The sequence below is a fragment of the Capsella rubella genome, unplaced genomic scaffold, assembly GCF_000375325.1.
Source record: "Capsella rubella cultivar Monte Gargano unplaced genomic scaffold, Caprub1_0 scaffold_1, whole genome shotgun sequence".
Classification (NCBI taxonomy): Eukaryota; Viridiplantae; Streptophyta; class Magnoliopsida; order Brassicales; family Brassicaceae; genus Capsella; species Capsella rubella.
The window spans coordinates 13,562,793-13,629,402 of record NW_006238923.1 but is presented as its reverse complement, the minus strand read 5'-3'; the positions used below and the strand labels follow the sequence as shown (position 1 = coordinate 13,629,402).

The window sequence follows — 66,610 nt, the reverse complement described above, 5'->3', positions numbered from 1 at the left end:
TTTCTTCTCGAATCAGAGTATCACCGACGAGCAAGAGCTCTGGCCGTCTCTCCACCACTAGATCATCATCGAGTTCGAGTTAGGTAGTGAAAGACGTGTTCGGTTCAAGTCTCTTAATCGGACTGGGATGCGATTCCAGAGGAGATGTTCGAGTTTCGAGTCAACAGCGAAGTCAAGTGGTCGAAATCGGCGTCATGGGAGCAGCAATGGGTAGTTGAAGGTTTGAATTTGTTTATTGATCCGTTAATTGATGTGATTTAGCTTTTTAGAAATTAGGGTTTGTGATTTTGTAAAATTAGGGTTTGTAGATTTGAGGAAACCGGGTTATTCGTTTCTAGTGTGTATAAATAGGGTAATTAGAAGGTTGTATGAGTGTGTGGGATGTTAGTAAGGCATGATTGTTACCAAATTGAAACCCGATTGTTGAATATGTTTTGTGGATTTGGGGAAAAATTGTTATTCATTGCTAGGGTCTTTAATTATGTGAATTAGATGCATCCATTGAGTGTGTGAAGGTTTGTACGGCATGATTGTTACAGAATTTTATTCCCAATTGTTGGTATTTGCATTTTATCTTTTGTTTGGTTGATTAATACCCTTTTGGATCATAATTTGTGTCATGAATTTGTTTAGTTTTGTTGGTATTGGCATTTTAGATAGGTTTGTCTGAGATGTATCTTTCTTTATGTTTACTGATCCGTTTTTTCTCTTCTATTTTACATATACATTGTGTCTGGTGAGAGGACTGGATCAACTGATATTCTACAAATGGCATTCGAGAGAAGGCAGAGGAGGAGTACTCATGTTAGTGGAGTATTTGCTGAAGACAAAATAGGTGAGAATTTTTATTATCTCTGTATTTCTTTGTGTGTTTATGCTTGTATAGAACTAGGATTTGAATGAAACTGGTTATAGAACTAGGATTTAAATGAATCTGGTTATATGCTAACTCGTTAATAAATGATGGAAACTCAGTTTGATGTGTAATAGATGTTTACTTTTTCTTTTTCATTTAATGCATCTAGGTAGAAAACCGTCTCTTCTCTCCTTTGATAGTGTATGTGTTTACGTTTTAGTGGATAGTACATATGTATTGTTTGCCAACTTGTGTGATAGTAAATGATGATTAGAAATGCTAGTTTGCTTTTCATTCAATTTTCACCACAACTGTGAACATTAAATCTTAAACCTATCTCTATTTTGATAAGCCGAATCTCTTTCACTCTCATTCACTTTCATTATCTTTTCATTCACATAGAGGAATATAAGTCGATTCTCTTTCACAAGCTTTCACTTTCATTCTCTTGCTGCTCTCTTTTCATTATCTTCCTTTTCACTTTCATTCTCTTTCTGCTCTCTTTTCATTATCTTCCTTTTCACTTTTCATTCTCTTGCTTCTCTCTTTTCATTCTCTTGCTGCTCTCTTTTCATTCTCTTCACTCCAATGAATCCATATGGTAACTCATATAACTTCATGGAGCTTTTAAGCAGTCAACCCAATAGTTATCAGTCAGCATCACCAAGTATTAGACTTGGTGATTCTGAGATTCCTCTCTTTAGCTCCCAATGTTCTGAAGCTACTCCTCAAGGTGAAGGCACCCCCACTGCTAACCGGACAGGAAGAACAAAGAACACATGGACCTCCAAGGAAGATTTGGTGTTGATATCTGCGTGACTAAACACATCAAAAGATACCATTGTAGGCAATGAGCAAAGAGCAGACGTCTTTTGGAAAAGGATTGCAGCATATTTTGCTGCAAGTCCAAATGTCCCTTCTCGGATTAAGAGAGAACCAAGCCATTGTAAACAAACATGGGCAAAGATCAATGAGATAGTTTGTAAGTTTGTGGGACTTATCAAGCATCAACAAATCATATGGCTAGTGGGATGAATGATGATGATCTTGTTAAGCTAACACATGTGATTTTTGAGACTGATCAGAAGAAGAAGTTCACCTTAGATCATGCATGGAGAGCCTTAAGGAAGGAACATAAGTGGTATTCATTACAGTCTAACAAAGAGACTGAGAAGAGCAAAAGGAGGAAGGTTGACTCGGATTCACACACCCAAGGAGAGTGTCAATCTTCACAAGATCAAGGAGAGTCTCAAGCTTCACAAGTTTGTCCACCTGGTGTGAAGGCTGCTAAGGGACAAAGCAAAAGGACAGCCACTAGTATTCCCAATCTGGAAACTGGTGTAGAGCGAATGCAAAGGATTCAGACATTGTGGGAGCTTAAGGAAAAAGACTTTGTTTTGAAGCAACAAGAGCATGTGTTGAATGATAAATTGACAAACAAGAAACTTCTTGACTCTCTTCTTGCTAAAGCTGGTCCTCTATCTGAGATTGAAGAGGAACTTATAACGAAACTAATTCGAGAGGAGGATGTTGATGAAACTATGGAAGACATTGAGCCTAGGAGGGTTGTTGCACCGAGGAACTCTATGCCATGTTAAGATCTTGCCGAAGTGCTTCAAATTCTCTCTTCATTATTTTCTCCATCCGTGTTGAGAATTTCTTAAGCAAACGTTTGTTGTTGCGATTGGGGATTCTTTCTTCTTCCTTGGTGTCAACCATTTTTCCTGAAACAAATCAACACACAAGTCACCAGTAACAAGTTCTTTTTGAAATAAAAAGATTGGACAAAACAAACACAAAATAACCCTTCAAATGACACCAAACTTTCCTGAAACCCTATTTACGACAGTATCAATTGATTGGGACAAATAAATTATCAAACAATGTTGAAAAATTCCGGAAATAATTTTTTTATAAAACTAGACTCGTCCTAAATTCATATGCAATTTATTTCCCAATTTTCTAACAAGCCAATAATTTATGAAAATTAAAACAATATGACTAGGCGACAAAAAAGATGAACAGACAATGATGAACAAACATGAAATGGTTAAAGTACTCAACTTCAGAGCGTGCTCTGATACCACCTGATGAGAATCTCCCTAGTATTCGACACTCTTAAGTTGAGCAAGGATAGATTTGGCTGGAAAGCCGTAGAGCGGAATAGAAGTTGAATGGTCTATGGATATCACAAGGAGCTTGCAGAATAGCTTCATGATACCAAACCTAGATCCTTTAGATATACGCACCAAAGAAGGTAAGGGTTTTGCTGTATATACACATGATCGATGGATATACACACTAACGAAAAGATCTCATCAGAGAATGCTCAAGAAGAGGTTCCAGCGACAACTCTGGCCATTCCATAACGATGTTTTTGTAGGATGGTGGAGAACATGTTTTCAGTGGTGGGATGATGCGGTCAGTGAAGAGGTAGTAAGGTTGGCCCACAAAGTTTGAGAAGAAAAGATTCTATCATACATGCTTCTCGATATGGTGGCGGTGGTTCTCCGTTGGTGGCTTCACTTAGTGATTCGTTGAACTTAGTTCGTGAAACAATGAACTTAATGCATGAACAAATTTATGATCTAAAAGACCGTGTAGCCCAGAAGGAAGAAGAGATAGGTCGGCTCAAAGATTTGTTTTGTGGTTGTTTGGTTTAAGAATCTATGTATCTCATATCTTATCTTATTTTTGTGTAAAACTACGAACAAGTTGTACCATAGTAACTAAGATGTAGTTGTACCATAATAACTAAGCCAAAGTCACTCCATGAACAAAGGCTTCCCAAAATTAACTATAGCATAGTTGTTCCATATTAACAAGTTTTACCAAATTAACTATACCAAAGTTATACTAAACAACCAGTTGTACCATAATAATTAACCCGTAGTTGTACCATAATTACCAGTTTTATCATAACTAAACGGTAGTTTTACCGAAAAAACTAAGTAGTAGTTGTAAAATAATAACCAGTTGTACCATAATAACTAAGCTATATAAAAAAAACTAAGCCGTAGTTGTACCATAATAACCAGTTGTACCTTAATGACTAAGCCGTAGTTTACCATAATTATCAGTTGTATCATAACTAAGCCGTAGTTTTATCAAAAAAACTAAGCCGTAGTTGTACCTTAATAACTAAGCTATATCAAAAAAACTAAGCTGTAGTTGTACCATAACAACCAATTGTACCATAACAACCAGTTGTACCTTAATAACTTTGTTCGTAGTTGTACTATAGTTGTACCATAACAAATTGTAACAAATTAACTTCTACCATAATAACTACGCCATATTCATACCAAAAAAAAACAAGTCTTCCCAAACTAAATTAGAAAATCGTTGTACCAAAAAACTAAGTTGTACCACAAGTAAAACAACAATACTAAGTATAGAGAAGCAACAATTTGAATTTTATTCGGCTTTTTTGTTGTTTTGCTTTTAATAATGGTTCACTTTTGCGGTAAGCAACCATTAAGAACTACTACTGAACATGATATTAGAGTGTTCTCTTTTATTTGATTTTGTCAATATACAGTTGTGCTTGTAAACTAATATGTTGCAATTAAATCACTGGTTTGAAAAACAAAATTTCTTTAACCTACTTTCTCGATATCACTCTAAGGTAGTAGTGTTAAAGTTTAAACCTTCAAAAGCTATTTTTTTTCTTTTTTGTTGGAATGAGTAGAAGATTACCATGGATTCTTTGAATGAGCAGAAAAAATACAACCGAAAAAAAGAAGAAACGATTGATTAGCATTGATTTACAAGATCAACCGATTGATTACTTGTGTTTCTCCTCAAATCGCATTTCTCTCGCCATCGACAGAGAGGAAAAGAAATTGTCGAACATCAAAATAAATAAAACGATGAAAAAAAAAGATATATTTGTATCTATTAATCTTCCAATCACAAATACCAACATCGTGTAACACCCGTGTTCGAAAATGGGTGGTGTCAATCGACATCAAGGAAGGGTGTCACTCGACACCAACAATTTCGGTTTGATCGGTGTGTTTAATTGCGATTTTTGATTGGGGTTGGTTTGGATTTAACCCGAAGTTGTGCTTTAAATGAGAAAAGGTTGTGCTTGTTCTCATTCAGTCGCTTCTAGAAGTTTGAGAAAAGAACATTGAAGTGTGAAGTGTTCTCAAGTGAGTTTTTTGTGAGTTTTGAGAGAGGTTTGAGGCTTGTTCTTGGTGATTCTAGTCTAGATAGGAGAGATCTCGTAGCTTTGGTGTAAGGAAGGTTTTTTTTTATGTTGTTGTGTTTTTTTTGTCCCTGTTCAGTCCTTTTTCAAAGGTGAGTGCAGACCAAGGCTTATCTAAGCATTTGATTCATGTTTTTGTGTGATTTCCTTGATTGTTTCATGATTTAAAATTTTTTATTGCTTTGTTTTTGTGTTAAGGTGCATTTTGACGAGTCTTGTGGTGTCTTGAATCGGCCCTACTGTGTAAAGAAGTGAGGATCCGTCGATGAGAAGCTACTGGAGTGTTGTTAGGGTTTTGGTGTCGACCGACACCAGTGATGATTGTCGATCGACACCAATATTTTGTATCGCAAGGATAGTCGCGAGTGTCGATAGGTGCGGATGTTTTCTTTAGTCCCTGTTCAGTCTTTTTCAAAGATGAGTGCAGACCAAGGCTTATCTAAGCATTTGATTCATGTTTTTGGGTGATTTCATTGATTTTTCATGATTTACGTTGTTTTTATGCTTTGTTTATGTGTTGTGGTGCATCTTGACGAGTCTTATGGTGTCTTGAATCGGCCCTAGTGTGCAAAGGAGTGAGGATCTGTCGATGAGAAGCGACTGGAGTGATAGATGCAGATGTTTTGTGTTGCGAGTGTTGATAGGTGCGGAAGTTTTCTTTGGTATTTGGTTAAATGTTTTGATATTACTTGGTTATTGCTGATTAGTGAATCATGTTGTTTGTGTGTATAGCCCAGTAGTTGGGATGATGCCTGGCTAAGTATTTATGAAATACTTATGCATCTCTTTTCGTGATGCAGGTAAAGGAAAGGTGTGACTGTGGGATAACAACGAGGAGAGAAGAATGATCTAGGGGCTCGCTGGTTGCATTGTAACTTTTCTGTTATTGCATTGTTAGGTTGTTAGTCTGGAAGTTAGAAACATGCTAGGGTACTTTTCTATTTGTGGATGATGACTGTTTTGGATAATGGACTGCCTGATGGTTTAATGCAAATGTTTTATTTGAATTATTGGTTTAGTTTCCGCTAGTTGATGTTATGTGGTTTGGATGCATTGGAAATTGTTGGTTAATCGGTTTAATTGGAATTTAATGGTTTAAATTGATTAGGACCGGTTTAGATGGTTTTAAATTGGTTTATTTTGGTTTAGCTGGTTTAGCTGGGTTAAGGTTAATCCGGTTTGCAAGCCTTAAAAAAAAACAGGCTGAAAATTTCGTTGATGTGAATTGCATGCCTGATTGATTTTATATGTTTAACAATTGTGTGGGTATGGAGACCTAGATCATTCTCTCGAGCCTTCAATGAGATTCCACGATAAGTTGTATGTTATGTGGTTTTTGCTTGCTCTTGTGTTCTTAGCCTTCTGTTGTGGTGCAGATGGTTAGAGGTTGAGTTGTCGGTTGTGGTTCTGGTCGTGGTCGTGGGCGAGGTCGCGGTGGGAGGCGTTGTGCTGCCTTGGGTAGCGACACGAGTGTGGACGGGAGTGCTACGGCCGAGCATGTCAGTGATTCTCAGTCGTATCAAGAGGCATCCTTGGGTGATGCTAGTGTGAGTGTCGTTGGAGCCGACTTGCCAAGAGACGGTACTGGTGTGGCTAGGAACCTAGTTGGGGGTGTTCCAACAGGTGGGGTCCATGGTTAGAATACTCGGATTGCGGATCTGCTGATACAGCTGTTAGAGTGGTTAACGGGAGCGTTATTGGCGCATGCTCCAGTTGGACCGCCAGAGTGGCGGGAGTGTAGCCTATTGGGCTAGGTGGGCCTGATGTGTATCCTGGTGTCGGGGTTGTGCAGCCACAGGGGGTAGGGGCGGTTGTCGAGCAGTCGTACTACATGCAGATGATGGAGCAGCTGCAGCAGTTCGGAATGTCTGTGTTGTTCCGAGGTTCCGATCCGGCTGTAGCGGATGAGCGGTAGGTGAGACTGGAACGGTACTTCCAGTCGATGAGGTGCCCGGAGGCGTACCAGGTGGACCTAGCGACTCACTACTTGGCTGGTGATGCACACTTGTGGTGGAGGAGTGTGCTCTGCCAAGAGGGAGCAGAGGTTGATGGCGTGGGGGGATTTCTTGACATATTTTAATGCCAAGTATTTCACGGCGAAGGCACTGGACCAGATGGAGTCGCTGTTCTGGCGTTGACTCAGGGTGAGCGGTTGGTGTGGGAGTATGACTCGGAGTTTAGCCGACTTTTGGTGTATTCGGGTCGTGCGGGAGATCCGGAGCAGATACATGTGCGTCGTGTCATGAAGGGTCTCAGTCACGACATGAGGGTGTAGTGAAAGGTGCGAACCTATGCGTCGCGGGTGGAGTAGGTTGAGGTGGCAGCGGTTATTGAGGATTAGTTGAGGAGTCACGGGATGATTCCTAATCCGTCGATGCAGCTGAAGAAGGCCCAGCCGTAGTCGGGTTCGAGTAGGGGCGACAAGCCTGCTTAGGGACAAAAGAGGAAGTGGGATGACGTTTCCAGGACCAGTCAGGGTGGTCGGGGATGGTTCGGGTGCGGGAGCATAGATCACAAGCTGGCGAGCAGTCCGAAGAAGAGCGAGCCAAGGGTGGAGAATCGTGTTTGTTTCCACTGCAAGTAGGCGGGACACATCAAGGCGAGGTGTCCTAAGGCTCAGCAGAAGGCGGTAGCAGCTGTTCAGCCGGTGGTACAAAAAAATTATTTGTATTTACTCATTTTCCAATCACAAATAACCAAAAGATGTGTTTTAATCGGTTTTTCCGTGGCCAAGAGAAACAAAAATTTTCACTTTACTGGTCCCTTTTAAAGTTTTGCTTTTAATACTGGCCCACTTTTGCGGTAAGCAACCCATTAAGAATCATTATTGGACATGCTCCTAGAGTGTTTTCTTTTATTTGATGTTTTCAATATACTATTGCGCTTGTAAACTAATATGTTGCAATAAAATCACATGTTTGAAAAGCTAATTTTTTCGATCTTACTCCAAGGTGGTAGTTTTAAAGTTTAAACCTTCAAAAACTGTTTGTTGCTTTGTTGTTGGAAGGTGTAGAATAATTATGGATTTTTCAAATGAGCAGAAACGATACAACCGAAAAGAGGAAGAAACGATTGATTACCATTGATTTCTAAGATCAATCGATTGATTACTTGTGATTCTCCTCAAATCGCTTTTCTTTTGCCATCAAAAGAGATGAAAAGAAATGGTCGGACAGCAAAGAAATAAAATGAGGAAAAAAGAAAAAAAAATATTTGTATTTAATCATCTTCCAATCACTAATAGCCACATTGCATGTCCTAATCGGTTCTTTCGTGGCCAAGAGAAGCAACGATTTTCACTTTACTGGACTTTTTTTTTTAGTTTTGCGTTAAATACTGCCCCACTTTTCCGGTAAGCAACCCATTAAGAAATAATACTGGACATGCTCTTAGAGTGTTCTCTTTTATTTGATGTTTTCAATATATGATTGCGTTTGTAAACTAATATGTTGCAACAAAATAGGAGGTTTAAAACTAAGTTTTTTTACCTTAATTTCTCGATCTTACTCTAAAGTGGTAGTTTTAAAGTTTAAACCTTGAAAAATTGTTTGCTACTTCGTTGTTGGAAGGTGTAGAAGATTACCATGGATTATTCGAACGAGGAGAAACGATACAACCAAAAAATAAGAAGTAACGATTGATTATCATGGATTTACAAGATCAATCGATTGATTACTTGTGATTCTCGTCAAATCGCATTTCTCTCACCATTGAGAGAGAGGAAAAGAATTGTCGGACAGAAAAAAGAAATAAAATGAGGAAAAAAATATTATCTTAAGTTACTCATCTTGCAATCACAAATAGCCACATCGCGTGTCTTAATTGGTTCTTCTATGACCAAGAGAAGCAACGATTTTCACTTTACTGGGTCCTTTTCTAGTTTTGCTTTTAATACTGGCTCACTTTTGTGGTAAGCAACCCATTAAGAACTACTATTGGATATGCTCTTAGAGTGTTTTCTTTATTTGATGTTTTTAATATACGATTGCGCTTGTAATTTCTTTTATCTTAATTTTTTTATTTCATTCTAAAGTGGTAGTTTTAAAGTTTAAACTTTCAAAACTGTTTGTTGCTTCGCTGTCGGAAAGTATAAAAGATTGCATCGATTCATATGTGATTCCGAAAGAGAAAGGTGTAAAGTAAGACACCAAAATACGTTTGGTAAACATAGGGGAAGCTATGGAACGTTACAAAAAAAAAATTAAAAAATTTAACCAAAGCCATGTAAAATTTCTATACACTTGAACAATTTGAGAGACACAATGTAAGTAATGAACAAAAAAGATACAACATTAAGTACAGATAAAATCACACCCCTGTTTTTGTGACTGTCCTAACTCCTACATGACCAGAAATAGCAAGCAATGGCAATCCTAGAGAGTTCTTACACTGGTGTGCACTCAATTTCCTCATACAAATCTCCTCCATATCTGATTCTTCGCGTCCATCAAGAGCACAAAAACGTTCAAGACTTGGGAAAAGCTTCAGTGTAAGGGTCAAAAAGACTCGAGACTATAGTCTTGCGGTATTCATGAGGTTGGAAGTTGGATGAAGTGCTCCAAGATTCTGAATGTTTCCGGTAGTTGAGATATTGGAAGACAAATGAAAGATGCATTCGCATTCAGGTAAAGGGTATGTGTAAATGGAAGTTTTCCGGGTGATCTTCCTGACCCTAGGTACCATCACTCCCTTTCTATCACTTTCCCCTAGCATCAAATTCATCTCTTTTTTGAAAACTTCCCACCTGTTCAAGATTCAGAGAAATATTGTCCAAACTCATATTCAAAAGTGTAACACGGCTCAATATAAGTCTCTCTTGTGTGCATGAAAGTTTTAGAAGATGTCAAATTCTGTGTTTCTTGGTTCTATCACGTCAATTTTATTAAAGTTCATCTCTTTCTAGTGTATATAATATACACACATTACTCTAGGATGAGGTTGAGCTGAGGAAAGGAAGACTTATTGTACCTCATGTCCATGTCCTGAAGAAGGAGAACGAGTTTGGGTTTGTCCGGTATCACAGTTTTTGCATGTCCACCGAAGAGGAATCTCCGATGGCCCATCAGAAAATGAGGAAAGTTTCCACCTTGAGTTGTCACAAACACTTCACTTAATAAGCTCACTGTGTAGTCCAAAGCAGCCATTCTAGAAGAATATCCCTAAATAATCAGAGCAATAAGAAAATATCAGACTTTCAGTGTTGCCCAACAGATTTGTTTAGATTGATGAGAGTCAAAATAAAAACCTCAAATGGGGCAAGTTCCTCTGGAGTTGCAAGAGACTCTTTTGTGTAGAGACGGGGAAACATTTCCTGAAGAGGAGCCAAATGTTTCTCAGGTTGATAGATTTTTCCGGAGGCCAAATATATTGAGGTGTTGTTATCAAATCCCATACCACGGAGCATCATACCAACCTACGAGCAATTGGAAACAAAGCTCAGTAAAATACTAAAGTAAATGTCACCAACATTTGACTGAAATGTAAACTTAGGTCCATGAATATACCTCTAACGGGGTAAGGGGACATTTTCCATTAACTCGGTTAAGGTCGGGCCTAATGACACGATCTCTTCGTTTGAACTTTCCTTTCCAACTTTTATGTCTAATTACATCCATTTCAGATTTCTCAGTTCTGCCACCTTCGTAGAGACAACATGAGAATGCCACCATGTCCTAAAAACCAAGGCTTTTTAATTATCTTGTTTCTCTAAACCATACTAATACTAAACTATTGAGACAAAATGATTCTAAATATCAAAGAAAGAATTACCTCCTCAAATCGAAGGTGAACTGAGATATACTTTCCTCCGGTGTCTGAGCTTTTCTCAACCATCCGATCGACTAACTTTTCAGCTAGTGTTGATATAGGTGAAGAAAACTTCAATGCATTGTAGTTAGCTATGCATCTCAAAAGTTGGATATATGGTGGAACACTCATCGCCAATCTATTTGCGAAAGGTGTAATCCGTATAACCCTGAAAAATAAATAAACAATGACACCTCCTTAAGAGACAAAGTTGTTTAAGTCATGTAAGAAGTTTCAAGAGTAAAGTCAACCTACCCATGTACCTTTAAGAACGGATAGACTTCCCCGTTATAGTAGTTCACAGTAGCCCAAGCTTGAACACGAATAGTAGGGATACTTGAAATGTTGTAATTATAACGAGTCATTATCTCATCAGGAACATCTCTCACTATTTTCACATAGCCTTCGAGACTCGATATGAAATGATCTTCGTCATAAATATCCCCAAAGGTGCTGTCACAATTATACAATTCTTAGTCCAATATTGTAACAAAAATTGTGAGAGTAATAAATATTTTAAAAAGCTTTCTTACCTTGAATCCTTCCAAATAGCATGAAATTCAAATTGAGGTATAACTAAAACTGCGTTTAGGAGTCCAGCAACAGCCACAGCATTACAAATCTAAAGCAAAAACAGAACAGAACAACTTAGAACATGTTGAACTTATATGGTTTTAGCAAGGATATCACTAAGAGAACAAGAAGATTATACCGCGGCACGCTGCTGATTAAGACCGCCATTTGCCTCCACGATCAAGTAACCACTAGGAGCAAGAGGAGATGATTCTGAGAAGATTAATCAAACACACATTGTCTCAATACTATGAAAAATTGTTCTAATGAATCAAATTAATCAAATTATTCTGGGAAGCTATACACAATCTAAGGAAATTAGTTAGCTTCTTACCTCTGTTAAGACCAAGATGTGATGAAACCGTTGAATTAGGACAAGGCTTTGGCATTTTTGGTCTCCTTTTGTATTTCCACACAGAAGACAACTGCTAACAAAATCAAGAAGCTTTAAAAACAATCTACATAAAAATCGAGACTTTACTATAAAAATTTGGAAGAAGAAGAAACCTCAAGGGCGGTTGAATTGTCAAAGAGAATGTCATCTTTAAGTTTCCGGTAAATCTCGGGGCTCCGATAAACAGACCCGGGAACATAAACCCACCCGACAAGACCCGAGAAAGGACCGACACACATGAGAAGACCAGAAGCGTAAATCATAGGAAGGAGAAGCAAGTAACGAAGATTTCTCCGGAGAGAGAAAGATGAAGCTCTGAGTAAAGTCTGCCGCCGTTGACGACGGAGGACACGGCGGTTTGGAGATAAAGGTGGGCTTGGAGACTCACTTCGACAGCCATTATCACTACCTGTAATAACACCATTGTTGCCGCCATTGGGCTGGTGGTAGATTTTGCTTTTCATCAAGAAGAAGCTAAAAAGTTTCGATTTTTTTTTTGTGAAGAGAGAGAAAGATCTGGTTTTTGTGAGTATTAAGACACAGAGCTTAAGACAGAGAGAGAGAGAGAGAGAGACAGAGATAGTAATGTTGTCACAGAGATCTCATGGAGTTTTGTAGATATAATGTTGGAGAAGATGATGGATCTGTGGAAAGTTTCAGTAACATTGACGAAGTTCTTTTCTGGTCTGACGCATAAGACAGTGAGATTCTTAAAGGGACGAAACATGATTACACTAAGAATATATTAGTCATTTTTAAAGTTTTTTTTTTCTGTTGTTGGTCACATTTCATTTAAAAAGAAAATTAAAGTTTTGTCACGGTTGTTTTAAGATTCATTCCAACAAAATGAAACTTGATTAGGAAACTGTTGATATTTTTATTTTATGTTATAAGTTAGTAATTTTTAGGAGAATTTTAGAAACCTATTTCCATGTCATTTTTGTTTTATGTTAATCATACATTACAATTACAGTTTTATCTTTTGGTAATGATGATAATTTACAAATTTAATTGATAAAAATGGTGTTATGACCAAGAAAAAAGAGAGTGAATAGTAATTTTAGTATTATTTATAAGTTAAATTAATTATTTTTCCCAGATACAATTAAATATAGAAATAATAAGGTTTTTGTAACATAATATAATGCTAATTGAACTCTAAATCGTATATAAATTTAGCATATTTTTTTAACATATTATATATATAACCCATATTTCTAAAAAATAATAATATGCTCGGTGAAGATTAGTATATTAGACCATTTTTAAACTTAACATCACTAATTATGAGATTTTAAACTTAACATCACTAATTATGTGCTCAGAAAAAAAAATATACAAGAGAAAAGAATGATCTTTTTAATACCAAATGAAACTTATAAATACTTATTATGAAAACGAAATTATGATCTTTTCAAACAAAGTTGAAAGTCTTTGGAAAAATCCTAACCGAACGATTTAGGTAAATGATAATTAGAAAAGAAGCATATTTTGTGGGTATAAAAGGTCCAAACACCATTTAAATCCCATAATATGTGTGTCTACTCAAAAATGAAATGCATGTTGTATTGTACATATATTGTTACCAACCAAAAAATATCATCTACACAAATATTTGTTTTTCTATTGTCATAATATTAATTACAACATGAATAATAAAATATCGATAATGGAATGTTATAAAGTATTTTTTTTTGTTTAAAGATAAAGTATAAAGTATTTTAGTCCAATTAAGTACAACTATCCTAATTATATTATATCAGTGTCAATAAGTACTTCTATTTTTGTATCATTTCACTGTATTTTTATAGGGCCCTAATATCGAATATGCAAAAAAAAATTGAAAAATAAGATGAATTAGGTCCGTCAAAAAAAGTGGTCACATAGTGCATAGATGGGTGGAGAGAAAAGGCACTGTGTATTATTTTGTATTATCTTTCTCCCAACATCAAAAATATTATTTTTGTCCTTTTTTGCTATTAGCCTATTAGTAGACATATTATATTTACACATACTAGATTTTATGAAAATTATAGATACCTACTTGATTTTAATTATTAGATGTTAATAAAAAATATCGATAGAATATCAGTTAATAGACCATCTGAAGACTATCTGAAGCAACACACCAGGGTAAACAAGCAATTAATTTATGTTTATTACCAAGTGGAATTTAACTTTCAAGATTATTTATTATACACTTTTCTCATTATAAGAGATAGTATAAAAAAAAAAAAAAGAGGTAGTATAAAAGTATCTTCACATATACTACAAAAAAAAATTATTTATCTCTTATTAATATATTATAAATTTATCACTTTCTTTTTGTAGAAATATAATTCATATATATTATGTAGAAATATAATTCATATATTTTATCAGTTAATTCTCTCTCTTTCACAAACAATGTCATTTTGATATAATTCATATATATTATGTAAATTTATACTTTAGCCTTTATAAATACTCTTATAATGTTTTTCTTGTTAATTAATAAGATCAAATATTATGGACAAAACCAGATTTAATCTTAAAAACTGCATTGAAAATACTAAATGACATTCTTTTGGAAACAGATGGAATATATTGAAATAATTGAAATACAATTAAATATTTTATCAAAGTTTAATTTACATTGAATATGTAAAACACAATTTATTTATTTTTAAAAAAAATATAGATAGAAAGGTATGAAGTCATCACCAGATGTGAAAATTCAATCTGAAAATTAAATGGGAAAAACTTTATAATTGAATGATTAACCAATTTTTGTATTTATACACTAAATTGGAGTTTGATTTTCAGAAGTTAGAAGTTATTTCAGATTGATGACACAGCTCATAAAGTATCTTAAACATAAATATGTAATACAAGTATAATTCTTTCTCTTAAGGATAAACATTATTCGTGAACATGGCCAAATAGAAACTTGTATAATGAATTTTTTTAAGTACATATTGAACTGTATTTTATACAGAGATTAAACCCTTCATTTTTTTTCCAAATAGAAAATCATTAATTTGTACTAGTAAAATTAAAGATGATGTAATTAAGTAGAACCTTTTATGATAAAATTTTCTAGTTCATATTCTATAGACTTCTTTTGGGAATTTAATGGAAAAGGTACAAAACTCTTAACATTGGTGAGATCCATTTTCGACGTGCTAATAATATCTTTTGATAAGAAAAAATCACTATTTTGCAAATTAATCGCAAATATGGTTGAGAATTTCTGAGGAAATATTCTTTTTGGTGTACATCTTTTCAAAAATACATTTTTAATGTATCCATTTTCAAAAATATTCATGTTGAAATATGAAAAATTATAAAGTTTATATGGTTTATAAAGGTACTTCTGTTACTACTCGGAGATACGTTCCAAATAATGTATAATTTTGAAAGATTTTTAAACTGTTTTTACAAGATTTACAAGGTTTTTAATGGGTTTACACGGTTTTAAAATGGTTTTTATAAGGTATTTATGAAAAATATATTTAATGTTAATACACATATAAAGTTATTTTGTGTGTATATTTATACGTCTACATACATATTTTGATAAAATTCAATATTTTTATGGGGTTTTTATAAAGTTTTAAAATAATATATTTTTGAAAAGTGTTATTTGAAAAAAAAATCGAAATTTGCCCAATATGATCGATGCACATTGGTCTTGCACGTCTCCAAAATCTTTTGGATATGCTATCAAACTATATATCATTTCACTATATCATTAACTTTATTTTTTTTGTTGGTAAGGATATCATTAACTTTATTATGTCAAGCTTTAATTTGACAAAACCCTAAATTCTAAAATGAAAGAAAGAATTTCTGATATTCTATAATCAAACTATACTAGGATTTATCCCGCGATACACCACGGATCCATAATTTAATATATTTGTTTGGTTGGTTATTTTCGTAGTTGGTTTATATAATTTAGTTTTATATGTGTTTATTTCATTTAATATTATATAATTTTATGAATTTTTATTATAAGTAGATTCATAGATATAAGTGGTCAATATGCAGTACACCGCGGGACGATTTTGTTGTAAATAAAAATAATATTTTAACTTAAATCGTAAAAATATTTTATTATAGACAACACGTAAGATCATATTTATGTACAACATTATTATATTTTATTTTTTTTTTAATTTTTTTAAATATAGAACCGGATTAAACTAAATAAAAATTTAATTTGGATGCCTGAGAAATCAAACTTCATGTTCATTTGTAGTTGGGAGCATATTAATCATATTTACAATGGTTTTGAACTCTTATATAAAATTTTCTATCTTATGTAGACGTTGTACATATATTTTTTTCTTTATCAATTGATTTAAATATGTCCGTTTTCAAAATTTTAAATTGCAAAATGTGCGGAAATTTTGTATTTTTATTATAAATATGTTCTATGTAATAATATAATTGAAAACTAAGAAGATTATATAAATATATTAGAGAGAGAGTCGATTTATTAGAGAGAGATTTAGGAAATTGTTTTGATGTAATAAATATTTGTTTCCAATTTTGGGATTTGATTGTGATTTAATTACAAAATTTACTTTTAATGTTTGTTATTTATTTAAATGAAAAGGGTTTGATTATGAAAATATTACAAAATAAAAATTTATAACCCAATATAGATCTTAATACAAAATGTACTTAAAAAATGTTAAGATACATATTATATCACTATGTCATTTAAATGAATCAAAAAACAAGATATTATCACACCAAAAGAAGAAAAAAATATAAGCTAAAATTTTAGTCGTATTAATATTTATATTGATATAATATAAGATACTATATAATATCATAATGTCAAAAGAATCTATATATATAAAGTTAGCTTTTTCTCTTTTCAAATTATGCCACCTAAGCATCCACACATTCATTTAGTGCATATTTATGTTACTTATTTAATTAATAGAAAGTTTATATAAATAAAAATAAATTATGTAAAAAAATGAAATGTTAAAATAAGAAAAACAATACTTTAATTTTTTATTAGTGGTAATAATATAATTCAACTTTCATTTTAAATTGATCATAATTTAATATTTTAAATATGTTACCGAGTTTTAGAATGGAAGTAAAATTTAAATTTATGGTAGACTAAAACAACATTTATGTAATTGTATATATAAAATTATAAAGAGGAAAAATAAAATGAAAGTGAAATATTAGTTTATAACATGATCAAAAAGAAAAAAAATGATATTTCATAAATTGAATCAAATGCTTTTAATCCAAATTTGAGTATTGAAAGATAATAATTAAAGAAAAAACAATTATAATATTTTTTTGAAAATCAATTAAAAAAATAATAAAATATCACAATATGAATAAAAAACTAACGAAACAAAATTATAAACCTTCCGCGTGGAGGGCGGGTCAACTGCTAGTGTATTTATATAGGAAACTAAGAATGCATTTATATAGAAAACTTGAATTAATGGTATAGCTAAAAATTCGACGATTAAAATCCTTCACATGGGACCGTGATTTATGAGTGGTCCTTAACTGTTTTCCTCTTCTAGTCAAAAGCTCAGCCGTTTGATTGATCTCAAACGTGGGATCCCAAATAAAGCGGTGCAAAGCTCATGTTTCTTCTTCTTATTCTTATTCTAGCCTTTTGATTTACCCAAATTACCCTCTAGTTTCAGCAAGAAAGGTCGATACTCAAAAGGGTAATTAAGTCAAACCAACCTTAAAAACAGCTGGATAGTGACGAGAAGCACGCTGATTGATTTCTCTTAATTCGTGAAAACACCTTTTTCTAATACCCCACTTGTGTCTTAATTCTTTTTTTAATAAATGTTTTGATTCTTATATAGGTTTTGAATATTTATTCCAGCTTGTGAATGTGTTTCACAAACATGCATATGTGTGTGTGTTGCCATGTTGGTGTCGTTTCATGCTTACGGGTATATATGCATATGTTTGTGTATGATTTATGTGTTTTGCTTATATATAAATCACTTTAATGACAATGATTTATGTGTTTTGCTTATATAACTCGGTTTTGGGTTTTGATTTCAATCATTTTGGGATTTTTTATTTGTTTTTATAAATAAATAATGATGGTAAAATAAAATATCTGATAAATTTTCAATTCGAATAAAATTAAAAATTATTGCCACATAATATATTAGATTGTGGACTTCTAACTTAAAACTAATTGGTAATAGGTGGAGATGTCCATATATCTTATATAATAGTCAGGATCCTACTCAACTTTTAATGTGAGATATTTATCTCTAATATAATAGTTATCGCCAAAATTCTATTTTTTATATCAGAAGTACGAACATAACAACATTTTTTTTTAAAAAATCAAACTATACACGTTAATTTATATCTATTTTATTGTTAACGAAAAAAATTCAAGTAGTTTAAACGTAACAAAAAACAAAAAAAAACAATTTTAGATTTTTTCCAGTTTTTAATTAATATCTTAATTCTTATCTAGGTTTTAAATATTTGTTCCAGCTTGAGAAAGTGTGTACAAACATCCATGCATGCATATTATTGTCGTCTCATGCTTTACGGATATGTGCCTATGTGTTTGTGTGTGTATTAGATTATATGCATGTGTTTTCTATGTTGTGTTATGATTTTGACTTAATCATGCGCGATCGTCGGGATTATTATGTGTTTGTCACGTGATATTGTGCCTTTTTAGTAAGTTATCTTTTAAATATCTGCTAACTGATTTTTTTATTGATAAATTAATCTTTATTTTTTGGGTAATTACAACACATCCCTCTATTAGTGAAAAAAAAAAATACAAAATGAAATACGGATCAGGTCAGCATTAAAAAATTAATCCGATTTCAACAATTGGATATTTCAGAATTGGATATTAAATTGGGTTTGGATACATATATCAGATACTTTCCATATCTAATTTTAGGATTGTATTATTTACATAACAAATTATAGGACTTCCTAATATTTTTATAACTAATTTAATATAATCTATTAAAAATTATTATTTTTCTTTCACTTTTATTTAATGTTATTTTTAATTTGTGATATTATACTATATAATATAAATATTTGATAACAATTCAACTTTTTTTTGCATATGTTGCAATTTGAATTTTTCAAAACGGACATATAATACTCAACTACACTTGGTTAAATATTTTGGAAAATGATTTAAAATCATTATAAGTATGACCAAAATTAAAACCATTGTTAAATGAGCATATTTAAAATTTCAAAAAGTTTCAAAATATTATAATTAAAAGGTTATATATAAAAATTTTAGAGTTTAAAATATGGAAAATATTTTTTTGAAGACATAAATGTAATTTTGGAGACATGATTTTTATTGATAAAATATATTATATATCAAATTTTGTAAATTTTAGATAGTCATGGGTAGTTTGTTAAAATCACAATTATAAGGATAAAGCGAGTTATGAATAATGTTTCCTTACGAAATAAATTCTGTTACGGATTGGTCCTTCAAAAAATATATTATAAATAAATAATTTTTACGTATATTCCAACTTCTAATACAAAAATGGTCAAAATGAATAATTTATCGACAAATGTTATTTCGTGCTGTTAAATTTTCACCGTATTTTAAATTGTATCAAAACTCAATATATGATTATTTACTCGCTATTTTCCTTTATTATTTTAATTTAAACTTATTATACAAATATATAATTCACCATAATCGGTTGTACTGCAATAAAATTAAAATGTAACATATTCTAATCCGTTAAAGGTTATATATATGTAATTATTTCCTCTGCGCTGTAGTGCGGGTCCGAACCTAGTGATCTTTTTTATTTGTCAATCTTTTATTGTCTTAGTCTAAATAAGTTGAATGGTAAAAGCCATTTGAACTTTTCTTGGTTTATTAACGGTAAGAGTTTGCCGTTGGGGAAAAAAAGGAAAAATACCTAAATAGCTAAGACATGGAGACACATAGGAGATCAGAACATATACCCTGAGTTTTTGTATTAGTAGTATAAAACCATTTATGGATGATTTTTAAGCGCTATATTCAAACAATAAAATAAAATCGATTCATTCCTTTAGTTAAATAGTATTGGTCACGGTCTTACGGGGTTTGAGATTTAACATGGTTTTTCCCAGTTCCAGGACATTAGTCTTTGGGTCTAGAAATTTTTTGGAATTACTCTTGAGTTATATAAAAAAAGTAATTTTTTTTTTAATTTATACGACAGAAACATATCTAAAATCAAATCTTCAATCTGATCGCAAATAAAAGTTGATCGACTACAAGAAAAGACGTCATTTGCGACTCCGAGTAACGTCATAAACTGGTCGTAAACACCTACTTTGCGACTACTTAACAACTATAACATATGGTCGCTAAAAAATTGGTCGCTAAATATATTGGTCCTGAAATAGTCGCAAATTTACGACCACTTTATGACTGCAAAATGTAGTCATTAATAAGTGACCTTTTACAAACCTTTAATAATCAGACGTAATACTTCTTTCAGTTATACTACAGTCACAAATGGGTGTTTAAAATTGCGACTAATTTAAGACCCAATATATACAGTCGAAAAGTAGTTTGGTATTGTAACCATTGTGCAACTAGTTTGGTTGTATATTGAAATTGAAATGGTCGCAACTTGGTGATATTTTTGCATCCAAGAATCTTGTTTTATTGACCTAATTTGATTACGAAAATCTAAATAAATTATGAATTAAAACATTTAAAACTCAAATAAGACAAAGGGGTTATGGGGCTGGTGTGGCGCCAAACGAGGTGGCAGTTGGTGATGTGGTGGCTGGTGAAGTGGCTGGTTTAGTGCTTGTCACAATGGCTGGTGCTTTGGTGGCTGCAAGTGTGGTGTCAGCTGTGGTTGCAGGTACAGTTGGAGAAGAAACCAGTAAAGATGCAAATTCTGGATCTTTGTCTTTCATGTACAGGAAAAGCTTCTACAACTGCATTTGTGATTGTCGGTGCTCCTCATCATGTCTTTCATTCTCAGCCTCATGATGAGCCATGTTGCGACGAAGTTGTTGTTGAAGATCCAAAACTGTTGATGATGAAGAGCTTTCATAAGCTTCTTTTCTTTTCTCTTTCTTCAGTGTCTCCACAAATGATCCCATGCAAAAAGGGTTGTCCTTGTCATTTGTTTCATTACACTAAAACCAACAAAATTCAACAAAACCAAATTTTAAAACCAACAACATTCAGATCAGTAACAGAAAATTCAGACCAACTGTAACAATCCATTCTGTGGGAACCCCTACCACATGGCATACCCTGCCACATGGCAGCTACAAGCGCTGCAGCGCATCGACCATAACCTCTCTCCTATGGGCCCAATCTGCGCATCCCTCTTGGCCCAATCTGCGCAGCCCCTAGCCCGTAGCTCCCTAACCCACCAGGTAGGTTATTGGTGCGCCTGGCGTTCTTCGAACTCAGGTCCTCACCCTTTAACAACATTCCCACCGTGATGTGGTGGCTGGTGCAGTTCAATTGGTAACAGCTTGTCCGGTGGGAAGGTTGTTAAAGGGTGAGGACCTGGGTTCGATGCCCACATGGTGGAGTCCCACAGGACATGGTGTTACACCAACAAAACAAAACAAAACAAAATGTAGACAAAATACAGACCAACAACAGAAAATTCATACCAAATAGAGAACCATCAGTACTCACACCAAAAACAAGTATTATACGTTTATCATGTAAATGAAGAGATGAAAAGCACACATAAATTCACACCAATAACAAACAAGCATCATATGCTTAACAAATTATGAATACTAAAGAATTACCTTAAGAAATATGTCATTCTTTTCACCAATGCTGAGAGTACATTGAGTTGAATTTTCAGAAGAAGTTTCTAGACCATCCTCGTTTATTTCGGACAGTTTCTCTTCTAATGTCTTCTAATAATTCTCAACTACTTGTTTAGCTTTTGATCAACAAATGATCCGTCAGCTCGAGTATGTGTTCACATAAAAACTTTGCCGAGTGATACATGGGCCCTATTTCTTCCTCCTACAAGGCAAATGAAACAAGTTAACATCAAGAAACCAATATCTGAAAATAAGTGCAGTGAATTGTTTTGATGGACAGAGAAGTATTACCCTTTTTGATGAACTTGAAAAAATGATTTCTGACCAGCTAGATGTTTGTGGACTAATACCACCACGATCGGAATTTCTGCTCTGTGAAGCATTTGAGCTCCTCTCTATTACATCAGGGTCGTTCCAATGAACAAGCATCCGAGGCCACAATGTATTCTTAATCCAAACATGTTGTGTACCACTTCTCTTAGCTTGACTCACAATTCCTTTCATCCGTTTCTTGGCTATTACCAAGAATCCGTCACTAAAAAGCTTAGTTATATCACTATCCCAATTGAACTTCCGCTACATAATACAAAAGAACTAAGTAAGCAAAGATACTTAGCCATTCATAAGTGATAATAACATTTTTAAAGTTATATGACATTTTACCGCAAAAGTCCTGAAATATCTCGCTCGAATGGATGGAGGAGTAACCTTCCAACTATAGTAAGGACCATCAAATTTTCTCCTAAATATTCCAGAAATCGCTCCAGAAAGTATACCTTTGTGCCTGTTGAACCTGTCACAAAAAACAAAGAATTAGTCCTTATTAAAGAGAGTAGTAGACATTACATGAGACCACGCACCAAGACATTGCTAGAATTAGTCCTTATATAAACTCATTTCATCTAACTAATACCTTATTAAAGCAATAGAGCTTGTTATGACTGATTATGATCATATCAACGTAAATACGTAAACACAAGCTTGTTAACAAACCTCTTATGGTTTTGTGACCGTCGAGCGTTGGTAAACGGTCGCAAGTTAGTATATAATTCAGGTGTTAGTCGCAAAATGCGTTACACATTCGTTGCAAACTGTTCGGTTTTTTCTTGGTCACAAAGCAAAATTTTGAATACTATACATTTTGATGAAAACTGATGAAGCCAAGCACTAATAAGAACTTATGATGATATTACAGTATATTGTAACAGATTAAGAGTCTCAAACATTGTTTTACTTGTTTTTTTAATGAAATTTCACAAAATTACAAACATTCTTATAAACTAACATGTAACTCTGTAAACTGATTTACATATTCTGAAGTTTTTGTATTTAAATATTCAAATGGAAAGCTTTTAAATTGTTTTTATGTCTCATTATGATCATATCAACGTAAATACGTAAACACAAGCATGTTAACAAACCTCTTATGGTCTTGTGACCGTCGAGTGTTGGTAAACAGTTGCAAGTTAGTATCTAATTCAAGTGTTAGTCACAAACTGTGTTACACATTCGTTGCAAACTGTTACGGTTTTGTGACGGTTTTTTCTTGGTCACAAAGCAAAATTTTGAATTCTATACATTTTGGTCAAAACTGATGAACACAAGCATTAATAATGGTCGGTAAAGTGTCTTAGTTAAGTTGCAAAACGGTCGCTCATATTTGCAACTAAAGTAAGCGTCACAAAGTTTAGTTCCAAAAATTTTCTTGTAATGATCGGAACTTAATTACCCAGATATATATATAAAACTAAATATATATATTTAGGTGTTGAATTATACCCGGACGCGAACCGATACCCATTGGTAAACACTTATCCAAACTGGTTTTTTGAGTTGGTTATGGTTTGATTTTTTAGTTTCATCTTTTTTTCTAAGCCTATTTGTCGTGTTTGTATTAGATTTCAGTATCCATTGAATAATCTCATGTATGCGAAATTTTTAAAAAAAGTTTCAAAGGTCTTTTAATAAGTACTTAATACTATTTTATTAGTTTTGAAAGTATATTTCAAATACTTGTAGTATCCAGAGTATTTTAGTGGAATTTTGGACCCAAAAAATAAGAGAAATTACATAGCACATTTTTTTTTTCTAAAATTACCATACTTTGTTTTTTCCCAAATATAACCCAAAAAATATATTTTCAAAAATACCATAAACATAAAACATTGATTTTCGAAGAAGTAGACTCTTTTTTTCTATGTTTGGGTTGATAATTTTTATTTAGGATATAGTTTTTAGAGGTAAGGTTTAGTGTTTAAGATTTAGAAATTAGTTTTGAATGATAAAAATGTTAGTTTTAGTTTTGCAGTATTTTTAAAGAATACTAGATTCGGACCCGCACGTACGTGCGAGAATGATTTCAAATCTAAAATTTGGTATTAAATTTTGACATATATTACGTACATACATGATTATGTTTGTAAACATTTATAATCAAACCCGTACCAATTCAATAATTTTTTTATTAGGTTAAACAAAAAAAGTGATACGGTTTGGTTTAATTAAAGACAGCTGTACCTTAAAACAAATAGTAAAAGAAATGCGGGTTGTCAATTTCTGGACCAAAACCTTCTCTCGTGCATCCTAAATATGTCATATTTTCCATCTCATAACCATATTAATTATTTACCCATTTGAGAGTGTATATTTTGGTCAAACATATAAGAAAATAGGTCAACGATTTAGACTTACACATAAATATAAGGTTTTGTTTTTAGATACATCTATATTATTTCCAAATCTATATTATTTCCATAATATAGATTGTTATTATTATTATTATTATTATTTTAATGATTTTTTTGCTGTCTTTAATTCTGTTTGGCTACATGGTTGAGATTACATTTTATTTCATTTCTTATTTTTAATTATGTTTGGCAACACTTACAAAAAGTGCTCCCCCTTTAATAGTATAGATATTTAATGTTATTTTTGAAAAATAAAACTCAAAGTTTATGAACCTCAAATTTTTCTTCAATCCCTTCAAATTTTGGCCACCTCTTGAAAGTTGAATCACTAAGAAATTAAAAGAAAAATGTTGAATAGGAACACATAACACACACACACAAAAAAAAGCCTTCCACCAATCGTTCATTGACACATGTAGTATCTTAGCCATAATTTTATATTTTAATTAAGATCCAGATCTTAGCATAAATCATCATTTATCATTAAAATTAAATAAGAAAATACCAAATATTAAGTTAAGAATGAGCTAAGATCCTATTGATAATGTTGGTATAAGGCCAACTCCTTCTTACTCAAGAAGTAAGAAGCCTGACTTTTCATCTCGACAGGTAGACAAATGCTACTAGAGCTCGAAGACTTTGTTGGCATTAACCCAATTTTGTCTATAGCCGAGAGAAACGTACGGTTAACTAGATGTCATATATTATTTTAGTTCTTTTCCAAGTAGACAAACTTATTATCATATACATTCAACCATTATTATTTCATCGTCATGACGTTCTTATAAAAGAATTCAACCGTCATAAGATTATTCTAAAAATTTGACCCGAACATAAAGGACAAATATATATATAATAAAGGCTAAAACCTCTGCATGCAACGTTCAAGTTCTTAATATACTATTTTGTTCCAAGGTCAACCCCATATGAACACGGCACATTAAACCCTTCTTATCGAAAACTTGCCAGCCTCACAAGTCACACTGTTAATCGATATCACGTTTCATTATTTGTTATAAGTTTAATCTTAAAACTATATATGGAAGTCAACTACACATGGAAACAACTCAACAAACAGAATGTAACACATGTACATCTTGCAAGTTAAATAATCCATTCAAAAAAAGTCAATCTTATAGCAAAAATATACTCCCTCTGTTCTTATATAGATAATTTTAAATTTTTTATTGTTTTCCAAAAATAGATGATTTTCTCACAAATCTATGTAAAAATAAATATTGTTTAATGGGTTTTATCAATTTATATTCTGCAAATTGTTTTTTCACTGGTTAAATTATATTAAAATATATTAAATGATGTTTTTCTTTTGAAAATAAACAAAACTCAGATAATTTCTTAATCTGTGTGCATTTGTTCAAAAGATTATGTATTGTAGAAAAGATGGAGTATATTTTTCCAACAATATTGAATAATGAGCAAGCATTAATATTTACAAAAGATGTGAAAAATATTTATAGTTATTTTTGTGTTGCGTGGTTTGGTATCAAAGGATTAGTTCTTTAATTTCGAAGAGAGGAGATGTAGTTGGGATAATATGCTTGAAGCATGTGATTCGATGTTTTAGTGGGGGTGGCACAAAAAGTGAGTTTTTTTGAGTGAAGCTTGCCTTGAAGTTGGTAGGCCATATATGTATGTGTATATGCCCTAAATGCACCTGTCCACTTCTTTAATTCTTATTTAGTTTTCACCAACCAAACTTTGGAACATTTTGTCTTTGCCCTTCTATTTCATCTATATATCAAACATCATGTGTGTCGACACCAACGCTATAAGTATACGTCGGCAGAAATAAGATTGTTTATAAATACAAATTTATTGGAAATCAATAATAAATAGGAACAATAACAATAATTTCGTATTCTTTTTTTTTCCATCAATTACATGTGAATAAAAAGTTTAGAAGTCATATCGAATTTGTATTTCTCTTACATATAATGCGTTTTTATTTTCCTTTTTGTTCATTTTTGAGTGGTTTGTGCATTGGTTTAGTGATCGGCTGGTGCTTGAGACACTATTTGGTGCACACTACTGCTACTGCGTATTTGGCCATATGCATGCATCGTTATCAGCAACCACTTAATATTAATCATAATTTTCAGATTTTTTTTTTCAGATTTTCATTGTTAGCTCACTAGAAAGTGTATAAAAAACTATGGATTGATTGCTGTGGTTATTGGATCATTGGATTTGGAATCCAAACAAAATTCATATGTTATTCAATCATTGATTTTAAAATAACTATGAAAATCATGTATTATTAGTTGTATGATTTATAAATACTAGTTAAAATCCTATGTTATTCGTTTAACAATTTGTTTTTGGTTTTTAAAATCCGCAGTATGTTTTAAATGGATTTGAAAAGATTTGATAGTGTAAAATAGAAAGATTCTTTTTTCTGATAAAAAATAAAAGGATTCAAATCCAAGGATAAAACATGTTATTTCAAAATCCATGTATTTTTACTTCATAAATAATAAGGATTCACAAATTCTATGTGGATTTACAAATCAATAAACCAATAACACCTTAGAATCTTTCCACAAGTATATTTTGATCCACAACTATCAAACTTTATTTGTATTTTCTTTTTTCATTCACAGTCAAAATAGAATTCTTTTTTATACCGCCAATTTTTTGGCTGTATAAAGTCAATTTTTCTAAAGCACATATTTTTAGCTTTCCAAAAATTAATATTTACACCCAAAATAATCTACGGTCACAATTAAAAAATTCAACAACGCAAAATTTACAAACAAAAATCTAAACCGACAACCGTAACCAATCAAGCCCTTTGTTGGTATTTGAAATACGGGGTTAAAATTTTTGGGTGAGGTCTAAAATATGTAAACTGATACATATTGTTACAAACTTAATTCTTTCTTCATAGTTATAGTGCTTGATATTCTTTTTTAACTTTAAAATTTCTATTTAATAAGTTTACACACATCTGTCTATCTAAACAAAATTACCTTTTTTTTATGTTCTAATTAATAAGTTTAGTGACATCTATCTTACTGCTTTTCTTATATGAATGTACTACAAACTATATTAGACATTTGTTAAACTACTAACCCAGCTCATGAAGATTAATTGAATCACACTCTTCTGATTTTCAAAACCCTATTAACCATCTATCTTTCCTTTCTAAAAACTGTAATAATATTTTCCTCAATAGTGTATTTTTAAAGATACATTAGAATTGAAATTCTATTTTACACAAATTTTGGATGATTTTAAAATCAATTTTCGATCAAACCGAAACTATGTAAGTAATCATATAGGCGGCCCACTAAGACAATGAAGGCCCAAGTTTCATCGTTTTATTTTTACAAATATGAAAATAAATTCCCAAATCAACGAACTAGAGATTTCAAAAACCCTAATCGATTAGAGAGAATCTAAGCAAAGCTATGTCAGATCCTTACGAGAGAGTCAATGGTGGAAGACTAGCCTTCAAAGGAGGTGATCTAGCCACAAGGAAATCGATCGAGAAGAAGAAGAAAAAGCATAAGAAGAACAAGGAAAAGCTCGTCGACGGCGCTGCCGGAGAAGTGAAGATGGCTCCCGACGGTTCCGCCACTTCCGCCGCCGCTCCCGACGACATATACTCTATCGATGCCGCGAAGAAGAAGAAGTACGATGAGCTATTCCCTGTGGAAGCGAAGAAGTTCGGTTACGTTCCGAAATCAAACTTCGAATCAATGGAAGATGCTCTTGACGATCGAGTCAAGAAGAAAGCTGATCGTTACTGTAAATAAATTCTCATCTTTGTTTTTTTTTGATGTTTGTAGGATCTAATGAAAGATGATGAGTGATGAAAGTTTCAATACTATGTTTCAGTTCTTACAATTTGAAGTATAATTTTTAGCTCCTTTATCCTAAATTTGGTTGACTTGTTGATTTTAGAGAGCTTATGCAACAGAGAATATGAAAATTCAATATTAGGTAGTGACCTGTTTTGATAGCTTTTGTTTCTTTAGTGTTTATTAGCTATTTGTCATCTTAGAGCTATGGTAGTGTTAGTGGTTCAATTTTTGCATATATTGTTGGTAAGATTGTTTTTGTTTTCAGTTTACATCTTTTTTATTTATTATCTTAAGAGGATTTACATGTTCAGAAAAGTTCAACCTCGACGCATCTACTTACATGTGATGGATTGATGAAGAAGCTAAAGGATATTGTGAGTCACAGCGACTGAACTATTGAGGAATTAAGAGATAAGTTCAGAGTAGTTAAAGTTACTGTCTTTTCCATAATATCGAATTAGAGCATGCAAGTCATGTATATCATTATCTGCTTTGATGTCTATAGTATCGCTATGATACGATTTGCTTATAGAAAATGATATTATTATAGATACTTAAGGAAATTATAGAAAAGAACCGAGGACTTTGATAATGGAGCTCCTCCCACTCCCCCAGAAATAACCCACAAACCAGATAAACCCTCCTCATTTCTCTAAGACATCTTATATAGATAAAGACTATGACAACTCTCTAAACCAACCATAGTTACTTGACATTACCCACACCAAACCATGGTTAATTTATAAGACTTAGCTATTACTAATAAGCTCTTAAAGCATAGATGTATCACGCTATATGCATAGATGGAACCAACTACTTGTCCAATTCTATTTTCTACTTTTTGTAGTTATTGTCTAGGCCATAGCAAGAAACCTTAGCTTGAATTTATTCTTAGCTACACATGCATATTCAAGTAGACAATTTCTCAGTCTCTATACAGAGATATAGAGAGGCACAATTTATATTTCTTGAATCAGAAAGACTTCATTGTTTGAAAGATGGTTGCCCCTAATATATTTTGTGTTAGCTCCTACCTTGAGGATTATGGTTTGCGTTATCTAGTTTGATATAAGTACTCTGAATCCGAGAAAGATTTGCAGGGATGCTTACAATGACTCATTGCTAAGTAGCATTTATTTTTCAATTCTTACTACTCTTAGCATCTTTATTTCTTTACTTGTTTCTTTTGACTATACTAATAGTCTAAATCTGGTTGATTTGTCTTTTTTATAGAGGTATTTTTTTTTGGTCAACTTTTATAGTGGTTAACCAACAAAGGACTAATGTTATCTTACAGCGAATCTGAGAGCTCAGAATTTGGTAGTTATTCTTTGGGGAACCCGGTGTGTCAGATTTGAATTGTTATGTTCACTGCATAGTTATGAAGATTGTCTTCTTTATAAAATCTTTTAAGTTTCCAGCAAGTAAATTGATAGCTTTTGTATATCTTTCAAATGACTCATGTATCGTTCAGAAACTACTTGTTAAAGCTTGAACAAATTTTAAGGCTATAGGACATAAAAGTCCTGATTCAGCCAGATGCATTTATTACCCTCGTGTAATGGCTGGGTTCAAGAGGCTAAAGGATGTTACAGAAAGTCCACTGAGATTGAACTGCAGGAAGAATTGAGAGATAACTTCAGTTTAGTCAATGTTGCTGTCTTTTTCCACTTACAGCATGCAACTCCTGCTTATCACTATGCGTTTGGTAGGACTTTCTCTAGTTCTTTTGTATGTTGTAGGTTGAGGTAATTTCTGATATATATACATGGATATTCAAATAGACAATTTCTCATAGGGTCTACACATATAGATAGTCAATCATAAAGACACGACTGTCAGAAAGATGGCTGCCCTGTATAATTTAATTTTAGCTCCTGTTACCTCGAGGATTCTGGTGTGCTCTTTCTTCTGGACTAACCCTTTGGTATCTTGCTCTAAAGGGCCAAATGCTCCCAAGCTGCATCCACCTCGAGCGCCTTCTTTCAGGTATGTCTTGTCTAACAGAACTGCTCCTTTCTTGAGAATTAGCAATGGTGTTGACAGGTGGCAGGTCACGTCGGCAGATAGGGCAAGAATTGTGAAGCCTGAGCCACGGGGTTATACAATCTTTATGGTAAATATGTTTACACGGTAATTCCGTAGCATCTCCACCAACAATGAATTCTTCCATGCACACTGTGCATTGGGACATGTCGTTGGTTAGATGCTGTGGTGCTATCTTCACTGTGGGTAGTGCATCAATGGTGGGTTCTGATGCAGGTGGTGGTCCGGGCCTATCCTCCTGTGTTAGCTCTTCAATCAGCTGCTCTAAGCCTGATGCTCCAGTAAAGAAGTCATGTGTGTTTAAACGCGGGTGTGGTGCAGGATTTGGTTGCTCGATTGTGCCTCCAAGCGGACTAGTCGGATTTATGGGTCGAAGAATAACATATGTTCTTCTTGGTGGAGGTAGTCCGTCATTGTTAATACCGTCAAGGCTGTGGCGTCGTCGATGGTGTGGTCTGGGTCTTTGTTCAGGTTCCACTATATTTCTGGATCTTGCTCTATGAAATGGGTCTGCACCAAACCCACCTATGATTGGAGGATCAAACATGAGTGATAGAGCTTCGAGAAGACGAGCCTCAGGGGAAGCATCAAAAGGCGGAGCAGCATGATTGAAAGTAATCCGAGGCTGTCTCATTTCAATATTGACGACAAATTGTCTCAAGCATCGGGGGCATGCGATCTCAGTTGGGTTAGAGGATGCAATCCTGACCGTACGGTGACAATGGTAGCACCAATAGAGGCCAAAAGTTCTAAATGCTCCATTAGGTGCACCATTGGTCCGTGTTATAGGCTGACTTAATGACATGATTTGAAGAAGGTATTGTTATATACAAGACAAACAAACACATAATCTACACATATATAGATAATGCAGAGGTTGCATGAAGCAAATGAACAAGTAGATTCTGTGCAAATAGAGGTCTTGTTTTCTTGGGGGCTTATCTTTCGTCTTGGGAAAGCAAAGCATTAGATAGGTGTAGACGCAATGCTCTCACTTCTAGTTTTCTATGCTTTTAATTTTAAGATTGCCTCTAACTAAAGGCTAGAATCATTTTTCAAATCCATAGGCCCAACATGTTAAAGATATTGGCCTTCTTGATTGATTACAACAGTGAGGAATTATCAAGCTAAGTCAAAGAAATAGTAATAAACTAGATTCGGACCCGCGCTACAGCGCGAGGAAATATTTACGGATATATGTAACCTGTAAAAAATTGAAATATATTGTTGACAAAAAAAAAAAAATTTGAAATATATTACATTTGCATTGTCAATTACAATGTATGTTACATAACGTTTATTCATGTGGTTTTGATTTTGGTTGTAAATGTTTTTTTGTATTAATTCGGTGTAGTATGTAGTTTGTTTTGTTTCAAGAAAGTGTATAACATCTTTATTATTAAAAGAGAAGCACTTTTTGTAAGTGTTGCCAAACAGAATTAAAAATAAGAAATGAAATAAAATGTAATCTCATCCATGTAGCCAAACAGAATTAAAAACAGCAAAAAAGTAAATAAATAATAATATTTAATAATAACAATCTATATTATGGAAATAATATAAATTTGGTTACCATAAAATTAGACAATTAAATTCGAAATTATACATATTTCATCTAAATTACATATTTTTCTGATATTTTCAAAAATAATAATTTATGTTTATAAATTTTTTTAAAAATTATCATATATTTTAGAAAAATGATATTTTAGGAAAAATAAAAAGAAAAAGAAATATGTAATCTTAAAAAATAATTACATTTTATGTAAACTTAAAAGTTATATAATCTTAAAAACTAATTGCATTTTATGTAAACCCAAATTTGTAGTCAAATACCCTTAAAACATATCTTTCCAATATTGTTTTTAAGAAATTCGGATTTTTAAATTGTCAAAATCTTCTGTTTAGATCTTCCCAACTAATTTTCTGCATGTTATTTAAAAAAAATAATCAATATAAAGCAAATCTTTTTTAAAAAAATCTTAATCTTCATTAATTAGAACATACTATATAACAGCTCAATCAATAAAATACTAACTATATTTGAGATCGTTTAAATATTTAGCAATACAAAACTTCAGAATATGAATCTTATATACAAGTTTAAATGTACTAACCATATTTTGAATTCTTTATATAAAAATTAATTAACCATGTCTACTTATCAAATGTGCACACAATAATAATTACCATCACCTAAAATATAGATATTTCTAATTAAAAAAATAACGTAATTATAGGAACAGAAAAAGCAATTACGAATGCAATTAAAGAACATTGTTAAGGTAGTCCATAATCGTAATTAGGTTTACCTCAAAAATAATATATGGTTTTACACTTATAACCAAAAAAATTGGTAGTTATATTTTAACTATCAAAAATTTACTAATTTGCTAAAAGTCAACTTTGGAACGATTATTTTAAAATGTTCAAGTATATTTTTTTTCTAGCATGTAAATGGTGTTATTTATATAAAAAAATCTAATTGTATTGGAATAATGGGTACGAGACAGGAGCAGATAATTCGAAAAAATAAATATTATCCAAACTATTTCTCATAAAAAGCATGATGAAAAATAAAAGTAACGAGAGAAGATCATAAAATCAAGAAACTAAATTCGATTTCAATTTTTAAATATCAAATAACATGTATGATACATGAACATGAAATTTGAATTGTTATATTTAGTTTTAATTATTCAACTTTATTCCAAACTAGGGAAATAACCCGCGCTTCGCCGCGGTTCACCGGATAAATATATACCGTTTGCGTTATATTTTGAAGACGAGTTGATATTAACATGTTTGCATGTTTCATAAGGATGATCGATGCTATTGGATGAAATTTTGCATGTTTCATAAGGATGATCGATAAGCTTCGACCATTCGGCTACCGGCTTATCGATAAGATTCACCGTTAGAATTATTTATTCGACTATTGACATTCATAAATATCCTATGATGTTTTTAAGGAGAAATCATCGTAAAAATTAGTCCTTGCCTCTAACGTATCTAATTTGGTTCCCTTTTATTCTGATTTTTTAAATCCGTCCACATGAATCAATTGTATTATAATTTTCAAGATAATATGAATACCATAGCATGATCAAGATTAATATGTAATTATCAAACCGAAAATGATAATATAAATAACTTCGGCCCATTGTCTAAAGATCATCAATGTAACGATAAATGTTTATATATCAAGCAATAGACCGTAATGTAAAACCAAAACCTGATATAAAAATCAAAGACAACACACTTACATTATTACATATAAAGTAATACTTAGAACATACGTTTAGGTAAAAACTGAAACTGAGACAATATTTTTCCCACAAAGTTATGAAAATAAGTTACAACTAATCAAAAAATGATCCAACAGACCAGATTACTTCTAAGCTAATGTTGCATGGATCGTATCTTCTACTTCCTGGTTAGAAAATTTGTTGAAATGGTACGATGCAGCAAACTTAGAGATACAAAATTTAAAATTTTACATTGGTAAGATTCTATATAAGAGAAGCAACTTACTGAAAATATTGGCTATGGACAGTATGTAAGAAATCACCTTGTTCTGTGATGTTGAAGTCCAAGATTATTTGGATTTAAAATTATCCTTGACATTCCACCATCATGTTCAGCATCATTGGTAATACACGGCTTTCCTAAAATGTATCATGAAGAAAGAATAGATTTCTAGTTCTTAATCTGTGGTATAGAATAATGTCCAAATCATATGCATAGAGTTAAATTAAGTGGTTACCTTGAAAAGATGACAATCTCCAAAATCTGAGTACACAAAAGACTGGGTTTACTTTGTATGTGGTATTGTATCCTTTTGATATCCATTCAGTTAAGAACTTGCGAGCACTGTCTCCGCTTAAATGACAGAAGATATTCTCATTCCTGCAACAGGATATACTCTTTAAGTATGTCGTGATAAAAGCAAAGAATTCAATGTAGATTGAACATAATTTTAACAATGTTTAGCAAGTTACCTTCCATTAATAAGCTTGAAAACCAGAGAATTGACACCATAAGTATTACCATACGCATCCATCTTTCTAAACTCTTCTTTCAAAGGACCAACATCAATAACAGAACCGTAGAAATCTAGAATGACTCGCAAGAAGACAAACTTTTGTTAAAATTTATCACTTTAAACCTACTGAACTTTTTACAACATGCTGTAAAATAAAAGCAAACTTACCATACAAATTATTGAATGGTGTTGGTACTGAATTTCTTGCGGTCAAAGCCAAGTCAAGGCTCGTAAGGAAAAGCTTGAATAATGTGCGATTGGGGATGGGCCGAAGGCCCAACAAGAGATCTGCGTGAGTTGTTGAGATAATCTGGGAGCTGAAGCAGAGAAGGGGGAGGCGAAGATCCAGGAAGGAAAAGTGGAGATCGCGTACTATCGGATTTATAAAAGGAGAATGTTTACAATCTGAGCAGATCATCTTGTAATCATTTGAAAAAACAATACTCATAAATATAAAAGTCCATTTTCCATCTCGAGTTCGATATTCAATGTTCTAGATCCGAGAGCTTAGCCCTAGTTTTGTTCCCTCTTATAAATCTTAGATAATTAACTTAGTGGGTGAATTTCAGCACCTACAATTTGGCGCCGTCTGTGGGGACGACATATAAGTCTCTCTAAACACTTAGAACCGCTATCGAACTTTGCCGTCGGAATGGATCCTATCCCTCAGCCCGAAAAAGTCGAAGCCGGACCCTTGACCGGCGAGACCGTCCACCCCGAGGAAACCAGTCAGAGGGGAGAACGACGAGCTCAACCACCAGTAACGGCGATCGGCGTCGAGATCCCCCTCTTGCCGTCCAGGCAGACCGTGCTAAGCCCGGGGCACACAAGGATACCTCCTCCGACCTACACTGAGACCACCACAGTCGGTCCCGTCCCCTCCTCCGGAGAAAGGTCAGAAGTCGATGGTAACTCCGCCGAAAACTAACGATCCGAGCCGGTACGCTCGGATTTACCGAAATCGACACCCCACGCCGAGCGTGAGCTGTCAGAAATCCGGAGCATGCTGTCAACCCTGATCGACAAAACCCAAAATCAAGAAATAATGAACCGCTCTTTGATGGAAAGAATCGAGAGGCAGGAGCGCGAGCTGTCATTCCGCACGCCTCCAAGTACCATCAGATCCGTACACCATCCGACCCCATAACTTATGGGACCAAACCGCTTCGGTGACATCTCGATCTCGCGAACTCGACTCGACTTCTCAAATGCCGAAACAGCTCCGACACGAGCACGAAATTCGGGACCGCTTCTTCCGGCTCCTCCCACCGATCCGGGGGCCTCCACGTGCCAAACGGCGGACGACCATTGTCCGACTCACACACCCCTCACATCCGGACTGGACATTGACCCCTCGACGCTTCCCGTCGAATGGATAGCCGGAGAACTAGCCCAGGGGTCGGGCCCTCGCCTCAGCGTAGAAAATGGTGAATTGGCATGCCTCCGAGCATCAAACCCAGAAATACCGGCCCGATTCCGTACTGCCCCCGGTATGATAAGTGCCGACGCATTAGCCGAGTACGTAAGCAAAACAAACGCTGAGATGGCGCAGATGCGCTCGCGAGTACATTTTGCAACGAGTGCAGCCCTAGATATCGACAAGGTGATCGAGGAAACTAGGTGAACCCCATTTTTCGATAGAATCGCTTAAGTACGACTTCGCGACATGGGAAAACTACGACTCCCCGAGTATGCCAGAATGTCAGACCGACAGACGACGAAGCGGAAGCTGGATACTGCCGATATTTTGCCGAGAATCTAGTAGGCACCGCCCTGGAATGGTTCACAAGCCTCGAAGCCAATTCAATCGATAGCTTCAACCAGCTCGCGACATCTTTCCTAAAGCAATATTCGGTCTTTTTCCAGACTAAAACGACGGAATCGGACCTATGGCTCCTCGTCCAAACCAAGGATCAACCTTTGCGAGAGTATATCTCGAGGTTTAAGGAAACAAAGGCAAAAATAGCCAACCTGAATGACGAGGTCGCCCTGGCCGCACTCTGGCACGGATTATGGTATACATCAAAATTCCGGGAGGAGCTCACAGTCTGACAGCCCGCATCACTGGACGTCGCACAACCTAAACGTGGATCGAACGTTCCGGCCAATCAAGCAAAAACGTCGCAAATTAGGACCAGAGCGAGCTAAAGCGGTTAACGATGAAGGCGACAAATTACTAAAAATTGGATTGATTCGCGAAGTACAGTACACCGAATGGCTCGCCAATCCGGTTGTGGTAAAAAAGAAAAACGGGAAGTGGAGAATATGCATAGATTTTAAAGATCTGAACAAAGCATGCCCCAAGGACAGCTTCCCGCTCCCACACATCAATCGCCTAGTCGAGGCAATTGCCAGACATCAAGTCCTATCCTTTATGGACGCATTCTCGGGGTATAATCAGATCCTAATGAACCCCGAGGATCAAGAAAAAACGTCTTTCATAACCGACCGAGGAACCTACTGCTACAAAGTAATGCCTTTGGGACTGAAAAACGAGGGGGCAACTTACCAACGGCTGGTTAACAAAATGTTCGCCAAACATCTCGGAATAACCATGGAGGTGTACATTGACGACATGCTCGTTAAATCTATGACAGAGCGCGACCACGTACTACACCTCAAGGAATGTTTCGAGATATTGAATAGATTCATGATGAAACTAAACTTAACCAAATGCACCTTCGGGGTGGCTTCCAGAGAGTTCCTCGGGTACCTTGTTACCGAGCGTGTCATCGAAGCCAATCCCAAGCAAATCTCAACTTTCCTCGAAATGCCATCCCCAAGAACAACTAGAGAAGTACAACGTCTCATACGTCGCTCCGCATCGCTCAATCGATTCAACGCTAGGTCGATGAATCGATGCCTACCGTTTTATAACCTGTTGAAAAGCAACAGAAAGTTCGAATGGGATACCAGGTGCGAGGAAGCATTTCAGGAACTCAAAAAGTACCTCACGGAACCCCCCATACTATCGTAACCAGTAGAAGGGGAATCTCTCTTTCTATACATCGCAGTATCAGCTGCCGCCGTAAGTGGCGTGCTGGTACGAGATGAGCAAGGCGAACAGAAACCCATCTACTACGTCAGCAAGACACTGGTGGATGCCGAAACCCGATACCCCGCCATGGATAAGCTAGCCCTGGCAGTGGTTATGTCAGCACGGAAACTCCGCCCATACTTCCAGTCTCACACGATCATCGTCATGACATCCCAACCAATCCGCGCCATCCTACACAGCCCGAGTCAGTCGGGCCGGCTAGCCGAGTGGGCTATCGAACTCAGCCAATACGACATCGAATATCGACCTCGTACTTGCGCAAAGGCGCAGGTTCTCGCCGACTTTGTCATCGAGCTGGTAACCGAAGCCCAACAGGAGGGGTCCGAGCAAATCAAATGGTCCCTGTTCGCAGACGGAGCATCGTCCAGACAAGGATCTGGCATCGAAATCCGATTGATCTCACAAACCAAGGAAGTATTAGAACAGTCGTTCCGCCTCGGACTCGCAGCCTCAAACAACGAGGCCGAGTACAAAGCCCTCATCGCCGGACTATGATTGGCCCTAGGAATCGGAGTACGGGATCTGAACGGTTTTAGCGACTCTCAGCTTGTAACAAGCCAATTCCACGGGATGTACGAAGCCAAGGACGAACGCATGGAAGCATACCTGCACATCCTCCGTAACCTGACCAAACATTTCACATCATTCGACCTGGTTAAAATTCCAAGGAGCGAAAATTCTGCGGCGGACGTCCTGGCCGCGCTTACATCCACCTCTAACCCTCACCTGAAACAGGTCATACTGGTAGAGGAAATCGAAACCCCCAGCATCGACGTCCTCTCCAAGGCCAAGAGTATAAACAAAATATCACCCGGCAAACCTGCCCATCTCGATGAAGAAGAGCTCGAAACGGATGCACCCCCCCGACGCTACCACAGGGGGAGTGACGAACTGGCAGGCCCCGATTATCGATTACATCAAGAACGGGACACTACCAGAGGATCGGTGGCAGGCCTGAAAGCTCAAAGCCCGCAATGCTTGTTTCTGTATCATGCGGGCATTTGTACCAAAGATGTATCACATGCCCTTACCTCAGATGCGCTTATAACGAACAAGCCCGAACCCTTATAATGGAGGCACATGACAGGCAGTGCGAAAACCATTCGGGAGGCCAATCCCTTATCTTCCAAATCAAAAAACAAGGGTACTTTTGGCCCATCATGATTGCAGATTGCGAAATGTACGCCAAGAAATGCGACAAATGTCAAAGGCATGCGCCCATGATAAACCAGCCAACAAAGTTAATGAGTTCGGTCTCTTCCCTGTATCCCTTTATGAGATGGTCGATGGACGTCATCGGAGCACTCTCGCGGTTGGGGAGGAGGAGAGAAACCCATCTCCTCGTCCTAACCAATTACATTAATAAGTGGATCGAGGCCGAAGCATATCAAGTAGTAACCGGAGAACATGTCAAGGATTTCCTTTGGAAAACATCGTATGCTGACAATGGGACCAACCTGATGTCATTAGTAGTCCAAAATTTTTGCAATGAATGGAACATCCGCCTAACTCCCTCGACCCCAAGATACCCCCAAGGGAACGGGCAGGCGGAAGCAGCCAACAAACGAATTCTCCATGGCCTCAAAAGAAGGCTCGATGCCGCCAAATCCCAATGGGAAGCGCATTTACCAGGCGTCCTTTGGGTAACGCGCACCACCCTGCGCAGGTCGACAGGAGAGACAACTTTCTCCTTAGCCTATGGGATCGAGGCTGTCGTACCAGCTGAGATTTCCGTAGCAAGCATACGACAAACCATATGCACTGACAACGAGGAGTCCAATCATGAATCCCTTCGCGATCACCTCGTCTTCATCGACGAAAGAAGGGAACAAGCGCTGATACGAATCCAAAATTATCAGAACGCCATAGCCAGATTTTACAACTCCAAAATCCGTGTTCGAAGATTCGAGGAAGGCGACCTCGTCCTTAGAAAATTCTTCGACCACAAAAAAGAACTAAACGCCAGTAAGATGGGAGTAAAATGGGAAGGCCCATATCGCATCACCGGGATCATCCGTAATGGGGTATATCGGTTGGAAGACACAAAAGACGACAAAGCTGAACTGAGACCATGGAACGCGATGAACTTAAAGAAATACCATCACTAGGTATCGACGATAATCGAACTACGATATGGCTTAATCTCTTTACGGGGTACGTAGGCAGCTCGGAGCACCCTCCGAGTGCAGCCACCAACTTATAAAATCAACATGCATTTGTCCCTAAGCGAATTGTAGCATTTAGCGGAGTACTATCTACTAATACGAAAATTAGCTATTCCACCAAATAGCTAACTTTAACATCTATAAAGACCTCTACACTTCGTAAGAAATTCACGGCTCAGACCGTCATTTTAGCGCCTACGGGCATAACACGCGCTATCACGTCGTTAAACGACGCAAACATTTACACTTCGTGAGAAGTTCTCATCAAAAACGAGCCCGAATACCTATAACAACAACTACACGTCGCGAGGAGTTCGCGGCTCAGACCGCCTTTAAAACCCCTCCGAGCGTGGTACGCATAATCACTCTAATACATATCGCAAACATTCACACTTCATGGGAAGTTCCCAAACACATTCAAATAATCCCGATTGTAACACGCGTAAGTACGCCAACAACCAATTCGAGCTCAGTATTAACGACTTTGCCGATAGCGCACTAAAAACCGAGGTTAACTAAGTACTAAAGGAGCTCAACGTGAAAAAGAGAAGGAACCCCAAACAAAAAAAGAGTTCAAAAAGAAGCTAAGATAAACGAAAAGGTTTAAAGGCCTCCTCAGGCCAAGTCAAACAAAAGGGTTTAAAAGCCTCCCCAGGCCAAGTCTACAGACTTCGAAAAGAAAACACAATAACATAAGCATTCACGCTGCGTCCCCAGCGGCCTCATTGCTCCCATGCTCGTTCAGTCCGTGCGGTAACCCTGTATGAAGGTCGACCTCGATGGGCGTTACCAAGTCATCAGAAACCTGGGAAAGGTTAAGCTTGCTAACCGACAAATCAGATTCGGCCAGCGAAGTGACCTCAACCTCCAGCTCGCCTTTTTGAGAAGTCAACAACTCTAATTCCTTCTCGATGGTGGTCTGACCAGCCGCGATCTGCTCCACGAGCAACAGGTTCGACAAGGTCTCGGCAAGATAACTCTCGCATATCGCCTCAGCTTTCTTCTTCTCCCACTTAGCCTTGACACCTTCGAGAATGACCCGGTAATCTTGGGACATCGAGATACGAGCAGCTCGAACAGCCTTTCGAACTTCGGCATCTAGCTTCGATGGGAATGCCTTGGAGTCATCCTCTAGTCGCTTATTCGCAAGAGACAGTTGCTCGCAGGTCCTTCGATGAAGGTCTTGGCAGCAGTGACCTTGACCAGCTCGGCCTCGACGATGGAAAGCCTCTCGCGAACAGCACAATCTCGTTCGAGTCTTCCTTCAGCTGGTTCACCTGCGAGCGTAGCTCGCTTTCTTTATCCTGCATAGACTTCAGGGCTGACGAGAGCTTGTGGACGACGTTTTTCGTGTTGTCGACCTCTCCAGCTTGCGGAACGTCTTTCAAACGTTGCTCATAAAGAGCGACGACTTTGTTCTGCGCAGCCACGACCTACGAGCAACGTAGAGTGGTCAAATACCAAACCCGAGCAATTACGGTCCGGAAAAAAGGGAAAGAATTCACGCAAATACCTTTACTTGAGCGGCCATCGTCTCGATGTACGCATCACGCTTCGCTAGGTCGCAAACAAGAGGAACCTGACAGCCAACCGTTTTGAGATGGCGAAATAGGTTGGCCATGCCCACGTGGTCGTCCACGGCGGGGGAATCCTTCGCATGAGCAAACTTCCAATGGAATGGGAGGCCAGACAAGCCGTTCGAGGTGGAATCAGACTTGTCACCTTCACGGGCGTCGGCTCGAGAAGGATTTGATCAATGCTCGCGGCGAGAACCGCTGCGACCTTCCCGGGTGTCTGCCGGACGTTCAGATTCAGTCCTGGCCCTCTTTGACTGAGGAGGAGCAGGATCATATCCCTTTGATTGGGAGCTCATCAACGTGATGACCTTCCCGTGGTCAGCAGTCTCAGTCGGGGCCGCCGGAGGAGTGTTGGACACTCCACGGAGTGCGGAAGCAAAAGTTTCGTTAACCTCTCCAGCTCGTACTCTCCGAGAGCCAGATGCCTGATCTTGGCGCTCGCGTAGGGATGTTCTTCTCGACATGTTGAGCGGAGTGGAAACAGAAGCGGAACTAGGGACTCTCTCTGAAGAAGGATTACTTCTTTCCTGATCTCCTGGCGGTGCTGGAGCTCGGATCTGAACCTGAAGGATTGGCTGATGAGGTACACGGGTCAACGCAGCGATAATACGGGGACGAGAGAATGTGTTCCAACGGTTCTGTCCGTTATGTTGGCGGTCGGCTAAACCTCGAATGGCTCCAGTCAGGGGTCGGTCGCCAAAATCTGAAATCAAAAAGAAAAAGAGGCGATCTGTTAATACGAGCAAAGTAATCATGAGCGATGTTAAAAAAAAAAAGTTTTTTTTCGGATTTCGGTCTCATTGACTAACGCTAGTAGCCCATAGAGTGGGCAGTCACGCGAAATCGAGGTCGCCTACAGAGGCTGGGTTGATTTTAGAGAAAAAACATTTCTCCCGCCAGCGGTCATCCCGACTGGGGATCCCTTCGAGCACGTCGCGCCCAGGGCGGCGGGAGAGGTAGTACGTTCTGGGGAAACCCGAGTTATGCTTGATGAGGCATAACTGAACTAGCTCGTCAACTCCGAGGAGTACTTGCTCTTCTCGGGTTCGCACGTAAAGCCCTATCACGTGTCGCACGAAATTAGGCACGTCTGGGGAAACGCCATCCAAAAGCGACTGAGAACTCGGAAGAAGACCTCGGGAATGGGGAACCCCAGGCCACAACGTTCGAAGTAGGTAGTATTGGCGCAACAATATCTCGGAGGAACCGTTTCTGGTGTGTAAGGCGCGCCCGGTGAAAGTATCATTTCAACGGTTGACGGAACGCCGTGGCGTTGGCGCATATTGGAAAGGTGCTTCTCCGTCGTGATGGGTGGAAGATGATTTCCCCAAATCTCTATGGAACCCATATCGCAAATTTTTGCTTTTAAATAAAACGCAAGGTGGAGAGATAGAATTCGTTCGAAAAAGAGAGACGTGGTCGAAGTGATTTCGAGAGAAAAGAACAAGAAGCAGGAGAAGTGGTACGGTTGCTATGCGATTAAAAAGTAAATGAAAGCAAATAAAGAGTACGAAGTGAAAAGGGAAGAGACGTTTACCTCGGGTAGTGGACGAGTGCATTGATAATAAAAAAGAAGAAAGCCTAAAGTTGCAATTTATATGATGTAACAGTAGTGGGTAGCGAAATCCCGCGTATCTTTACATCGCGATCCTGAACCGTTCGATCAAGGGGATTCTGCCGTTGGATGCGTGTGGGAAATCATTTCGTTACAAGAAAATCGAGATTCGAGTTGATCTCAAGTGTATCTGCAAGAAACCCAACCGTTGCAGGATTCTCTGAGTATACGTTCAATAAAAATTTAACTTTTTAATTGGACTGGGGGGCAATTGTTGGTACTGGGTTTCTTGTGGTCAAAGCCCAGTTAAGGCCCGTAAGGAAAAGCTTGAATAATGTGCGATTGGGGATGGGCCGAAGGCCCAACAAGAGATTTGCGTGAGTTGTTGAGATAATCTGGGAGCTGAAGCAGAGAAGGGGGAGGCGAAGATCCATGAAGGAAAAGTGGAGATCGCGTACTATCGGATTTATAAAAGGAGAATGTTTACAATCTGAGCAAATCATCTTGTAATCATTTGAAAAAAGCAATACTCATAAATATAAAAGTCCATTTTCCATCTCGAGTTCGATATTCATTGTTGTAGATCCGAGAGCTTAGCCCTAGTTTTGTTCCCTCTTATAAATCTTAGATAATTAACTTAGTAGGTGAATTTCAGCACCTACAAATGGGATGACTCCTTTGAAGACATGACTAAAATCTTCAAACCGGTAGTAATCTTTGGTGGACAGAGTTTCTAGGATCATCATGTCTGTCTCCTCAAATAAGTTTATCTGATACTGATGGCTGGTGTTCCGTTCTTGCAAGACTGGCTTGATGACTGTTATACCATTCCCCATCGTAAATATGATTAGGTACAGAGCGTTTGAAATTTTTGCAGAATATAGAAGCCTTAATACGATCACCCTACAATAAAAATTCAGTATTTCTTAAATTGCTATATCTAAATCAATCAATATAACATATTAAGCAGTTCTAGTGATTAATATGTTATAAAGTTCTTAAGAATTGCATTTAGTGCAACTACATTTAGAATTCATCTACTTAGAACGTTATGTCCAACCATAATCACAATAATTAAGTATTGCTTCAATTGCTATATGTAAATCATTCAACTAATCGATTCAATGATTATATGTAAGTTACAAACAAATGCTATATGTGAATATGATAGATAATTACCCTTTGATCAGCAAGGATTAAAACCCTCTTCGTCATGAAATCTCTCCTGTAAGCAATACTCAAAATCTTCACGTCTATGTTCCAATCAGTCCTCGACGGATTCAAATTGGCTATGCCGTCTCTCCGCATTTTGAAACGCTGTGTAGAAGAAAAGTATAGAAGAAGAGTATAGAAGAAGAGACTCTGTGTTTAAGATTTTTATCGGTTTCAATTTTACCAAATAGATACAGAGTAGGAAGAAGATGAAAAGTCTATTAATGAAACATTATATATAATCATAAATCGAAATAGTGCGTCGTTTCTGTTTTCAATTAAGTTTTTTTCATTTTTTTATAAAACTATTATTTCGTGTAAACATAGTTTTTTTTTGTAATCAAACCATAAATAATAAATTAGTTTTGATTAATGTTGGTTATTTTTGATAAAACATTGTTACCTTACAGATTTTTTAACACTTATCGAATTTCCAAATATATTCCCTACTTTAAATTCATCGGTTAATGGATTAATAATTTTAACATAGCTAACAAATTAGTAATTTGATTAAGTATCATTTTTTAAAATAAAAAACCAATAGTTTATTAGATTTAAAATTTTAAACAACAAAAAAATAAATGCAATAACATTCTTATTCAAGTTTGTAAACAAAACTAACATCTTGAGGATGCATGGTAATGCTTATTCGTGCATGGAAAGGTAAACATGTGAAACTTTAAAAAAGATATCCAAGTGTTTTTTTTTATAGTTTATCAAAGTATCGACATGGAAAGGTAAACATGTGAAACTTAAAAAAAACAACAATGTAAACTACTATTGAAACTTTCGAAATTGGGAAAAAAGCTTAAAAATACCCGATCTATTATTTATTTGGACGTTTAATACCTCGGGGGTTGATTTTGTTTTTTTTTTATTGGACAAGGAAGAAGCTGAGAAACATATGGAGAAGTAAACAACATTGAAGGATGAATATATGAAATTCAAAGAACCTTTGAATACCACCAAATTGATGAACTAAACTCAGATCCAAATATCGTCAGTCAACTCGGCGCTCGATGAATTTTTCAAGCAACGGATCTGGGTTATCTGCTATACCTGATAAAGCAACAAAAAACTATATATATCCAAATGCTCCTCAGGGGAGTCGAACACCTGTTCTCTGAGGGATAGCCATCTTTTGAATTACCATCTGACCAAAATAATATATGAGCAAGATTATGTAACAAAATACCAATATCTATTTAAATATGTGAGATTACAATTTAACACCATTAATGAACATCTAACGTCCGTTAATGGAGGTTAAGTCACGGGTTTGAAATTACCAACAGTTTATAATATAAAGTATTTTTATACCAAAAATAATTAAATGAAATATTTTTATTCCAACCAAAAAAGACGAGGTATTAAACGTCCAAATAAAAAATAGATCGGGTATTTTTAAGCTTTTTTCCCTTTCGAAATTACATCTTCATATATTTTAAAATTATCATACTCTATTTGCTAATTATAAAGAAACTTTTACACCTTCAATCTAATTCTTTAGTTGTAATGCATTTTTAAGTAGCGACTATAAGAATTAGAGAATTTATTTAGAAAATTCATTAGGTTTATTCGATCAACAATTGAAAAGATTAACTATACAAAGCGAAATTATTCAAGAGTGCAACCAAAAAAGTGGATGCATGATAATACTTATTCTTGCATGAAAAAAAGCACGTAAAACTGGAGATGCAACAACTTGATACGTAACTAAATGTTATCAAAAACTTCTTTCAAAACTACGTTAATGGTCTTGTTTTGACATGCCCCATCTTCATTCGTAATCAAAATCTTCAATCCTTTTCTCGTCGTCACTCTAGATAATGCAACATATAGTTGTCCATGTGTAAAGACTGGCTTTGGTAAAAACAATCCAGCGTATTCCTACGTTTGACCTTGGCTTTTGTTAATAGTAATTGCATATGCAAGAGCTACAGGAAATTGGCGACGCCTCATACGGAAAGGAAACTTTGCATCTGGCGGAGACACAAACATTCTTAGGATAAGTACTTTTTCATTAACACCGTTACCTGTTACGATTCTTGCCTCTATAACATAATTAGCCATCTGAGTAACAATTAACCTCGTACCATTGCACAAACAACCTTTAGGATCTATATTCCTTAGCAACATGATAGAGGCTCCCTTCTTCAATGTTAATTCATGCTTAGGTAATCCAGAAACGTTTATACTGTTTTAAAATTCCTGCGAGTAGACCATATCGTCGAAAACACTCGTATCCGATGTTTCAATGGAATCCAAACTAAGATAACACCTTTCTTCACCTATAATAATATTGCTAAATATGTATAAGACACAGGTAATCTACTATACTTATTTTTAATACACACCTAGTAGTTGAGAAAGCATATATTGATTGATTTTATCAACGTCTTTGTTCCTTGGACTAAGAATAGCTCTTCGCTTAAAGAATTTTGGGTCATTCTCTTTAGCGAAAGATTTACCATAGATTCCATGAACAACTGCGTGGATAGGATCCTCAGATGCTGTTATTAGTAAATCTTCGAGTATTTCTATTTCGACCTCGCCATCGTTTGGCTCGTTGATTTTCCCATCACCAATATCCAGAAGCCACTTTGAGAACTCGGCGAGAGCATCCGATTGCACGTTATTAACACCTTTTCGTAAGCGCTTATTTTCTGTAAGCTTTAAATCTTTACAACTTGGCCAAAGCAACGATGAGTTTATAGAGGCCAAAACTGTTGCGACCCTACCACCTTCAGGAATTACTGGGAGAATCTGTCTAAAATCACCTCCCAAAACAACTATCTTACCTCTAAAAATCCTATTGCACTTCATTTTATCTTGCAAAGTCCTATCCAACGTTTCAAAATAATGTATGTTCATCATCGGAGCCTCGTCCCATATAACGAGTTTTGCTTCTCTAATCAATTCTGCTAGATCGGACTTTGCATCGATCGAACACATTGAATATTCGTTTATATTGATAGGTATACAAAACCTAGAATGAGCTGTCCTACCACCTTCCAACAGCAAAGCAGCTATTCCACTCGATGCAACGTTTAGAACAATATTACTTTTAGATCGAATATCAGCTCCAAGAATACTCCACAAGAAAGTTTTTCCAGTACCACCAAATCCATGCACAAAAAACATACCACCCTTGTTTTGATTTACCGAGTAAATTATCTCCTGATAAACACGTCTTTGCTCTTTAGTTAACATAGCAAATAGTCTGTTGTATTCTGTCTTTTGTTCATGAGGCTTATAGTTTTTCTCAACCATGATAAGCCTATTTTCATTAGGATTTAGCACATTATCGTCTGGTGTTGGCATATTAGTGAAAAAAGAAAGGGAAGTGCCATTCGAACGCATTAGCAATTCGATTTCCGACAAACATATGTTCCATATTTGAGCTTGTGTTAACATAATACATGCATTTCATTTTGTATAATAGAATTAATAAATTTTATACCGAGAATTATTTATACCGATGATTATAAAAAATATCTTATAAAGACATACATAAACAATTGACCAAATATTTTATAAAAAGTTCACTAAGATTTCTATGTACCTTGATCATTCATGCACTTTCTGTGAAGGAATAAAATATCTTCGCATAGTATATCTCTTGTCGCGAGCCAAAGATTAAGCGGAACAGATACACTCTTTGAAATCAATAGTATCACAAATAACTTCCTTAAGTACTTCCCAAGACACCAGAAACTTGCTTCTTTTATGGCTGAAATATATTATTTGTCATCATCCAATAATCCTAATGCATAGCAAGCATCTTTAAATTCTCCGTAAAGAACCCCGTTTACCGTTTTCAAGAATTCGAAGCTGGTCGCACCTGGAATTTTATTAAGCAAAACTCTTAAGTAGTAAGAATCCCCTATAGAAGGTGGTACGTACGTAATCCTTCCTATTGCAAAAATTTTTCTTTTCCTAGATCTCAGCTTCCACATTTTGTTTTTATACCATGCATAAGCGGCCGGAAATTCGGCATACGTTAACTTCCTAGCTTCAGGGTCAAGTCTATTGCATTCCACCCATGCTAAGAATTTTCTTCCTCCATTTGTTGAACGTGACATAACATTTTCTATTGGATCATCCTCTTTATAAATAACCAATTCCTGGCCAAGAAGATGGAAGGGCAGTTTTTCAACAGGCGTTGAACGATACATATCGGGGACACTAATATTCTCCATGTAGCTTCGCATGCTGATAAATATCTACACAAACGCATGATTTAAGTATATTAGTGTTACCTTGAACATCAATATGTTTAAATATAATAGAGTTATAATTTTACTATACATACCTGCAGTTAAAATATTGTTTTATTTTATTTTCTACATCCTGTTCTCCTAAAGATGCTCTGATATAATCTGGTCCTTTGCTGATATATTTGAAAAGATATTTGATTGAACGTGACTGATTGCACCACTCTACATTTATGTGAGCACGATAACGTATCGACAATTCTCGATTATACGGAATAACATATCTGTTGTCCAAGTCGAAACCTCTCTTATGTACCCATCTTCCATCATCTCTTCGCCTGTATACTGGATAACCAGCATCATCTATCACAGTATTATCTACGTAAGGCTTTGGAAAGAATTTTGTGCACTTACCATCCTTCATGCAAGGACTATCATTGTATTGACGTCCACAAGGCCCATGAATCATAACATCAGAAACAACTTCATATAAATACTTATCCACTTCTTTGTCCGGTATTTCAGCACTTATGAATTTATCTATGTCGTCCGTTCTGCGCATTTTACAATCTGGATGCAGAAATAAGACCATGTGAGCATGAGGCAGTCCCCTTTTTTGAAATTCTATTGTATACATAGCTGCGTAAAAATCAAAACGACAACATAATATATATATATATATATATATATATTTGTATAAGATTATTAATCAAATGTTTATTAAAATAAGATACGTACCAGAATTCACCGTACCGAAAGTTTTTTCTTTGGTGACTTGATGCATAAGCTTATCTAACTTCATTTTAAAAACCCGGCAACAAATATCTGGTCTATCCTCTTGTTTAAGACGATGTCTAGTTATATAACGCACAACTTCAGGCCACTTAGGATTGCAAGTGATCGTTATGAAAAGGTCCGGAAAACCAAAGAATTTGCAAGTGGCCATTGCATCTAAATAATGCTGCATCATATACCGTTCCCCCCCAGTAAACAACGAAGGTATGTAAATTCTTTTACGTTCTGCATCAGTACGTCCTTTATCAGCAGCTTCAAGTATCTTATCTATTCTTTTTGTCCGAAGTTTTTTTTGGCTCATCCAAATATAATTCAATCTGTTCGATTCTATAGTCGTGAAGGCATCCACTAAGAACTGCTGGAATAATATTCCGGACATAACAACCGTAGACGCTTCTCCATATCTCTCCAAAATTCGATAAGCATAAAATTCCCTCATGCTAATGGTTTTCCTTTTCCGTCCAGCAATATCTACAAAACCTATGTCAATCCCTAACCGGTAACCGTCCTCTCCATATGGAAACAACAAAGGATATTGTAAAGGTAAATATGCCGGATGCAGCTCGCTTATTATTTGTAAATTCCCTATAATAATGTCACGCTTATTCTCACCGCAATTAAAATCACCAGGAATCAAAGCAGCAACCTCATTGCAAGTAGGTAGATTATGAGTCCTCGCATCAGAAGCTCTATCCGAAGGCAAACGTAATTTTAAATCTTCCACACCGTAATCCATATTGACCTCTCTATTGCCGACCTAAAAGCCCGGACGTGCGGATTATGATTATCAAGCATCTTCTTGATTAGCTCTACAGTCGAAGGCCTCAAATTTTCGATCGATGCAGATCTTCTATAAAAACACCAAAAATGTGAAATTATTTTTTTTGGAAAATTAAATTAAAACATTATATAAGAGAACACAAAGATGTTATTATTACCCGTATGCATTTATTCTATTAGAAACCCCATTCTGTATATCATGAATATATAGCTGTAAGAACATAGGTGTTTTTCCCGGTTCTGGCAAAATATCACCAATACGGTGATAATTTCCTCCACACATTTGAAACAGATAGGGTCCAGCACCATCATTAACAGAATGGTTAACCTTGCCTCCTAAAGATGTGAACGAAAAAATCATATTGTATGCTCTTATATTATCACGAAAATTGATGCTCCTATCATCGTGATTATAGAACAACGATGACAACGTACTCGGTGGAGGTTTGAGAAGCGGGAGTTTAACTTTTCCATGATGACAACACATTGAAAAAACTGGCTTTCCTTTTTTGATTTTTTTATTCACACGTTCTCCAAACCACATATAGGCTCCACAATTCTCACATGTATAAAAAGGATCGCCATCATCGTAATATCCTGCACAAAATTTAATACATAAGCGCTGCTAAATTTCTTTTATCTTAATATATGATTTACATATTACTATTATTATTATTAGTGATAGTAATCGAATAGGAAAACTAAAGTGGAAACCAAACAAATCGTTCTCTTGTAACCCAGCTCTAACAGCCGTAAATCCGCCGATTACATTAGACGTTGTACTATCATCACCATGTTCGGTAGCAGACTCATCAGTAGACATATCATTTTCGCTTCCTCTATTTGACTCCGTATCAGTAGCAATAAAACATACAAAATCTTCTTGTAACCCAGGTAGTAGCAAAGTTTCTACACAATGATCAATAATTGGTTAGCATGTTGATGAGAAGCTGTTTTACTCATTAAGAGTTTAATTAATAAAAGTTAATGTTACCTTGGTTACCCTTCTCCGTTCTTCTTGATTTCAAAACACGCATTCTATTCATCCTGTCGATTTGACATACGTTTTTGTGTGTGATGTCTTCGAATTGGTGATGTATAGATGTAGGTATAGAGACATCTGCTATAGATTTAAATTAACTATGTCTATAATTAAGACCTAAATCATAAAGATTAGAAATTTGGAAGAAATCGTTCTATAATATTTTTTTTAAAGATTTGAGAGATTTAGTTACTCTCTCTAGTCGAACCATGAGATACATCTTTCTTTCTCCGGTATGGAAGCTTCGTAGGTCTCATTATAGAGACATCTTCTATAGATTTAAAAACTGGCTAACTATTGCTAGAATTAAGACCTGAATTGTAAAACTTAGAAATTGAAAAGTCAGCGTTCTTTAATTTTTATTTTTGTATAGATTTCGAAGATTGATTAACTCTTTCTAATCATACCATGAGTTGCATCTTTCTTTCTCCGATATGGAAGCTTGGAAGATCGCATTGTATTTCCCTAAACGTAACGACCTACAAAAAAAAAAAATACAGTAAATCATTGTGCTAACATGAAATTACGTCTATAATATCATCTTTACTTGATGTTCAACTCAAAGAAATGGACGATAGGTTTAACTATATTATGTATCTAATATATAAACGCATGGTGAAGAGATTTCGTGATTATCAAATTAAGAATTGTATTAATATTATAATTAATTTAATTTAATTTATTAGCGAATTTGTATATTTCCATTTAGTTTAATATATATTATTGTTGACATTTTCATTATCCTTTAAATTAGAAATTTTGCTTATCTATAGTTTTGCATATATTTTTGTATTAGGGATACACTTTACTTTAAAGTTCTATAGACCTTTTTTACTGTTACAATATTGTAAAAACATAGATTATATGCTGTTTTAAATAATCAAATATTTAAATATACTTGAATAATTTTTTAATTAATTTCATTCTTGAATCATAATTTCTTTATAATACTATTATAATATTTCAATATACCTTATAATATATAACCATAGTATTTCAAATTATCTCTTATCATGATATAGTTGAGTAAAAAAAATAAAAATTAAATCAATTAAAAGATTAGCATGTTTTTGATAATCCAAAATAATAATCCAAAATAATAAACCACAATATTAGAAGCATCGCATGTTTGAAAATAATCCAAAATAATAAAACCAATCTTAAGCTAGTTTCTTAGTTTTGATCTTTTTCATTGTAATCATATTATGGCTAAGGAGATGTTTGAGGCTCACGTGTTAGCGACCTGTAGGTTGGATAGGGTAATCCGAGAGGAGCAGTTGATTGCGTGGAAGCCGCCGTCGAATGGATGGATTAAGCTAAATACGGATGGAGCATCGAGAGGGAATCCGGGCTTAGCAACAGCGGGTGGTGTGTTACGAGATGGTGACGGGCAATGGTGTTGTGGTTTTGTTCTCAATATTGGGATATGCACTGCACCTTTAGCAGAATTATGGGGAGTCTATTATGGTTTATACATGGCTTGGGAGCGAGGGATCACGCGTCTTGAGCTAGAAGTAGACTCGGAAATAGTTGTTGGTTTTCTTAAGACAGGGATAAGTGATTCTCATCCGCTGTCCTTCCTAGTACGTTTGTGCTATGGCTTCATCTCAAGGGACTGGATAGTCCGTATTTCACACGTGTATAGGGAAGCTAACCGTCTTGCGGATGGGTTAGCGAACTATGCGTTTTCTTTACCTTTAGGCTTTTCTTTTTTTAATGTTGTTCCGCCGGATTTGGCGTCATTGTTAAACGAGGATGTTGTTGGTCAGCCTCGGCCAAGAAACGTTATTGTATGACTTTTTTAATTTTTAATAAAACATAGGGAGGGCACTAACTCCCGTCAATTTACCAAAAAAAAAAAAATTGTAATCATCTTATGACTATTCGCGGAGTCGCCACTCTTTCGGGAAGTTCTCGTCTTCGACGGAGATGAAGCCGATTCAGCTGAAGAACTCTCGTCATTTCCATCTGTTATTTCTAGAATTCGAGGGTTGACATCGGCATTTGCATAGCTCTCTTGATGTAAGAATCATGAATATATTTCAGAATAAATTTCTCGTTATCACAGAATAGCTAATATTAATATTCATAATATTGTACCTTTACAAATTGTACGACCATATCTTCTTCTTCCCAAAACTTTTCAACAACATATGCCGCTTTTGAACTCTTCAAATTGTCATTTGTGATCAAAACCTTAAACAACATAGTTTTTCCAATAAACGAAGAAATAGCAATGGGAATAGTTGAAGGATCATCCTGAAGCATATGAATCTATTGGTTAAATACCGTTTATTAAATTTATCATGAACATGAATGTTAAAATTTTTACCTCAGCTATCTTTGCAACCAATTCATCAGCCTTCTTTCCAATGAGAAGTTGAGCCAACTTCCATATGAGACATGTAAGACCAATTTAAACCTAATGTTATAAAAATAAAAAAACACAACTCAATGGTCTTCGCCACAATTTCATAGGTGTATCAATTTTAAAGAACAAACTAATATGTGGCGAACTTCCATATGAGACATGTAAGACCAATTTAAACCTAATGTTATAAAAATAAAAAAACACAACTCAATGGTCTTCGCCACAATTTCATAGGTGTATCAATTTTAAAGAACAAACTAATGAGTGACTCGTACTTGCAATCAACCTCTGTAACGTCTTTGTCGCAAACATCACAGCTGTATAATCGTTCTTTTCCGACTTCAAAATCTAGTGGGTATGGTTGAACTTTTTTATTACAGGCGTTGCAAGCAATGTAGTACCATTTAGGCAATGTCTCTACGGAGCTAATTTTTGCGATCGTAACACATGTACGCACCTGAATATAAGCAAACGTATAACCATTAAATACATCATTTTTCTATAGCATGTAATTTAAAAAATACCTCTAGTGCATAAAGAATGTCGTCTATTGTCATCTTTTCATTGAGTACGAAGAACTCTTCATATAGTGTAACTTTTGGTTGTTCACTTTTGGGTTCAGTATTAATCTGGACAAAATCGTCGACGTCTGATGGCAACCTTTGAAAAATCAAAATAAACTAATAAGGACATGTATGTATACCTATAACACGTATACCAATCATGCATAATTAATTTATTCGAAAGTTCTTACATTTTAGTAAACTTCTCCACTTCTGAAATATTTGGATTGAACAAAACATCTGTTGAACCGAAAGAGTTGGATATGCTATAAACCCCTGAAATTTGAAAATCATATAATACATAACCGTAATAAAACCTGAAAGCAATATCTTATGTACAATGAACAATTACCTCTCCACTCCTTAATGCACGCAAATCTAATAACGCAAACGACGACAGATTCATCGTGTTCTTTTATTGAACCTTCAAAATTCCTAGCAACATCACTCCAAAGCGTGCAATTTAACTTTGTACCCCTATTTAATAAATGGATAGTGAGTTTTTAATTGTAATATATTATAATATATTAATTATCTAAATTAAGCTCTTAAACAAACAAAAACCATACGTTAGATCTTGCAATTCGAAACTTAATTTCACATTGTCCTTCCCTTTAGTTTTGATATTCTCAAGAGAGTCTACGTTAACAATCTGGCCAATTAAATCTACATAAACAACAAAACATTAATACGATTTAGAAAAATAATTTACTTAAAAAACAATACATTACCAATCTTACAACAATAACGTCTGTCTGTTTTTCCGGCCAAGATATCAGAAAATTCACGAAAATATTTTTCAGAAATTTGAGCTGGGAAATCATCAAACGGCTTGACCGTGGTAGTTCTGTAAAACAACATCTTAAAACCTAAAGAACTTTTTCTGTAATCACCATCATAATCAACTAAGTCGAACGTGTCTATTATTATCGAATCACCAACAGCAAACTGGTGCTGAATTTTTTTGACCAAAGACTCCTCAATAGATGCATGGATCCTTGTTCCTTTTGATACAGAAGAAAACATTAGAAAAAAAGTTTTATACATATACAATATATCATATATTTTATCACATACGTATGATGTAACTTATTCAAATATTAGCATCAAAATAGATGTGAAGCTAACGTACCGCTGTATCAATTAGAACCATCTCTAGAGTCTTGAACGATTTCCAAATCCGCATAACATGCACTTTGATCTTGTATTGATCATTAGCAGGATTGATTTCGCTAGCAAGAAAAAAAGGAGAATTTTTTTTTGTTTTTTAGAGGCCATGATGGAAAAGTAGCTGTAAACTTTAGGAACATGTGTATGCGTATTTATAGTTAAATAATCGTCTATACGATATATTCAATCAGTTATGATAATAATGAATTATTTCCTTAGATTTAATTATGAGTAAATTCTAGAGCATGATAAGTATGTAAAGATTCTAAATTCATTATATTGGACTTAGAAATTTAAAATTTATCTTTTATTCAAATTTAAATATTATTTCCTACAAATATTATAAATGTTAATCTTCATTTTTTATAAGCGAATAATTTCTCTTTTCTATTTTTTTTTGTCTATTATGAGCCATTTTAAAAAGAGGTAAATTTGATGTTTACCTAAATTAAACATTCTAAAATATTTAACAAATATGTTTTTTATTATTAATGTCTTTTCTTGAAAATTTAACAATATGGGAAATAAAAGGTAAATTTGTTATGAAATATGATAAGGGATCATGTTTACAAAGATTTAAGGACGATTTCCTAATATAATATCTTTTGTCTAATAATAAAAATATTAGAGACTTTAATTATGCAAAGCTTAATAACAATGATGTTATTTTAGTTAACCATACGCTGAATAATATTTTATTAATCTGTTTAAGTAAATTAAATATATATAATCTTAAGAAAAATCTAGAAAACATTAATAATTCAGCCTCTATGAAGTAGATCCAAAGAAAAAAAAACGTTAAAGTCTCAAATAAACTCCTTCAAACTTAAAATTCTTCATCTTCCATATCAGCAAAGGCATCTCTCATCTGCGTCACGTGCAGACATAATGGATTTATCATTACGCTCGTACAATTATGCACCGTCGAAGCTCTCCACGTTTCTACCTTAGTTATTTAGTTACCTACACAGCTTAGATCCCAATGTTGTTATACAATATGCTAAAGGTATCATAAGTAAAGATCTAGAGGTAGAAACAACCTTGGTTAATCTCGAGTCTAACAAACATCATTACACATATAATGATATTGTCAACCGAATGTCTTCAAGCATTAAAGAAATTGTTCGCGTATGATCTCGGTAAACGACATGGTAATCGATCACCCCTTGATTAATATTTTAGAAAATTAGAATTGGTAGAATAAAAAATCGATTATTAATATGTATAAGATAATTAATTAACATACTCAAGATCTTCTAACTCGAAGAATATCTCATTCCAGTCGTTGTCAGGAGGACCATGTTGGTTTCGATTCCCTACAGCCATTACTCGTCCAATGATATGTACATATATACGTAAGCGACTTATAAATTAGAATTAGACTGTGAATAAGAAAGTAGATGAATACAAATTAAAACTTACCAACACAGTAAATAGGATCAAGATATCCACTCTTGATATCACTAAATGATACGAAAGAAAAAAAATAATCCGAAGTCAACAAAGCAATTTTCCTGAACCATGTCGTCGATTTCCAATGTATCATAAAACGATAATCGGTTGGTCTAAAATTACCGATAACTCTGCTCATCGAAAATCCTGAAATTAATATCCAGTTCCCCTCATGAAGTCTTTGTGTAAAAACGTCTTGAAATTCTCGACCCATCACGGCATGAATTTTTTGTCCTTAGGATACAAACAAATTTGATTTTTTAGCAAATATAAAATAAAAGTAATATAAGATCGTTATATATTAGAAGCCTAAGAAAAAAATTAAAGATGCGTAAAAATAAAGATTTCAATACTCTAATTCGTGAAAATATCTTTCCATCTACTAAAAACAGATCGAGTGAGTTGTAAGGAGGAGTAGTACACGTAAATTTTCTCGAGTTGTAAGGAGGAGTAGTACACGTAAATTTTCTCAGAATCTTGACTCTTATTTTCCATTCGTGTGTCAATGGATTCAAAGTATCGAAATAAAAAAAAAAGTAGGTTAGCCATCATAATATTTTGAAGTCTCCAATGCAAATTCTTATACTGAATATTTCGATATAAATAGAGTTCGGTATGGTAAAATATATGTATATTTTACATTTATTTACGTGTCAAATATTCTCATCTATTATAGTTTTGTTATAAAATTAGTTTTAGAGTGATAATAATTATCACATAAATTTTATTGAATTTTTTTATAATTGATTGAATGAGATAAACAACACCATCTTACATAATCATGAAACGGAAATTAAACTATAGAAAATAGATCATTAATCCTCATCTGAGCTGTCATCTTGAGGATTGAACTCTGGTTCTTCACCCCTGTGTACAATTAAATTGAAAAATAATTATAAACATAGCAATTATTTATTACATGTTTTAAAATAAGTTACAAAAAAGCATCGCAAAACGTTAAACTTACAGCAGTGTCTCCATGTTCATCTCCATGAACTCGTGATTAAGGAAAATTCTTGAACAGCCATATTGAGAAAAGAGAGATGGAATACCTATGTAAATTGTAGAATAATGAGTAGCTAAGTTTTGAAATTGGTACACAATTATACACACAGCATGTGAAATAAAATTATAGCCAAAGATGTAATAATGTAAGAATATCAGTACTAACCTTCGTACACAGAGATCCTCCAAAAACGCAAAACAAACATAATAGGACTCTCGACATCATCATCATACTCATAAAGTACTTGCTCCCACGTGTTTTCAAATTCTTTGGCGGATTTTCCCACCGCAACACATGTTATTTCTTTTTTCCTGATCATTAAGATTAAAATGTATGTTAATATAATAGAACTTTTTAGTAAATCTAAACATATAGGCAACTCAAAATATGCTTACGTTTCATCTGTAAGGGTGAAGGTCACTACGCTTTCGGTATTAGAGTAGCCATTCTGTTCATCTATAAATGTTACTTCACAAAGCTGTGAAACAATAGAGACAATACCGCTAGCATCTGTTTCCAATTTAAAAGAAAATATTTTAGAAATTTTGAATTTGAAATATTCCAAACTCGTAAATGTATTGAATATAGAGAGTATAAGTATACATACCATAACAATATTTTCTATCGACCACTTCGGAATTGATAAGTTGAGTGCATGTAATAAAGTTAAAGTAAGATTTCCAAGACATCTCTTCCACTTCTCGCATTGTTGTTTGATAGATTGTCGTTATTGTCAAGTAATGGCGAGAATTTTTAACTTTTAAATTATTATCCATAACTTGAAAGTTGGAAAGTAGATACCACTTTCCCTCAACAATGATATTATGGAAAGGTGATGCATATCGAATGTATGGAACTGTTGCATCAATCCTACAACCCTGTGTTGTAAAACGATATAACATTTTACGTTAGACAGTAATTATACTTAGCCTAATAAAGTTACACGCAAAATATATATACCTATTGATCTACTAATATCATGCTCTTCCTCTTCCCTTCAGAATCATTCTTTGGCTTCCAGACAGCCAAAAGCTTAACAAAAACACTCCAGTTAGTCGAATTCGTAGAGATATCAGCGAGCGAATGCTTTCCTGCCATTTTCTTAAGAGAATTATATTTTTTAACTTTCGACTGTGAATGATATTTGTTTAGCTCAATCGTCTTCCTCGATGGTGGTTATATATAATGAAAAACAGTAGAGTTATGAGCTGTTTTATTTCAACCTTTTCTTTAACTTATAGATAAATGAACGGTCAACAAAATTAAAACATTATTGAATAACTCTAAAATCTCAGTCTATATTGACATTGGTTCGAATGACCTATGCATGTACCCTTAACATGTGAACTCTCCTCATTTGTCATTCATATAAATAAATCTCATGTTTGCAAAAGTAGGAAAAGTTAAAGGTAAGGCTTCGAGATCATATATATATTTAATGCGATGCGTAAATACGTCAGATAAAAGCTACCGTTGGCAATTCACGGGACAAATAAGAGGTCTTTATAATTATCCATATCTATTTTCAAAAATCCTAGGTCATTCCTCAATTTACTATGTTGCATGTGAACTTGTAAAACTCTTTCCAATATAATAAAACAACAGTAAACACTATTTTATCTATTGTTCATCGTGAATGTCTTAAATTATCAATGTTAGGAATGTAAGTAATCAGAAAACATTAACATCAATACGGGACTCTCCGAAACTTGGTCGAGGACCCCAAGTTTTACTCGTCCGGATGGGTCGACCGGCAAACTGGTTATCGATAAGCCTCGACCGGTCGAGACATTTCTCCGACTATCGGCATTTAGAACTATTCTATAATGGTTTTAAAGAGAATCCATCGTAAAATACTCGCATCAGTACGGGACTTTACAAAACTTTGTCGAGGACCCCAAGTTTTCATCGTCTGGATGGGTGGTCCGACTACCGGCTTATCAATAACCTTCATCCGTCCGAGATATTTCTTCGACTAACCTCATTCAGAACTTTTCTATGATGGTTTTAAGGAGGATCCATTGAAAAACATTCGCATCAACACGGGACTTTCCGAAAGTTTCTCGAGGACCCAACATTATTTTTTTCGGCTGGAAACGTCGACCGATTCGGGACTTATCCAATTCTATATTCGATTCGTCTTATTGCTATGGGACTCAAAATAATTTGTATGATAACCATAATACAAAAGCTATGTATTTTGAAATATCCAAGGTCACCCACTCGAATTACTATGCTGCATGTGATTATGTAAGACCCTATCCTTACAAACAATAATAGTCTGAACTGCCCGATTTATTGTTTGCCGTGAAACACTTACATTGTCAGGTAGGAACTATATCAATGAGTTTTAAAAATTGACCACTTTATATTGAATACATTGAATATAAAACGTAAAGCATGATATGTAAAAGACGTAAAATATAGTATAATAAAGAGAAGTCATGAAGTCTTAACATTAAAACCAATCTGAATTATGAAAAATAAAAAATAAATATAGCTATTCTCTTAATCATAGATGTTGTCTACTTATGCGGGTAGACCTCCTTGGATTCCTAAAAAAATAAGATACGGAAACAAAGATATATCACTCACATCACAAAGGTTAACTACAATATTTATAGATGTAAATAAACTTACATTGCTACGAAATTGTCGACCTCCGGAATCTTTGGATTGAGTCTTATTTGGGTACAAATGGTGTTAGACACAGTTCTTTTTCCTATAATAAGAATAAAAATCTTTAAATATATAAAATAACAAATATACTAAACTACCTTAGATAAAATATGTTAAGTAAAGAATAATCTCACGAACATGTACGTTGGAAAACGTCTATCACTCCCCATCAAATCACACAAATCAGACTTTGGTGCTGTAAAGCTTTGTAGGCCTTAAAGAAGTTAACGGCCGATGATCCAGTCAACTCACATCGTAAAATGACTCCACCATATTAGCAAGATAAAAATAAACATTAGGTATATATAACCATACCAAATATATTTATAATAAAAATGAACTATAGTAAACATTTGCATAGTTAGAGTCAAATACCTAGTGTTTCGAAGATCAAAACAAATATTATTCTGTATAGAATATTCCTTTTTATCATCGACCTCTTCGTCCACATTTTAATTACAAATATCCTCTTCTTCTTAGTCGTCATCTTCATTAGATTCACTTGCATCATATTCCTCCTCACCGTTTGTTCCTTCTTGTGTATCATTATAACCAATATCATCTTCCTCGCTATCACCTTCATCATATCTGATAACCCTATATTTTTATAATCTTAAGCATAAGTTTTGTGCATTATTTGCATGTCTAGGTCTCTACTTCTTAGGGTTTCTAGTCTCTTTGCATTATATTTCGGATCTAGGATCTTTAGCATAGGGATTTGCATATCATCTGCATTCTAGAGCAAAAACAGGTACACTCGGACATTGCAAAGCATGGACCTGATCGAGTGTGTCCAGCCCGGCCAAGAGAGCACAGTCGAGCACCCGGACTCACAAGAGGAAGCTGAACACGGACGAGCCGAGAGAGGACCCGAACGAGCCCAACAAGCACCCGACCGAGCTCACCTTAAACCGACTTTGTAATTTGTCTTTTCGTGTTTTAGGGCTTACTGCCCTTAGTATAAATAGACCCCTTGGGTCATTAAGCTAAAAACGAGTTTTCACTAGGGTTTTTCTCTGTAGCCACCAAACATTTCCAGAAACTTGTAATCTTTATATCTTTTGATATATTTAGAATTTGGAGTTGTTTCTTTACAATATCTTGCTCCTTAAATCATTATCTATCTAGTTATGAAAGATTCAAAGATTTCTGGGTTTGTGTTCTTCATGATGAACTCCAGATCTGAGTAGTTTTTCTAGGGTTTAGAGGATGGGTTAGGTGATGAGGAATCTTAGTTTCTAGGGTTTCTTAAGTATATATTTAGGTAGATACCTTATGGATTAGGAGATCTTAATGTTATCTTAGCATTAACCATGTGGGATTAGATCTTAGACATTCCAGCACTCAAAAAGTATTCAAATGGAATGTCTGATCAACTAATGCCAGAGATCTATTTGCTTACCCAAGAGATTGCTTGTTAAGGAGTAGATTGACATTAATGAGCTTGTTTTTTATGACTATTTATAGTATGTTTCATCAATGAAAGTTGAGATTAGGAAGTGCTATAGATCTGATAATCTTTGCCAAGAGATTGGACTGATTAGGTTAAGTGGTTCATTGTCTAGGATTAGATCTATCTGAGCATGTTAAGCATCCCAAAGTTACTAAGACGATTCATCACCCCATTAGCCCATCCTTAAGACCCTTTGTCTATCTGATTGATTACCTGCTTTTACTTATTGCTTTCAATATTGCTTCTTTAGTTTACTTTTATGCATTATAGTTCTTTAAACCAAACCTTGAATTACTTGGCTTGACTTGATTAGATCTGCTATATCTTGATTGTTTACAATACATCAATCTGGATCGATACCTCTTATGCTACATCGCATTGGGGAATTGAACTCCAAGGGTACAAAAATACCTGTTTCAATTTGGCCCCGCTGCCATTTGGATGTTATTTGTTCCATTTAGGATCCCAGTTCTATCTAGATCAAGTTCTTTTACTTTCGTTTCAATTCGATTACTAATTTCTACGTTTGCTACTTGTCTGTCTTGCATTTCAGGTACACTCGACCGAGCTACACTTTGTACTCGACCAAACTACACTCTGCACTCGACCGAGCTACACTCTGCACTCGACCGAGCTACACTCTGCACTCGACCGAGCTACATTCTGCACTCGACCGAGCTACACTCTACACTCGACCGAGCTAACTGCAGATCCGATCGAGTCTACCACGTGTTTCTGATCGAGTAACCTTGCATGCACACCAGATCAAAGGGCAACCAGCACCTACTCAATTACCTCAACAACATTGACCGCTTGCCAAGACAACTCAGAAAGCAACGCGTTCAACCATCAAACAACAACCCTCATCAAGTGGAAATGGAGCCTCCAACACGCGCCCAACCCTAATCGGAGCCGGTGATGCACCACGAAACCACACCACTAGGCAAGGGATAGTCCCGCCAGCAGTCCAGAACAATAACTTCGAAATTAAAATCAGCCTCATCTCAATGATACAAGGAAATAAATTCCATGGATTATAAATGGAGGATCCACTCGATCACCTCGATGAGTTCGATCGAATGTGTGGCTTAACAAAAATCAACAGAGTGAGCGAAGATGGGTTCAAGCTGCGATTGTTCCCTTTCTCCATAGGCAAGGCTCATCAATGGGAAAAGTCCTTGCCAGCCGGTTCAATCACGACCTGGGAGGAGTGTAAGAAAGCATTCCTATCCAAATTCTTCTCCAATGCAAGAACCGCCACATTGAGGAATGCTATCTCTAGCTTCGCTCAGCGCAACAACGAAACCTTTTATGAAGCATGGGAACGATTCAAGAGCTATCAGTCACAGTGTCCCCACCACGGTTTCAGCAATGAGTCAATGCTTAGTACTCTCTATCGAGGGATACTACCTAAGTTTCGCCAACTCCTCGATACTGCTAGCAATGGAAACTTTCTAAATAAGGATGTTGAAGCTGGTTGGGAACTTGTGGAGAACCTAGCTCAGTCTGATGGCACGTACAACGAGGATTATGACAGAACCGTTAGAGGCAACAATGACAAAGAGGACAAGTATAAGAAGGATATGAAGGCACTTAACGACAAGCTTAATAAGTTTTTGATGAACCAACAAAAGAATGTACACTTTGTTCAAGAGGAGGAGACCTTCCAACCTAATGATGGTGATTGTGCCAATAATGAGGAGGTGAGCTCTATCCGAATCAAGGAGGTTACCAAAAGGGTTACAACAACTACAAACCCAACCCGAATCTCTCTTATAGAAGCACCAACGTCGCAAACCCCTCAGGATCAAGTCTATCCGCCTCAACAACAACAGATCCAGAACAAGCCATATGTTCCCTTCAATCAAAAACAAGCTTTTCAACCTCAACAACAGTCCCAAGGTTCTTATCAACAACCTATATCACACCCTCCAGGATTACAACAACACCCTACTAATGTGCACCCAGAACTAGCTATTCAAACAACACTTCATCAACTTCTCCAAGCACAAAACAATAGCTGCCTGGAACAAGCCAAGCAGTTAGCCGAGCTTCGAAACGAGATGCGTGAATCTATACAAGAGCTCCACCAGAAGTTCGATTTTTTAAACAAAAGGGTAGTTATCTTGGAAGGCAACCAACCCTCCACATCTTCTGGCCAACTCCCAGGAAATTCTATCATGAACCCTAAAGAATTTGCTACTGCTCATGCGATTACTCTGGGAAAACCATTCCCAGTTATCACTGAGGACAGTGAGGTTCAAGAGGGGGAGGATTCAGTCCAAATTTGTACCCTACACGGTGAACCCGATCGAGTCTACAACAGACACGACCGTGCCAACGGTGAACCCGATTGAGTCTACCAAAGATCCGACCGATCCGATCAAAGGTACCATGAACCCAATCGAGCCCGATATCGTGTACGCTGCTTGTCTGACAGGTTGTGTGAATTAAGTTCCGACGAGCCTCTTCACCCGATCAGAGCTACCAGCCCCAAGCCTTCAAATCGAAGACCATTACTCTACCCTGAAGAATCTAAAGCATAAATCAAGGAAGAATATAACCACATTCTCGATTCACTATCAGGGAACGATCAACTGAAGGCTTTGGTGGATGCTTTCGCCAATATTCCCTCCTACAGGGATATTCTCAAAGAAGTCATACTGGAAAGGATGCAGCAAAGGAAGAGTTGGATTCCACCCTCTCAAGATTCTGATTTCTCCAAGAAGATAGGGGATCCTGGAGCTTTCACACTCCCCTGCTCAATCCAATCAACGATCTTCAACGAGTGTTTATGCGACACAGGCGCTTCGATTAGCTTGATGCCCCTCTCAATAGCTCAGCGGATGGGCTATACAACCTTTACACCATGCAGCCTAACGATTGTGATGGCGGACAGAAGCTCTAGACAACCCATAGGGGTATTGGAGGATCTCCTTGTCGAAGTTGGAGGAGTAAAGATTCCCACTGATTTTCTGATTCTCGAGATGGAAAAGGGAACCTCAGTATCAACTAATTCTAGGAAGACCATTTCTAGCCTCAGCAGGTGCAGTTATTGATATGATAATGGGGGTCATGACTCTTGATCTAGCTAGAGGAACGAGGATGAAGATCAATATGGCGTATCCGTACCAAAGTGCAACGTTCATAATAGAAGAAACCTCGACCTCTTCTCCTACTTGTGTTGAGCTCCAGGAGATCAAGACTCTCAAGAAAGACTTAAGGCGGCTAGCAACCACTATTCAGGGGTTAACCGAGGAAATTGTGATGTTGAAGAAGAAGAACGATATCTTGACTTCTAGGAAAGCAAAGAGGGTATTTACTTTCAAGAAGAGACATGCTGCAAGGAAGAGGTATCAGATACATTGGTCATTCGCATTGGAGAGAATCGTTGAACCTCTCCATTGTTCAAACACTTTGTGATGATTATACCAAGTCAAGCTTAGCGACTATAAACAAGCTCACTTGGGAGGAAGTCCCAATGGTATCCCTGTACATATTTCTTTAAGTTTTTTTTTAAATTTTGATGTTCTTTTTAGTTTGATGTGTTTTCAGGTTTGAATGTGAGTGAAGAAAGGTGTTATTGGGTCAAGATAAAGGAAGAAGGAAGAAGGAGTCAATTTGAGCCTTAAAAGCCCAATTTCACAAGCCCATTCGGTCGAGTCAACACCCACACGGTCGGGTCAACGGATTCGATCGGGTCAATCTCGACCGTCCGATCGAGTCAATCTGAGCCACCCGATCGGGTTCATCTCAGCCGTCCGATCGGGTCAAAGGTAACGGTCGGGTCAATGGTCAGCTCGATTTGAAATTCAAATTTTGAACCAATCCCGACCAAAAACGCTCCTCTTTCAGATTTTTGTCCCCTCTCACCCTCTTTATAACATCTAAACTCGACCAAAACCTCTCTCACTCTCTAAGTTTGCTAAAAATTCATTTATCTCTCTAGAATTCTCTCTTCATTCTCTCTAGATTCTTGGTTGATAGAATTTCTGGGTTTGATTTCATTTGCCCCTTGTTCCTCTCATTCTCTTGTTTGTTGATAAACTTGCTTTCGATTCTTCACATTTTCTGGGTTTGTTTGTGTAATTGAACCTTGTGTTCTTATTTTCTGGGTTTATTTTCAAGATTGTTCTTGGTGTTCTTATTTTTGGGGTTACTAACCTATTAAATTTGAGTTTTGAGTTTCTCATTCCCAGAAAATAAAGATGTCTTCAAAGATTCCTCAACCCAGAAGATAGAGCCTCTCAAGATCACAACGAGAAGCTCATCACAGCCAATCCACTGAAGAAATTGCAAGAAATTTCTTGACAATCCAAGCCACTGGAACCGGACTCGATCGGGTCAGAAGCGGAAGAAGAGAAGCCCGAGCACGAACTCGATCACCTGATCGGGCGAGTCGATCGGGTAAGACCCACCCGATTTCCAGAGAAGAAGTTTCGATGGGAAAGAGACCTGCAGAAGAGGATGTTGATGAATCGATGGTGGATATGGAGCCTAGGAGGGTAGTGGCTCCAAGGAAGACCAAGAACTTGCCCCCTCCAGAAGAGCTTTATGCAATGTTTAAGCGCCAAAAGTTCGTTGGAACTCGCTATCCTCACCGGCAAACGATGAAGGAGCTGGGCATAGCAAGAGATATCGAGTTTCTGTTCCAGAGAAGCGGCCTTGGCTCATTCATGACCAAAAACTTGGAAGCCTACGACGAGGAGACATGTTACGTGTTAGCTTCACTTCAGCTCCATTTCTACGAGGATGAAACCGAGTTTCACGCAGATGACTGCCTTGGATACATCACCTTCAGCGTGAAGGGCACTACCTATTCTCTCACGTTTAAGGAAGTTGAGAACCTCTATGGGTTCTTGCAAGCAAGCGGGATGAGCCAAGATGTGCTTAAGGAGAAGATCAAGTCTGTTTGGAAAACAATTGGAGATGGGAAGGAGTACACCTCTTCGAAATCCAAGAGCGCCCAAATCCGAAACCCAGCTGTGAGGTATTTCCATAAGTCTTTGGCTAGTATGATTTTTGCTAGAAAGGAAACCGGGAATGTGAATGAGAGTGAGATCCAGCTCATAGATATAGCACTGAGTGGTGTATTGCCAAGTACTAGGGATAGTAGAGAACTAGTAGGAGATAGAACGGATGGTAGCATGGTCTTGGTTTTGTTAGACCAGCTGATGTACTGCAACGATTGGGTATTAAAGGCTGTTAGGAGAGGTGTGCAAGGAAAGCTCAGTATTGGTGGACTAGTCACCC

General features: G+C 35.7%; 6 protein-coding genes, 1 long non-coding RNA gene, 1 other non-coding gene and 1 pseudogene across 9 annotated transcripts; 4 read left to right on the top strand and 5 right to left on the bottom strand.

Moving 5' to 3' along the window:
• Window positions 1-94: 94 nt before the first annotated feature.
• On the top strand, window positions 95-6,026 carry LOC111828596. Its single transcript, XR_002832413.1, has 4 exons — window positions 95-835; window positions 5,268-5,444; window positions 5,634-5,713; window positions 5,870-6,026. It is a non-coding gene; the product is annotated as an uncharacterized LOC111828596 (long non-coding RNA).
• Window positions 6,027-9,251: 3,225 nt separating this feature from the next.
• Window positions 9,252-12,526, bottom strand: LOC17897152 (O-fucosyltransferase 11). 2 transcript variants are annotated; one of them, XM_023777112.1, is made up of 10 exons: window positions 11,955-12,526; window positions 11,782-11,875; window positions 11,587-11,660; window positions 11,408-11,496; window positions 11,130-11,327; window positions 10,839-11,043; window positions 10,574-10,741; window positions 10,315-10,482; window positions 10,038-10,228; window positions 9,252-9,813 (listed from the first exon to the last, which is right to left on the bottom strand). In XM_023777112.1, the coding sequence occupies exons 1-10, from the start codon at window positions 12,303-12,305 to the stop codon at window positions 9,582-9,584; spliced, it is 1,770 nt and encodes a 589-aa protein (XP_023632880.1). In that variant the 5' UTR covers window positions 12,306-12,526; the 3' UTR covers window positions 9,252-9,581. The 2 variants fall into 2 exon arrangements, with proteins under 2 accessions (XP_023632880.1, XP_006306299.1); XM_006306237.2 differs by having other exon boundaries at window positions 11,782-11,872.
• A 15,202-nt stretch (window positions 12,527-27,728) lies between these two features.
• Window positions 27,729-28,270, top strand: LOC17900135. Its single transcript, XM_006306122.2, has one exon. The coding sequence runs from the start codon at window positions 27,776-27,778 to the stop codon at window positions 28,121-28,123; it is 348 nt and encodes a 115-aa protein (XP_006306184.1). The 5' UTR covers window positions 27,729-27,775; the 3' UTR covers window positions 28,124-28,270.
• A 1,347-nt stretch (window positions 28,271-29,617) lies between these two features.
• Window positions 29,618-31,333, bottom strand: LOC17900811 (E3 ubiquitin-protein ligase RING1-like). Its single transcript, XM_006304728.2, has 2 exons — window positions 30,056-31,333; window positions 29,618-29,785 (listed from the first exon to the last, which is right to left on the bottom strand). The coding sequence occupies exons 1-2, from the start codon at window positions 31,020-31,022 to the stop codon at window positions 29,751-29,753; spliced, it is 1,002 nt and encodes a 333-aa protein (XP_006304790.2). The 5' UTR covers window positions 31,023-31,333; the 3' UTR covers window positions 29,618-29,750.
• A 4,904-nt stretch (window positions 31,334-36,237) lies between these two features.
• LOC111832384 lies at window positions 36,238-39,428 on the top strand (annotated as a pseudogene).
• Window positions 39,429-46,175: 6,747 nt separating this feature from the next.
• LOC17897515 (ATP-dependent DNA helicase PIF2) lies at window positions 46,176-47,153 on the bottom strand. The gene has a single exon (XM_023788691.1). The coding sequence runs from the start codon at window positions 47,151-47,153 to the stop codon at window positions 46,176-46,178; it is 978 nt and encodes a 325-aa protein (XP_023644459.1).
• Window positions 47,154-52,640: 5,487 nt separating this feature from the next.
• On the bottom strand, window positions 52,641-56,093 carry LOC111832383. Its single transcript, XM_023788690.1, has 9 exons — window positions 56,014-56,093; window positions 54,732-54,829; window positions 54,491-54,604; window positions 54,189-54,263; window positions 53,559-53,683; window positions 53,321-53,491; window positions 52,996-53,052; window positions 52,764-52,937; window positions 52,641-52,679 (listed from the first exon to the last, which is right to left on the bottom strand). Exons 1-9 carry the CDS (start codon window positions 56,091-56,093, stop codon window positions 52,641-52,643), a joined length of 933 nt encoding a protein of 310 aa, XP_023644458.1.
• A 6,304-nt stretch (window positions 56,094-62,397) lies between these two features.
• Window positions 62,398-63,714, top strand: LOC111832382. Its single transcript, XM_023788689.1, has one exon. The coding sequence runs from the start codon at window positions 62,398-62,400 to the stop codon at window positions 63,712-63,714; it is 1,317 nt and encodes a 438-aa protein (XP_023644457.1).
• On the bottom strand, window positions 62,617-62,723 carry LOC111828807. Its single transcript, XR_002832567.1, has one exon. It is a non-coding gene; the product is annotated as a small nucleolar RNA R71 (small nucleolar RNA).
• Window positions 63,715-66,610: the final 2,896 nt, after the last annotated feature.

What these genes read in the sequence shown, in the direction of transcription:
- LOC17897152 (XM_023777112.1), bottom strand. Translation starts at nt 12,305, where the DNA reads ATGAAAAGCAAAATCTACCACCAGCCCAATGGCGGCAACAATGGTGTT. An exon ending in ACATCTTGGTCTTAACAGAG is followed by an intron (nt 11,661 to 11,781) that starts GTAAGAAGCTAA and finishes TAATCTTCTCAG; the next exon opens with AATCATCTCCTCTTGCTCCT. An exon ending in TTCACCTTCGATTTGAGGAG is followed by an intron (nt 10,742 to 10,838) that starts GTAATTCTTTCT and finishes CTTGGTTTTTAG; the next exon opens with GACATGGTGGCATTCTCATG.
- LOC17900135 (XM_006306122.2), top strand. Translation starts at nt 27,776, where the DNA reads ATGTCAGATCCTTACGAGAGAGTCAATGGTGGAAGACTAGCCTTCAAA.
- LOC17900811 (XM_006304728.2), bottom strand. Translation starts at nt 31,022, where the DNA reads ATGTCATTAAGTCAGCCTATAACACGGACCAATGGTGCACCTAATGGA. An exon ending in AGCACACCAGAATCCTCGAG is followed by an intron (nt 29,786 to 30,055) that starts GTAACAGGAGCT and finishes TTCTTCCTGCAG; the next exon opens with TTCAATCTCAGTGGACTTTC.
- LOC17897515 (XM_023788691.1), bottom strand. Translation starts at nt 47,153, where the DNA reads ATGCCAACACCAGACGATAATGTGCTAAATCCTAATGAAAATAGGCTT.
- LOC111832383 (XM_023788690.1), bottom strand. Translation starts at nt 56,093, where the DNA reads ATGGCTGTAGGGAATCGAAACCAACATGGTCCTCCTGACAACGACTGG. An exon ending in ACATTCTTTATGCACTAGAG is followed by an intron (nt 53,492 to 53,558) that starts GTATTTTTTAAA and finishes GCTTATATTCAG; the next exon opens with GTGCGTACATGTGTTACGAT. An exon ending in GCGACAAAGACGTTACAGAG is followed by an intron (nt 53,053 to 53,320) that starts GTTGATTGCAAG and finishes CTCATATGGAAG; the next exon opens with TTGGCTCAACTTCTCATTGG.
- LOC111832382 (XM_023788689.1), top strand. Translation starts at nt 62,398, where the DNA reads ATGGAGGATCCACTCGATCACCTCGATGAGTTCGATCGAATGTGTGGC.